The sequence below is a fragment of the Setaria viridis genome, chromosome 9, assembly GCF_005286985.2.
Source record: "Setaria viridis chromosome 9, Setaria_viridis_v4.0, whole genome shotgun sequence".
In the NCBI taxonomy this organism is placed as follows: domain Eukaryota; kingdom Viridiplantae; phylum Streptophyta; class Magnoliopsida; order Poales; family Poaceae; genus Setaria; species Setaria viridis.
In genome coordinates, this window is record NC_048271.2 from 19723966 (window position 1) to 19780673 (window position 56708).

A 56708-nucleotide genomic window follows, 5' to 3' on the forward strand; every position below is an offset into this window, starting at 1 on the left:
GTGAATCCTATTGTCGGTTTTGGTACTGTAATTTCAGATCAATATCTCTTTGTTCTTTTAGATGTTGCAAATGATCGAGATCGAATATCCTGCTCTTAATATTGTGTAGTCTGTTTTGCTGTTGCCGGTTTTGAGACTAGTCAATTGATGAGTCTAGTGTTCAGTGCTTGATTAGCTCATTTTCCAGTTGTCGTAAGTGGTACCTCATTTTTCAAATCCAGTTCAGTGACATGCCCAGTTTGGATAGTTTCAACTCAAGTCTTTTGTATGTTCAGCGATACGTTCAGTTTCAGAAGTTGTAGCACGACTTTCAATTGCAGACAGCTCAAAAATTTCAGAATTTGTAGACTTCCAGAAGTTGTAGACTTCCAGAAGTCTTGCATCTTGACCCTGCCGAAAGTTAAGAACTCTTCTGCATGTTTTAGTTGACCCCAAAAATTCAGAAAGTTAAGAACACTTTTGTATGTTACTTGATGCTAAAATTCAGAAAATTCAATAATTGACCTAAAAATTCAGAAGTCAGTACTAGGGTAGCTGGACCCCGGCTACGTAGTTCGTAGCCGCGACCCGTGATGAGGGGCGAGGTTTTCCCCCTCAGCGCCCAGGTAATTTGGAGGAAGAGGATGAGGGAATTAGAGATAGTTTATTGCTTAATTCTGAACCTGCTGAGTACAGCTCTTTATAGGCCCTTCGGCCAACCAACCTGGAGCTAAACACTCCTAAATCTAAGGTAGCGAGTTGCTCCTCAAGCCAAGGCACTAACAGCCCTATCCTGATCCGCTGCCTCAGATGGCGCGGCTGCAGCTGGCGCGCCGTCAGCGGCCCTGCGGGTGTCCCGGGCACGCCGCCTTCTTGTGTAGGTGCGGCCCCACATGACATGGTGCCTAAAAATTTAGAAAGTAACTTGATTCCTAAAAATTCAGTAAGTTCAGAAAGTTATTTGACTGCCTCATTTTTCAGATGTTGTCGGACATGCTACAATAAAATAGAAGTTCTTTTACTAGTACAGTGAAATAAGCCTTTTGCATGTTTTACATTTGACTTGTCTTTTGCACGTTCAAATAAAAGGAGGAGGTTCTATTCAGATACGTTAAAGATTGCTATTCATCTGGAGTTGGTGGCAAAGACAAATCCACCTGTGCTGAAACTGGGGTGTCTAAGCAGGTTGCACATAAATATGGTGTGCCTCTCAGAGTTGTGCAGAGTGTGTGGCACAACGGATAGGATTATGGTGGGATAGAAGGTCTAAAAAATAGGAGTAAGGTGGTTAAAAATTGCGGTCACAAATGAATATGAATAGACATGGAAGTCATCAAAAACATGCCTTTCAGAGAGCGCATGACCATCCAAGATCTTGCCAATGCGCTCCGTGCGAAGAAGAGCACAATTCATAACCAGTTTAAAGAAGGCTATTTTGTCAGCACACCAATGACATAAAGTTTACCTAAAACAAGAAGTTAAACATGTCACTTAAAGCTAACACATTTTTTTCTCTCGAACATGCAGGAGAGCTGCGTACCAATATATTAAGGAGAAAGATTTTTTTAGAAAAACCTAGGATACAACCAGGTTTTAATGGAAAAACCTTAGCAGAAAAAGCAGAACACTAAAAAAACTACTCACCCTTTTAACACAAAAGGAAAGACTAGACCCTACTAAACTGTGGAAGGCACCATGGCAAGGAGATGAGACACTCCCCCCCCCCCCCCCCCCCCCCCCCCAAAAAAAAAAACCCAAATTGACAGAACTCTGTTCAGGTTAGGAAAAATCCCAGAAAAAATACAACGGTTTTGGTGATTCCAAACCGACCAAGCCCAAGAATGATAATGGAGTTCAGACTCTTTTTAACCACCAACCATTGTAGGGATTGTTCTCCAGCTGTGGGGTTAAGGCCTGTAATCCAAATTTCTGCAGCAAGTTGAACCAGACTTGTTGAGTGAAGACACATGAGACAAGCAAGTGATCTATCGTTTCCTCAGCTTGATGACACAGTGGGCAGCACGCCGGATGTGGCAGATTTCGTTTTGCAAGGTGATCGGCCGTCCAACACCTATTATGCGCGACCACCTTGCATTTGCCGGGGCTTGAAGCTAAACATCTTACTAGAGTTCAGTTTCACAAATGCTGAAGACAAGTTCATACACAGAAACTGCTCTTATCTAGTGCAAGTGACAAAGTTGGTGGACCAAATGTGTTCAACTTCATATATATTTCTGGCCTAGACAAGCTTAGTACGTAACAACTGACAGAGCTCTTTAGCCTTGATTTTAGTTACTGACGCATGGAAATTTACTGTTACCTTTTTAGCACTGCTGCCCAAGTAAATGGCTGTTTCACAACAGCAATTTCATGTTCAGTTCCCATCAAGTAAGGGATTTGTTCCTCTTCCAGGCAACTCATCTTGAGCTCCTCTGTTTTCACAAATGCATCCTGATGGGCACGCAGTTTGTGTCACAGGCAAGGGGATACCATTTTAATAAGATTATTAGATATGGCAGAATGGCATAAATAAGGGAGAGATAAAACTCGAAATTATTATTAGTTTGCTTGAATAATGATCATTTTGAGATATGTTATAAGCAATATATATATATATATATATATATATATATTTTAAATGAGTTTGAGACCAACCTATCACAGTTGAAGACAATATAATTATTGGGGCATTTGTGTTTGTGCCCTTACTTTGGAGGCTAATGGTGAATTTGCCCTTATTTTTCAACTTTATGATTTTACTCCTTGTTTTTAAAATCGGAGGCAGAGTTTGCCCCTGTTCCATTAGACCACATGTCAACATACATGTGAAAAGACTAGAAAACTATAGGATTAAAATACTTGACATGGAGGACAAGTGCATGTGGTGTTCATGTGGAGGGGGAGAAAACAGCAAGAATCAATGGAAGCTAGAAACATGCCCTAGGTTTTTATGGGGGTGGGCCCAATGGCAATGAGAACACTCCGAGTGGGGGAATAATTGGGGTGGTTGCTCATGGTCTCAGGACAAATTCATAATGAGCAGAGAATAAACCAGGCATTGTTAATCATTCAGCAGGGTCTTTCAGGAACAAAGGAGCCTCGAGTTTCTGCAGCCCTCTCTGCTTCAACTTTTGCAACGTTTCAGGCCCAGCTCTGAAGCAGTCAACTTCACTGGAACCTGACGGTGCCCAACTTACTACTAGCACTGCATAGCATCATCATACTCGCAAGATAAACAATGGCATTACAAGTATTTTCCAGTTGTTTCTCTTGTAACTTATCAAGCTTAAACTTCGGTTTTGAAGATACTTGTTCTTGTTTAACATAGAAACTTACCGCCAAAATCTAGCAAAAGACGAAAGAGAGAGCTGCAATAAGAAGAGATACGAACATATAGATCAGTTGATCATTTTCTTCATTGTGCAATCATAACCCAACGCCCAAACTACAAAGGTAAAAAGTATTATAAGCAGTATAGACTAGAGAGTAATAGGGATTATCATTGGACGACCAATCAGTGCCCTAATCCATCCAATTATCAGTTAATCTGACCAACCCTAGCCGCCGTGCAGCTGATCAGAATACAAAACCTCCCAAGCTGACGTGGAAGAATAGCATGCGCACCAAATGCAACTGCTAGAAATGAGAGAAATCCAAGAAGGCAGCAACAACTTTTGAGGCGGCCAATAACAGAAACAGGCCCAGCATCCATCCATCCGCCAAGCAGCAAACTTTAAAGCTTGTCGATTGCCATGCCTTGCAGTGGAGGAACTGCAACTGCCCCCAACATTTATGTGCCGGGGCACTTGGCACGGATGGTAGGGCCCAGTGTCAACTTAATCTGGGGATCGATGCTAATGCATGGAACACTAGCAAACAATCTTGCATTGGGGCTGGTCCCTCTCTCTGATTATGAACTGTTAACAAGGTTATCAGGCTACTAGAAGCTGGAAGCAGTTGGGAGCATCAGGCCATAATTTGGGGTTTATGCCGGGCTAAAAGCGTCGGAAGCCACGCCGCGGTTAGCCCGGGGAAGGATTATTCAACTGATCTTGCTTGGTCATCAGCTAGACGACATGTAGGAGGACCCAAACCAGGTGGCTGGCTGATTGATTTAGAAGAGAATTGTATAGAGAGTGACCATGTTCAGTGTTGCTCACAGGTCATCATCCATGGGTTTTCAGTTGAGACACACTGTCAGAGCTAAGCACAGGACAGGACAGGATGTAAATGTATATGTTTGTGATGAGTTGGACAGTGACAGGAATTGGTCTAGCTAGCTGGTGTTGGCTTCAGGAAATGAAAAGGATTTCAGGCAGCCGAAAGGAGAAAAGTGGAGGGAAAAGAACGTTTATCTGGTGGGTCCTCGACGATAAACAAACTTCACTATAATAAGATTCTTGCTGAAGCTTTGCGAGGCATGGCGAGAGCAATAACAGTAAAAGGTACAGGCACCATGATGAGCGCGGCCGGCTTAGTGCTAAACCCACTTGGATTTCCACAAGCTAGCCGAGCTCTTCAAATTTCGAATTCGAACAGGTTGCCATGTTTCTTTCTTTTTTTTAATAAAAAACAAGTCACCCTTAGACTGATGCAGCTGCAACAAGTATCCGAGACCTCGTCTGAAACGCATGAAATTTCAGAGGAAACTGTACAATTCTCATGGCCTTCGATGAGACAAGATGAAATTGTTTTTACAAGCACACAGTATGGGACGCCGTATGGTTCAATCAGTGGGTGCAGTTGGAGGCCAAGACAAGTTAGGTTAGGTGAGGTGCGACTTGGTAGTGTGTGTGTGGCTCCATAGTCCATAGACCTCTGGTTAGAGAGTCAACTAACGCTCCATGCATGAGCCTAATTCCAAGCCATAATCGACGACACAATTCTATACACAAATCGCAAGTCACACACAGCCGCTCCTGTATATAAAGCATTCTCAGGTAGCTCTGCCAGAGAGAGAAGGAAGAGAGAGAGAGAATCCCCTGCCCTCCGGCTGCCCTCCATCTCCACCTCCATAGACCTCATCACTCAGGTTGGCATGGAGATCGAGTCGGCCAAGTGCGAGTGCTGCGGCCTGCGTGAGGACTGCACCCGGGAGTACATCGCCGGCGTGAAGGCGGGCTTCGGCGGGCGGTGGCTCTGCGGGCTGTGCTCGGAGGCGGTGCGGGACGAGGTCGCCGCCAAGAAGCGCGGCGACCTCGAGGGCGCCGTCAGGGACCACATGTCCTTCTGCGCCAAGTTCGGCAAGAAGGGCCCCGCCTTCCGCGTCGCCGACGGCATGCGCCAGATGCTGCGCCGGCGCTCCAGCGACATCTCCGCCACCTCCTCCGCCGCCTCATGAAAAAGCTAGTAGCGGAGGAAGAAGAAGGGTTGCATTGGCTGTGAAGAAGAAGAAGAAAGCAGCCACTGATCGAGCTCTAGCAGCGGCGGCGCGGCCGAGCAAAGCTTTTGCTGCGGCGCCGGTGATCCTTGACGATGGCAGGTTCTAGGATCGGTTGGTAGTTTAATCTTGTCACAATGTCACCGTACTAGCATGTTGCAAGTCGGTGCCGTTGGCTTGGTTGTCCTCTAGCTCCATTAGAGGTGTGCCAAGCGAAAGCCTTCTTAGGCCTAGAAGAAGGCGGCTTCTTGGACGTTCCGAGTTTTGGTACAAGGAGAGGTTGTACAACTTGAACCACAATCGCAATGTACCATTGATCCCTTCATATCATGAATTGGATTTATTTTTTCTGCATTGGTGTTCACGGATATGCTGCATTCTCTGCACATTGATCATCAATTCATCATCATGGAGCTGGAGCACTTCTCCCAACTTTGGGCTTAAAAGGTTTTTATTTAACCCCAGCAAAGGAACAAAATCATATCAGATTTTGGGATTTAAAGTGATAGCTTGTAGACATTATCCTTATCGTTGTGCTTCATTTTCTGAACCTTGATATGCATGTGCACAAGAATGAGGTGAACACACAGAAAAAGTGTTGCGGCAATTTGGATCACAAACTTCAATCAGTTACAGCTTTCTAGCTGTAGTCTTGTGAGAGCTTCTCAGCTGCTCTCTCACCCACAGATAAATCTATCTCCGAAGAGATTTAGACAGAACAACCGGATATCAAATCACACCCATCCTGAAGGTAAGTGAACATCAACCAATTACTGCTTTTTATAAAGAAAGAAACGAAAGTCATGTACTTCAGATTTGGATCAACTGTTGATTCTTAGCACGGAGTACCTTATGGCTAGCATCTTCACTGTTCACTGTGACAGACCACAGTTGTACTGAGCATAATTGTGTTTCCGCTTACTGCTTTTTATAAAGAAAGATGCTCTCTCCAAATCAGCTAAGGGCCTGTTCACTTCAGCTTATTCAGCCGGCTTATCAGCCACCAAACAGTATTTTCCTCTCACAACAAATCAGCCGTTTCAGCTTTTCAGCCGGCTTATAAGCTGAAGCGAACAGGCCCAAAAATGAGAGGGAAAAATGATAAAATGTGCCAAGGCAGAGATGCTGACTAGGACAAGATCAGGTGTGCATCAATAATCTGGAACCGTACTACCATTTAAGGAATAGCTCATGAGGATGCGTGCTTGATCATTTCCTTCCTACTATGGATCTCAACTGCATAATTGTTGTGCCGCTTGTAAGATTCTCCCTCATATGCCAAGCAGAAGCATGGGGGCAAGAGACTGAGTCATATCCACGTCTGAACATATTTTTAAGCTGAGCCCTAAAAGATGTTATAAGGTCTTGTATCGTCTCTACGATTTGTGACGACCGGTGGTCCAAAATTTTTCTTTGAATTTATATCACAATTTGGACTCTAGGGTTTATGATCCATACAAGCTCAGAGCTTTCAGAATTATTCTCTTCTTTTCCACTCATAAATACAAGAACTATCTTTAATTTAGGTGTAGCTCTTGCAATGATTTTTCTCTCCTGAATTTCTTTATTCATAGGTTATTTGCGCAGAGCACATAATTAGTGTAGATCCTTATGTTAATGTTTAATCAACAACTCTCCTTTTCTTTTTGAATGGAGTCCGTCAAGGCATCTCAGAATGCTTCCTTGGACGCAATGATTGAAGGCTCATCCTGTTACTGACATGGCCTCGAAAATTCCAGATCCATGGAACAGTAGTCAGTAGTGGGTACTACGGCAAGTCACTGATTGCATACTTGTTTGCGCTCCCATTTCTCTTGCCCGGCCGTATGTAAACTGTAAAATCCTTCGGCTCCTCTGGAAAAGCTTGCACTGTAAGGGCTAGTTTGGGAGTCCAAAATTTGGCCGGGATCCGGCCTTTTCCCCAGCCAGGCGCTCCCTGTAAAAATGCGGCACGGGCAAAAAAATTCTCACCATTTGGAAGCCCACACCGAAGGGCTGGGCGACCCGTTTCCTCGCATTTTCCCCAGGGCAGGCCCTCCCAACCTCGAGGGTTCGGCCGCTGCTTCCCCGTGCGGCTCCTCGAGTGACACAAGTCGAGGGTCGAGGCATCTCCGCAGCTAGCACCGCACTGCGCCACTCCATCTCCTCAACCAGGCTCCGCCGCCGCCGCCTCTCTGTCCAAGTGTCGCTGCCGCTTCGCGTCCCTATCCAGATACCACGGCTGCTTCGCCTCCCCATCTCCTGATTCGTGAATGTAACATTGTCGCTCTCCTTGGCCATCTCGATCTACAGCGACACCTCCACCAAGGCCGCATCCTCCGCATCGACCATGGTGTCTCCACCTTGTCTTCCTCCTCTATCACCGTGATATGAGTTCTCCCCCTATCCTCCTCTCCTATTGCCTAGGGTATGTATGATGTGAGTTGATAAGTTCTTGGTATGCTGTGTACATGGATTCTATCCATATTGGAATAAATTCCTGGAAGTATGGCATCACTTTGATGCACTGTCGATCTCAAAATTTGGAATCTAAAGTTCTGAACTAAAATGTATTTCCTGTTTGTTCGGTAAGATCAAATGGTAATTTAGATGTCTAAATTTAGGTAACGTTTATTGCTAGATGGTCATATTTGTTAACTAATTGGAACTTGCTCAATCTTGGTGCAGGTAAAGGAATTACTGGTATCTCATGTTTACCAAGCAGGCAAGTGTAAATCATGTTCTGTGTCTCCACAGATGCCACTTACTACTGCAGAGAAGATTATGGATTCTCATGGTGTGGATCACCTTCCTGTAGTCTCTTAACATAATAATCTTCAGGATAACGAACTTTTGATAGGTTTTGTAGATAGAGAATGCATCGCCATCGCTTGAAGGTAAAAGTAGGATTCTTCTAAGATCGAACATAGTATTGCTTGTATTCCATAGCCCTTCCTCCTTCAATTGCTGAAATTTTTGAACTTGGACAGAATTTCACTGCACTGCACTGAACTACAAGTCCTTTATTTCTTGCTTATACGTGAGTGTTCCCTATGCTATGCATGCCTGGACTTGTTCTCTGTCAACTGTCAGCTTTGGATTCTGAAATATAGTACAAACATGTTCTCTATGCTATGCTTCGCATGTCCTTGAAGAGCATTGGATTCTGAAACGTAGTATTGACCACCAGCTCGCAAACATTACTTTCCATCCCGTGGTACTTCGTTAAGATCAACATGATATGTTTCATGAATAAATGTTGTGAATAATTCTTGGTCTGCTATATTTGTAATATTTGGGTTGGATAGATCTTGGCCTAGTTCTTCGATATTGGTTAGGATGTAGTTATCCGGTTTGTCATAGGCTGCAATAGGGGATTTCTCTGAGCCACATGCTCTAAAACTGGTGAGGCACTAAGGCAGATGCCTTTTGAGATAACTACAAACAGTAAATAATACTTGTTAATTCAATTTTCTCTCCCTCACTGAGATGTTCTTTGTGAGTTCAAATGGACTGTTAAGCCGTTTCAAACCTAAGGTCCTGGAAAATGGTAGAAATTAAAGTTGAATGATCAGGGCAGCTACGAAAGAGTAGCAGTAGTACTTCTGATTTGCTTACCATAATTGACGATGATTGCCTTTCTTAATAGGTTGCACCACCTAATATTGGTAAGCTAGGAGATTACAGACCTGGAATGCATTTTTCAAAAATACTTGATAAACAAGTACTAATTAACTTGGTAGCTAGACTCCATTTTCTAATTTCAGTGTCTGTTGGTACTCCCATGTTGTATTTTCGGTGTGTTGAACAATTAGACTTGGTTTGGGCCTTGGGGTCTTTGTTTACGATGCTATTCATGTTGTGGGTTATCAAGATCACAAAGGTAGCTTACCTTAATCTGTTTGGTTTTATTTGGTTTATGTGTTCTGATGATTTATTGCCCTTCAAAAGTAAAAACATGTTATCCCTTTGTTTTATATTGCTCAGTAGAGACATATTCTATCTCTTTGGCCAGTGATTGTGTACATGTGGTTATTTGAGGATTCTGAAAATTTATTGCACTTCAAAACCTGCTACCCTTTGTTTGATATGCTTATGAATTTATTCTTGAGACTTGAGCTTCTAACTCATGTGACCTCATAGGTTATATCTGTCTAACTTATGCTCAAGTGTTGTTTAGCGGAACGACCACACAAGTTCCATTACAGTTATCCGATCGTGTTATATAGTTTGGTAGGGTTGTATCTGACTGTGTGCACTGTTGCGAGGGAGCAAAGTTTTTTTTTCATTTCCTGTTTAGCTTGGTCCGGTCCTTGTTGTGATTAGTACTGACATCTGCACCTGCAGCTTCTTTGAAAGCGTCAAATAGGAACGTCTTTGTTTTGAGTTTCCTAAATTATAGTAGACCACTGATGCATGGGAGAGACGATCAATCCTAAATCAACTTATAGAGAGCAACTCATCTCCCCCTTTTTTTTTGAGGGCAGCAGCTCATCTCCCTGAGTTTATTGCTAGTTACTACAATTACCTCTTTCATGCTTTTCTAAGTCTGCAGTGCATTTCCATTGTTTGAGCAATATTATGTCTTAATTTTTATCCCACTTGATAGATAAAATGAGGTTATTTCTAACAACAATTATATCTGTCAGATACAAGTTGAATCAACTGGCCAAGTATTCTAGGTTCTTGATGAGCTCATCAAGAAACATGGTACTTCTTGAAGAGCGGTAGTCTCTTGCATGAATTATATTCATCTGGTTGCATGATGGGAGGACTGTAATTTGAATATTTGTGTATATTTTAGCTATTTATCTTGTAAATGTTGCTCCAGATCATATAATTATTTCGGATTTAATCATGAGTTGCTTGTTAAACAGGGAACAGAGAGCGTACTACTTACTTGTTGATACAGATTTTAGCTATTTAAAAATAAGATTTCTTATCTTTCTTGCACTACTTGCCTTTTGTATTGGGTAATGGCTAATGGGGTACTTTTTCTTCCCTGGACTTTTACCCCCAAACAGCAGGAGGAAAAAGGGGAATATCTCCCCTGCGGGAGAGGGGGATTTGAAATTCCAGAAAAAACACTATGGGATCGTTTTTTCCCTGGGCTAATCCCCGTGCTTCCAAACTAGCCCTAAAGTACCACTTGATTTTACCACAACGGAGTCTTTTCACCTGACGTCTATAAATGAATTATTGAATTGTAACCTCCCAACAATCCCCACACACTCATAAACACACACTGTCGGTTGGTGAAGTCTGTCAAGTTTCTTCAATTTAACCACTCGCAGCCGATCTTGAGTTCGTGCGTCCGGGTGCTGATAGTTTTTACAGCAACGATTTGTTCCACCATTTCACCTGACGAAAATGAGTGCAGGCTTCCGTTACCGTTAGCAGTTAGCACACACGAGCAGAGCATTATCTTGCACGTGACGGAAGAAACAGTAGCTTTCTGCCGAGGCAGATGCCAAGGCATCAGAAAAACCTCAGGTGACAGTACCATGATAAAGCATCTGCACAAATAGTAACTACTCATCAAACACCCCATGAGCAGCGTACATTTTACCGTTAGACGCCAAGTAAAATAGATTTGCTGACAATAATGCTCCCTTTGAGTGAGCCTCACAAGTACCCAAGAAATCATGTCACTGGATGTAATTAGCTAGCCATGCACAACAGAAAACTGTCAAACACCAGCTCACAACAGACAACATCCGCTAATAAACTTACCATAGTTAACCTGATATAATTAGGCTCTGAGCAACTGTTTCTAGTTCTGACATCATGAACTAGTCCATGGCATAGAACCATTATCACATAAAACTAACACAGAACCTAATAGCATCTGCTGATAACAGCATAACACGAGACAGCAAACCAAACTTGGCATTTCAGATAACTAATAGTCTAGGTCCAGCATATACTGCTTCACTGCTAGTGCTGAAACTACAAGGCTCCAAAGGCATGTAACACTAGCCGGAACTATGGCATTATGTCTACAGAACAGGGTAGAACTTCGCACGCAACCAAACCTGCATCAAGACACAAGACAGACATCAGTATCAAGCAGTGGAATCAGCATTATCCATTTCTCCTAGAGAACTGCAAAACTAAGCATGTAGTTACCTCATCAGGGGTTATATGCGTTGCAGGGCTCCAGAGTCTGACTTTCTCTCAGGATCATTCAAGACTTGAAGAAAATCAGAACCCATAAAGTGGTCCATGAACTGAGTGGGAATGAATGAGAATGCGACTGACTGAAGGATCGATGCGAGATGCAATGCACGGGCACTATGTGAACCTAAGCTGTGTGGAGATGCAGCAGATATGGTATGCTGGATATGCAACAAGGAGAATGCATAGTGAAGTTAGTATTGGAACAGAAGGAAGAGATAACAGGGACTTCTTGCATCTTCCAACCAGCTTCTTCCTTAAAAAAAACTAGAAGAAGCCGGCAAGGAGATAATGGTGTTCTACTGCTCTTTGCAGAGCACCAGGAAGCCAGGATAATTAGTGTGGGAACCAGTTGGCTAGAGCATAGAAGGAAATAAGTATGCAAGGATATGCAAGATGCATGAAATGCAGGTACCCTACAAATATTTGACATCTGATTGGGGACTAGGATGCATGCTGGAGATGGGACTGCTGCTTTGGCAGAGTGCCACTGTAAGTTCAGAACATGTACTATGGATGCTAATGATGCAATGCTAAATTCTACACCTAACAAACCAAGGAAGCATATAGGTGAATACTATCAACTGCCATCCACCCCATCCTTAACCTAGAATCCACCTTCACAACAACCAACATGGCAGTTTCACTTTTAACTAACTTTCTGAGATCCTTCACCTAGGAACTACACAACCATGATCCTGACCATATCTTACAACCACCAGGTATTTATGACCATTACCCTATACACTACTATGCAGGAAGAAAAGCTGTCAGTTGAAGATAACCTATGTACACAGGAACCACCCTTCCATCCTCCTAGTATTCAACGATCTGCTATATCCAACTGGAGAATCCTCCTCAGATTCTCCGTTGCTATAGCACTAGCAGTTTCATTGTCATTGAAGAATTCATACCCTGCTCCCCCAACTGGGGATGAAGGAGCTGATTTAGCATGCGGCCTGACCTCCACATCATCTGAGCGCTCAACTGGTGGCAGCTCAAGAGAAATGCTGCGCTTCTGGCGGAGGGAGAATTTGGGGATGGGCAGTGAACTGGGGGGTGGTGAGTTGGAAAATGCTGGGCCCGCCCACAGCTCAGACCGGGAGGGAGGAGATGTGGAGGGGCTTATGGAAATGGGTCGACTGCGCTTGCCACCATGACGTGGCTGCTGCTGTTTGGGTGTCTTGGGCTCTGGGGATGAGTAGGTGCGGGCAGGTGGGGGTGCTGGAGAAGCGAGAACACCCATGCAGCCACCACCAGAGTGGAAAGACCGGCAGTTCATTCCATGGAAGTCACGAGAGGGAGGTGGTGATGAGAAGTGTGGTCCCGATGACTTTCTACGGGCACCAGGGTGGCGGTGATGGTGGTTGCGCTGCTCCGGGAAAACCACAAGAGCCTCCATGGACAGTTACGCTTGCAGTGATGATGTTTCGGTGGGGGATTGGCTTTCCAATACACCTGAGGCAGCTTGCAGCAGCAGGTCACCCCCAGTCCTAATGAAAAACAAACAGAGGTGCCGAGGATCAGAACTTGCACTTTTAATCATACTGTCAGTATATATAGTACCACAGCTAAAGAATACAAGAACACATCATCAGCGAAAAACAAAAAAAAAAACTGGTAATCACCGCCCTCTTCCTAGCATCTTCCAAACATTATGTGCATGTGAGGTCAGTGAAACTCTATTATGATTCAGAATTCTACAATATGGGAACTGAGAAGGCATACAAACACATAGGACAAGTATAAAAAAAATGGATACCCTTGCTACAAATATCAGCAAAAGCCTAGCAAGATACAGATGGTAAAGCGCCACCCTTTCTTACATTACACCACATCCTGGTGAGAAATCTCACTGTAGTTCAGAGCAAGTAAACGACAGCGAGCGAGGCATATATGAAAGTAAAGTCACGATTTTGACGACCCAGTAACAAACCGGAAAACTGCAAAACAAAGTGGAAGAGAAGACAAAATATGATCACGTGTGTATACCTTCCAGATCTACAGCCGAGGAGCAGATCGGTGCCACCACAGAGGACGTCGTCTCCTCCACGCTAATCCCCTCCGCTGCAATGCAGATCCGGCCACGAGCACACTGCACGCACGCACAAACCAGGTTAGGAAACGAAAACCCCAAACATCACCGAACCGACCATCATCCACACACACACACACCCCGAAGCACAACAGCCCACCTGCTCCTCGAAGCGGAACAACGGATCTGAGCCGGCGAATCTCGCCACTTCCGGCGCGGGAAGTCCCGGTGAAACCCACCGTCTCGGCCGGGAGGAGGCGGCGCGTCAATCCACGGGAGCCAAAGCCGGATCCGGGGGTAGCCGCCGGAGAGGAAACTCGCGGAAAGGTGAGGCCTTGGGGTTGGGCGAGGAGTGAGAGCCCGGAACGGGGGCGGCGGGATGGGAGCGCCGAGGGGGGAGGGTGGGAGTGGGGTGGGTGGGGGTGTAGGGTAGGACGGCACAAGGCGACGGACGGCGACGGACCCGAGACGGGGTTTCGCAGCGGCAGTTGATACAAATCCGTTGCGTCCGGGAGGGTGCTGGTTGGGGTACCCGACGGCCGTGCCACTTGGCTACCAACGGCTTCCACTTGTAAACTGCCGAGAATAAGAAAAAAAAGAAAGGCAGATGATGGGAAGAAAACAAATCTTAGAGCGGAATAAAATTTTGGAAACATTGCGATTGCGTTCTTGCACATTGAGCCAGGGAAGTTTGTTTTTAAACTTGAGTCCCTGTCACATAGTATTAAATATACGCTAATTATAAAACTAATTACACATATGGAGGCTAATTTGCGAGACGAATCTATTAAGCCTAATTAATTCATGATTTGATAATATGGTGCAACAGTAACCATTTGCTAATGATGGATTAATTAGGCTTAATGAATTCGTATCGCGAATTAGCCCAGAGCTTATGCAATTAGTTTTATAACTAGTTCATGTTTAGTCTTTCTAATTAGCATCTGAACATTCGATGTGACAAGAATTAAACTTTAGCGTAAGGATCCAAACACGCCCTAAAACTAAAAACTTAGCTTTGTTCTTCTTGGTGTCGTGCATATATCTATGGGCCTACTAAGAGGTTTGAACAGTCCTAAATATAGAGCTGGACATCGAGACATATCTGACATGGAGACTATAGCGCAGGATGGCGTAGTCTATGTGGAAAGATAGAAACTAGTCGAGGATTAGGAAAATTACTCGTAGCAATAAGAGTAGAAGTCGTCTAGTCGAATCCGACTAGTTTCTTGGAACCAACCGACCTGTAATCCTGCCCCCGGCAATATAAGGCAACCCAGGGACTCCCTCTAAAGCAATTCAATCCAACCAACACACAGTACGTAGGGTATTACACTATTCAGCGGCCCGAACCTATTTAAATCGTGTGTCTGCATTTACCTTCAAGTTTCTTATCTCGACAAGCCCCACTGACCAAAATACTACCTCGGGCACCTCCCTCGGTAGGTTGCTGGGTCTAAACACCGACAGTTGGCACACCAGGTAGGGGCTCTCTCCAAGAATCCACTGGCGAACTCGATGGTACAAGTCATCATCAAGCCAATCGTCGCGTTTGAAACAGGTGCAATGTTCGTCTTCGGCTCCTGGGTTTGCATCGCAGACGGCGCTGGAAATTTCCGCCGCCACATTGCACCGGCCCCGGAGAAGAAGAAGCAAACCATGAAGCTCCAGCGTCAAGCTCTAGAGGATCTCGTCGAGAATTTTGGTGGATTTTTAATGTCTAATCTAGTCAGAGGCTTGGGGAACGATGTCGGTGTTTAGACCCGGCAACCTACCGAGGGGGTACCCGAGGTAGTGTTTTATGCATGGGGCTCACCGAGATCAGGAACTCGAATGTGAACTCAAACACACGATTTAGATAGGTTCGAGCCGCTTATGTCGTGTAATACCCTACGTTCTGTGTGTTGATTGTGTTGTATTGATTGAACTTGTTTGGAAGGGGTCCCTGCCTCACCTTATATTGCCGGGGGTAGGGTTACAGATCAGTTGTTTACAAGAATACTAGTCGGATTCGACTAGAGAGTCCTACTCTAATTGCTACGAGTAGTTTTCTAATCCTCGACTAGTTTTTATCCTTCATGTAGACCATGACGTCCTGCACCGTAGTCTCCATATCTGACACGTCTCGGTGTACAGCACCGTATCCAGGACTGTTCAAACCTTCTAGTGGGCCCATAGATGTATGGCCGACAAGCCCCCGAGTACGTTTTAGTCAAATGTAGCAGTCCCGGATACTTCTGCAGATGGCTCCGACTAGTTTGTGGTGCTCTTTGTGTACTCCATTGGATTGAGTCTTCGAATGCACTCAAGTACTGCTATGCGGCTAGAATGTGCTCAAACCTCATTTAACTTGGTCTTGAATCTTATATGGAAGTGCGACGAAAGTCGCACTCCATATGGAGTAGCCCCCGAGCCTTAGGTTGAATTGAAGAATCAGGCTGAGGGTCAATCTTATAATTTCACATCTCCTTTTCCCTTAAAACCCAAAGAAAAAACTTTTTAGCCGATGGGCATGTGGCACACAGCCCCTGAGCCGTTACACGACTAGTTTAGGTATAAGGGTCAACCACTGGCCAACGTAATTGTTCGTCAACAGTAACCTTATCTCTTTCTGAAAAAAATTGGAAACTAAAAGCAATAACTTTGGGCGTTTGAAAACGAAATATTCTCCATTAATTTCGCATATCAGGTAACTGTGTCGTGGTTATAAATAACGGAGGAATTCATCCTTTCCATTTCACCCGAGCCATTGGCCCCTTCATCTTCCACACTGTAGCCCTAGCACCGCCGTTCACCTGAGCTTTGAACTTTGAGTGCCACCGTCCCCCACCGCTTAACCCCCAAGCGCATGCGCAAGAAGACCCTCGTGGCAACACGAATGGGGAAGAAAGCGACATCCAGCAAGGCGGTAGAGAGTAAGAAGAGGAAGGCCGCGAAGAAGGAGAAGGAGATCCAGTTGCCGATGCTAAAGTATGGGAAGACTGACCAGACGGCACTACCGAATCAAGCCTGCACCTGGAAGAAGTCCGTGATGAAGGAGGCGAACATCCAAGCATATGTAGGTGCCAAGTTTCTCCAGGAGCAAGAATACATCGATTGGAGGGCTGCCTTCGGCAACCCCTGGCCTTTGGAGAACTACACCCACGAGACAGTGATCTTCGCGCACTTCATCGAGTGAGGTCTGGCTCTCCCCACATCTGATTTCTTTCGTGGGCTGCTGAATTACAACAAGTTGGAGCTAGTCCACCTCAACCCAACTCGATTTTGCACATAGCAATTTTTGTGCATTGGTGCGAGGCTTTCCTTAGAATCTAGCCACACTTCCAGCTCTTCCGGAAGTTGTTCAGAGTGAAGCCTCACCCTAAAATGGATCATACCGAAGTAGTCGGGGGGGAGGGGGGTGGGTAGGCAGGCATCCAACTGCGGGAGAAGATCAAAGGCTCATACTTGGATTATGAGCTAATTGACTCCCACTCAGGCTGGAAGGACAAGTGGTTTTATATTGGAAATCATGAGCCACGACTACCCAAGGTGATCGGTCACCACCCAGTGTGGAATAATATGTAGTTGGACGAGCCGACCCATGGAAATAGCCTTCAGATTCCTGAGCTCCTGGAGAAGATCGCTATACTCAAGTCGTAGGGACTGACAGGAGTAGGCATGGCCTTCAGTTTCATAAGGAGGCAGATCCAGCCACTGCAGTTGCACTGCACCTGGGGGTATGACTACTCAAGCCCCCATAACCCATCCCAAATGTCATCAGATGACTTGTCCGTGGATGATGTGATGTTGCGACTGAGGCGCTTCTTCAAACATGCGAGAGCGATCCCGACGATTGTGCGAGAATACTGTGCTACCAACTTGCCAAGCAGTGTAAGTACCCGTGGCCTCAATCCCTGAGTACCAATTTTGATACTTGTCATTTTTCTGACTTGTCTTCTCTTGCAAGAAGTTCACTTGTTTTGCTCTGCTCGTCCTCCACTCGGTTCAGATGGCTTTGACGCTGCTCCGCGTGTACAGACACTTGCAGTTGTACAGAAGGTGATCGAAGAGGAGGAGGAGGAAGAGTAGGAGGGTTTTTCCTCTTTTAGCAGCTCTGATTCAGAGGCTGCTGAGAAATTTGTCATCAAGCACCGCCCATCAGACAAGGCGGGGTCTTCTTTTGGGACATCCAAGTGTGAAGCCGAAGATGCCTTAGGAGCCGGACTAGCGCCACCCCTGAAAAGGAGGCGCACTGCCGCCGTCAAGCGGGTGGTGAAGAAGCTCCTCACCACCGATGAAATCCCCCCTTCGGTAATCACATACGAAGAAGGAGAAGATCCTGAGGATAGAGTACTCATAAGTTGTTCCCCTTACCGCCTTGTATGCCTAGTTATGACATTGGCGAATTGCAGGTAGTCGAGAAGGAGATAGAGGCGGAGAAAATGACTACCGAAGTCGTACAGCAGGAGCTGCTAGGGATCAAGGAGGTAATCGAACTAGATGATGATGAAGAACCTCTTGTCGCCAGGGCCAACCCCGTCAGCTCGCAGGATGCTCAAGGAGTGGAGATGGTAGCCAAGGCTGGCGAGGATCCAGCTGTGATCCAGCAAGCCGCGTCGAAGAAGTCATCGCCCATTGTCAAGTACGTGTGCTTGGCGGGGAAGCCCTCCATAAAGATAAAGACATCCACCAAGTAAGTAATATGTATTTATTCGAGTACTAATTGTACCTCGATATTGTCATGCAATGCATTTTGACACTTGTCTTTTTCAGGAAATCCACCAGCGTGGGTATTGAAGGCCCGAGCCCGAAGTCCACAGCTAATGGCAGTAGCTGCGCAGCGAAAGAACCTATTCTGGTGCCTTCAATTCCACCGTCAGAGGAACAGCTTGTGCCTGAAGTCGCTCCATGTGATGTATCCCTTGTCACTGCACTCATGCACGATGTGATTGCATCACATAATGTTGCTGTGGTGCCAGCCCCCGAGCTGCCGGTGGCCGAGCCTATTGCGGCGACTACTTCCGCAGTAGTGGCTACGTTGGTAGCCCACGAGCCGGAGGTGGAGACCGAGGTGGAGGTGGTGACTACTTCTGGAGTCGAGGTTACGCTCGTAGCCCCCAAACCAGAAGTCCAAGTGGAAGCTGCCAGAGCTCTGCAGGTGTTGGTTGCGATCCCGCCGTTTGAGGCAGGACCATCTACTAGCCGTGGCATGGCCCCCCTCTCCTCTTCTGAAGCTGGTCCCTCAACTAGCCGAGCATTGGTTCCTCTTGGTGCGCCAAACGTCGAAGAGCACGAGGAACCATGGATAGCTGAAGGGGTGGACCTGGAGAAAATCCAACTTCTTGCTGACCCTCTGACCACCATAGACATGGAGGCCATGGTCATGAAGATGCATCGCCGTATAGGCGAGTTCACAGAGGTAAGTTTCTTCCTACATTTGTCTTCAACTTGAAATTGGTACTTGTTCCTCATATGAGTACTTGCTCTGTTTTTGCAGAAACTGATTGAGCATTCCCGTCGCAAGTCAGAGATGATCCAAGGTTATGGAGACACCATCATGCGGGCTTAAGCGTTTGAACAGGAGCTAGCCAAGGAGCGACAATACTCCTCTCAGCTACTTATGAAGTACAATGGGCAAGCCATGGAGTAATGGAATGTCGTCCAAAGAACCGCGGAGGAGAAGGACCACCTCTGGAAATGCAACAAGATGTTGAAGCATCGGGTGGAAGGTAACTTGTCATCTCCCAGTGGTCTTCGAGTATTGATTTGCACTTGACTATACTGACTTGTTCCTTGTGTTTGTTCTTGCAGAGCTTCAGAAGGAAAAAGAAGATTTCCAGGGTCACATGACTGATTTGTAGAACTCGTACTACTGAGTAACAGACCAACACGATAAGTTGACCGCTCAGTACAAGACTCTGGAGCATCACTTGGAGAAGGAGCACAAGATGCGCGTTGATAGAGAAGTCAATCTGGTGGACGCAATGACGTCCCTCTAGGAGTGTGCGGCTGAGTTGGAGGCAACCAAACTTGCTCTGAAGGAGCTATTAGAAGCCGCTCGGCCCATCACTGATATGGTGGAGCCCCCGACGGAAGGCATGAAGCCTCGCCCATTGGCGGAAGTACTCAAGAAAGTGCCTGCGAAGATCACCGGGTATATCTAGAAGATGGTAGAGTCTGTCTCGAAGTAGCTGTTGACCATGGTGAAATCCTTCTACCCGCAAGCCGACTTGGCTCCTGTTGTGGAAGGGATTGCAATGCTCTGATGAGCAGTTCCAACAGTACCAGCAAGAGATGGCTCCCATTGCTAAGGAGGTAGCTGGTTAGATGGACCTTGAGTAGCTTGTTTGAAAAAATATGAAGTTGTTGTAATATAAACAAGTCATGAAATGAAATGTAAATTATTTAAAGTCTTGTCGCAATTCCTATTGCTTGTCGACTTGTTTGAAGTCTTTAGTTTAGTGCACCTCCCGAACTACCCTGATAGTTGCTCGTGTGGTAGTCGTGAGTATCTTCGCACAAGGCTACTCGTGTGAGCCTCTTCAGATACACGATGTTGAGTACACTTAGGATGCAACCACTTTCTATGGAGTGCAAGTACCCAGGTATATGGGTAGTCAAACTCTTTAGGCGAGTAGACTCTTCAGGACTTCATTAACTGGAGCCTACCTTTGCAACCTCTCTGGGTTGTTTGGGTGTTGTTCTCCGAAGAACTGGAACTACAGACTTGTTATTACAAGCTGCGACTAGACAAGTTTATCTAAATAAGAACTCGGGTAGTATATGTAACTCCCAAGTTTGCTGATGGCTTCTTTTGTGAAGACCATCGATGGACAGACTTGTCCAACGAGCTGACTAGCTCAGGAATTTTGTGTGTAGTCTTTCTTTTTTGCATGTTGCTGCTATCCAACGAGTTGAATAACTCAAAAGATATATGTGCAGACTTGTTTTTACAAGCCGCATATGGACACTGTGTCCAACGAGTTGAATAACTCGAGAATATCTTTTGTGCAGACTTGTGAATACAAGCCGCGAGTTGGGCTATGGTACCCGGAGAGCTGAATAGCTCGACGAACTTTGCTTTTTGCAAGTCACGATTAGCTAGACTAGTTGTTTTATGACAAAAAATAACTCTGCTTTATTAAATTGTAATTATACAATTGAGGTCGATGGCCAATTTACGTGAATATGTAAACTATGGGTAAAATGGACACAAATGCTCGATGTTAAATGAGTTGTCAACTTCTTCACCTGAGAGTGTTTGTAGCCTATACAACCTAGGTCCAGTGACCTTGGAGACGATGAAAGGACCCTTCCATGGCGAATTTAGCTTGTGCAGCCTCTTGGTGTCTTGAATACGCTTGAGGACCATGTCATTTGTGTTGAACGAACATTCTTTGACGTTGTGATCATGATAGTGGCGGATTCCTTCAAGGTATCTTGCTGAGATGAGTGCTACACAATGAGCTTCTTCGAGGCTATTTAAGCCTAGACGCCTTGTGTTGTTCTGCTGCACCCTCCTCGTATTGCTCAACTACTGAAGATTTTTACATGACGTCGGCGTGGAGTACAACTTTTGATTCATAGACGAAGAAGTAGGGTGAGTACTCTGTAGGCTTGCACGGTTGGGTGCGAAGCCCCCAAAGGACATTGGGTAATTCTTTGAGTCACTTGCCGCCTTTGGTGTTTCCAATGTCGTGTAGTCTTTTTTTCAGTACCTTCAGTAGCATCCTGTTGGTGCACTCAACCTAGCCATTGGCCCATGGATGAGCGACGGAGATGTACTGAACATCGATTCCGCTATTCTCATAGTACTCCCATAACTGATGATTGTTGAAATTTGAGCCCAGGTCTGTGATGATGCGATTAGGGAAGCCGTAGTGATGAACAATCTCGTCAAGGAAGTCGAGTACTCTGTCTTCCTTGGTGCAAGTTATCAGCTTCACCTCGATCCACTTTGTGAACTTGTTGATCGCCACGAGTACTCTGTTGAAGCCCCCAGGCGCTGTTGGCAAAGGGCTAATCATGTCTAGCCCTCAACATGGAAAGGGCCAAGAGGGTGGTATGACGATCAGCATGTAGGCAGGGATTGTTGTTGTTTAGCAAAAAATTGAGATCCTTGACATTGGCGAACTAGTTCCTCGGTGTCAGCGAGAGTTGTAGGCTAATAGAATCCTACTCTAAAAGCCTTGCCCATGATCATTCTTAAAGATGCGTGGTTGCCGCAGATGCCTTTGTGGATTACCTCCAGTATATCCATGCCATCTTACCGTGAGATGCACTTCATGTGTACTCCTGACGATGCACCTCGTTTGTAGGGTTTGTCTCCGACTACTATGTAGTTCTTTCCATGCCGTGAGACTTGATTTGCGTCTGTCTTGTCTGGAGGTAACTTGTGCTCCTTGATGTAGTCGATGAAGGGGGTTCTCCAATCTACATTGATCATCATAACCTCCCAGTCTGGTGCATCATGACCTCAATCGATGGTTTTTGACGGTGCTGGTTCCACTATGGATGCTTGTGTAGTTCATGTAGGAAAACCCCAGTTGGAACTTGAGCACGAGTAGTTCCAAGCTTGGACAAGACGTCTGCGGCTTCGTTGTTGTCACGAGTCATGTGATGGAACTGCAGACTAGAGAACTTGTTCTCTATTTTTTGTATTTCTAGGCTGTACGCGTCCATGTTGTCCTTGTGGCGATCCCATTCGTCATTGACTTGATATATGACCACAAGTGAGTCGCCGTAGACCAACAATTGCTTGATTCCTTGCGAGACTGCCAGGCGGAGCCCGTGCAGAAGCGCTTCGTATTCAGCTTCATTGTTCAACACCTCCTAGAAGATTTGCAACACATATTTGAGTTGTTCGCCTTTGGGAGAAATTAAGAGTACTTCTGCACCGGCACCCTCGAGCTTGAGTGATCCATCAAAGTACATGACCTAATGTTTTGGGCGTTCTGCCAATGTTGGTACTTGATTTTCCCACCATTCTGCCATGAAATCAACCAATGCTTGTGACTTGATGGCAGTACTTGATTTGAAATCCAAGGACAGTGCTCCTAGTTCTACTACCCACTTGGAGATTCTTCCTATTGAATCTTGGTTGTGGAGAATTTCTCCCAAGGGGAAGTCTATTACGACGGAGATGTTGTGTTACTGGAAGTAGTCTCGTAGCTTGCGCGAGGTGAGTAGTATTGCATATCGCAATTTTTGAACTGGCAGGTACCTGGTTTTGGAATTTGACAACACCTCGCTGGCGAAGTAGACAGGCCTTTGTACTTTGTATACATGACCTGGTTCTGGTCTTTCGACTACGATCACTGTGCTGACGACATTAGTAGTCGCGGCGATATAGAGCAGCAAGTCTTCATTAGGATTTGGCGCTGTGAGGACCGGTGGCTTTGATAGGAAGTCCTTAAACTATTGAAGGGCTTGATCTGCCTCCTTGGTCCACTGGAATTTATCTTGCCACTGGAGTAGTTGGACGAAGGGTAGTCCCCATTCTCCAAGTCTTGAGATGAATTTGTTGTGGACCGCCATGCATCCAGTCAGCTTCTGGACGTCCTTGATGCACGATGGCTCGTGCAAATTGGTGATGGTGATGATCTTCTCGGTGTTAGCTTCAATCCCTTGGTGAATGATGATAAATCCAAGTAGTTTTCCCGAGGGTACACGAAACATGCACTTTGTTGGGTTCAGCTTCCACTGAGACTCTCGCAAGCTTGCAAAAGTTTCTTCTAGATCTGCAATCAAGTCATCGGGATTTATGGTCTTTACGACCACGTCATCCATGTACGCTTCTATATTGCAGTGTAGTTGTTTTTTGAAGCACTACTGTATTGCTTGTTGATAGGTGGCGCCTGCGTTCTTCAACTCGAAGGACATTGTGGTGTAGCAGAATGCTCCATACGGGGTGCTGAACGTGGTCTTGATCTGGTCTTCTTCCTTGTGGGCTATTTGGTGATACCTCGAGTAGCAATCAAGAAAACAGAGTAGAGCGCATCCTGCCGTCGAGTCGATGACTTGATCAATCCTAGGGAGCCCGAAGGGATCCTTTGGATAGTGCTTGTTGAGATCCATGGAGTCGACACATATCCTCCATTTGTTGTTGTTCTTTTTCCGCACTAAGACGGGATTGGCCAGCCACTCTGGAAGGTAGACTTCTTTAAGGAAGCCTGCCGCGAGTAGTTTGGCCAAATCTTTTTTGATCACTTCTCTTCTTTCTTGAGCTAATTGACGTAGTCGTTGTTGTTTTGGCGTAACTTTGGGATCCACATTAAGTGAGTGCTCGATCAACTCCCTAGGCACCCCCGGCATATCAAATGGCTTCCATGCAAAAATATCTCAGTTGGCCCGGAGGAAGCTGATGAGTGCGTTTTGTTATTTGGGGTCCAGCCCTAAGCCAATCATGGCTGTCTTGTAGCTATCGCCAGTCTCAAGGTCAATGGCTTTGATATCGTCTTGACCTTGGTTGCCCTCGAGTTTTTCTCTGGAATCTCGAGTTCTATTGGAGACAATTTCTTGGAAGCAGCGAAGACTTGCATCATCGAATTTGGAACTTGAGTAGTCGCCGTCAGCTCCACAGCTTCTGTGTCGCAGTCGTATGATCTTTTTAAGTCTCCATGCAAGGAGAGTACTCATTTGGATCCCGGCATTTTGAGTACTAGGTACACGTAATGCAGGATGGCTATGAACTTGTCCAGTGCAGGTCTTCCGAGGATAGCGTGATATGATGCCTTGAAATCAGCCACCTCGAATCGGATGTACTTGGTCGGGTAGTGATCCTTGGTGCTGAAGGTGACTTGCAAAACCACCTGACCAAGGGGTACAACTACGTTGCTTGGGACAATCCCGTAGAACGGAGAGTTCATCGGGGTAAGAATATCCGTGACATCGAGACCCATCTTCCTCAAAGTCTTGGTGAAGAGTACGTTGAAACCACTGCTGCCATCGATGAGTATTTTTGTGAGTTGAGAGCCTGCGACTACTGGGTCCAGAATGAGAGGGTAGCGCCCTGGGTTGGAGAAACGGGTCCACTGATCCTTCCTGAAGAAGGTGATTGGCACCTCGGACCACTTGAGAAATGTAAGCGTTGCTGGCTCAATGGATATAATCTCTCGGAGGGCTAGTTTCTAGGACCGCTTGGTAGCAGTACCCGGTGTGCCACTGAAGATGACGTTGACAGTGTTGGACGGGTTCTGGAATTTCCCGTTGTCGTCATCGTCTTCATCTTCTTTGGCCTTTCCCTTGTCCTTTTGCCCCAGAAGGTTCTGGCAAATCTTTCATGACTCTGCGGAGGCTATAGCAATCCATCACAGAGTGCTTAGAGTGTGGGTGCCATGGGTACTGCTTTTTCAGGAGCTCCTTGAACCGAGTCCTTTCTTGATTTCCGCCACCTTTCTTGGAAGATTGGGACATCGTAGCGACAGTATTGTCTGGCTTCCTCTTGCGATTTTGACCACCCGAGTAGTTGCCTCGGTTGTCATTGTTGGGTTGATCATTTATGTTCTTGTCGTTGCATTGGCCATTACTCTGATTATTGTTATTCTAGCCTCTGTTACGACTAGACTTAACCCTCTTGATCTCCTTGTCTTCTTCATCCGCTCAGGCTTTTATTATGATCTTAAGAGATTTGATATCTTCCAGGCATCGCCTACCAAAATCTTGGATCATCCGGCGGTCATAGAGACCTTTTGGAAGCAATCTATGGCATCCCGCTCCGTGATGTCCACGATAGTGGCCTTTTTGTCAAAAAATAGCGTAGATAGCTGCGCAGGGTCTCGCCTTGTTGCTATTTGACTTGAGACAAGTTGATCCTGTTGCTAGGACGCTGCATTGCCCCTGTGAAGTTGTTTGTGAACGCCACCTTGAGGTGACTCCACATGTCGATGGAGTTCCTTTCTAGAGACTCGAGTCATGTGAGTGGCCCTGCCTCCATGCAGAAGGGGAAGTAGATGACCTTGCTATCATTGTTTCCTCTCGCCACATGAACTGACAATGAGTAGCACTGTAGCCATTGGATTTGGTCCTGCTTGCCGTCGTATTTGGTGATACGTGGCTGTTTGAATTTATCGAGTAGGACCATCTTTCGTACTCATCTTGAGAAAGCAGGGAACCTGTCAGAATCTTCTCCCAAGTACTCGACTTCTTGGTCACGCTTGTGGCGGTGTCCTTCAATGATTGTACGGGCGTCACAGTTGTTGTTGAGCTTCTGACGGAGGTCGCGTGCTGGGGTTCAGGCTCTAGATGGGGCCCACGGTGGCCACGGCCTCCCGAGGGTCCCGCCCGACTACTCTTTGTCCTATGCTGACTTGGTCTGGGGTTCTCGATTCTGGGGACCTCATTTCTGGTGCCCTCATTGCGACTTGGTCTGGCAGCCTCATGGCGACTTGGTTGCTTACCGCTACTGCCACGATGGGATGAGGTGCGTCGAACTGAGTGTATCGGGCTTTGTTGATCGAGTTGCTCGTATGCATGCTCTACCAGCTGGGCCAATTGCCTAGTGTACTTGGTTTGTGGCATTGCCCGAGTAATAAGGTCAATGGATGCAATAGTAGCAAGAGGAGTGTGATGTTGATGTGATTGAACTGCTTCAAACGCGTGGTCCAAGTTCATGATGGGTAGAGCAGATGCAAGGTGGCTGCGACGATCTACTCTTGAACTCTTGAAGCATTTTGTGCTCGCCGTTGGGTTCTTTGAGCTTTGGTTTCTTCTCCTTCTACGTTGGCAGTGAGCTCATCATGCGACACGTCATCTAGGTGACGTTCGTGTCACGAAATCCTTTCTAGTGGTTCTTCACCGTCACCTTCTTGAGCAGCAACGATGGCGAGAAGTTCCCGCTCCGGAGAAAAACTATCCAAGCTTGACATGATGATCTCTGTGGAGCCATCTTCCTCGTAGATGGGAGATAGAGGCGTTCCCTTCTGGTATAGGAGAGTGTCGAGGTAGGTGACAAGGCGTGACTCGTCGTCCTTGGCAAGAGCAGGTGGTTTCATGTTGGGTCAGTAGACGAATCTGCCTTGTGGAGTAGATGTGATAACCAGGCCCTGTTGCAGATGATAGAGTCGGAGTGCCCGATCTTTCGGTGACAAGGTATAAAATGAGCCATTTTGGAGAAACGATCAACAACCACAAAAATACTGTCCCTCCCCTTCTTAGTTCTAGGCAATCCCAAAACAAAGTCCATAGAAATATCAAGCCAAGGGGAAGTAGGAACAGGCAAAGGCATGTACAAACCATGGTTGTTCAATCGTGACTTAGCTTTCTGGCAAGTAGTGCAGCGTGCAACAAGGCGCTCAACATCAGCACGCATCCGGGGCCAAAAGAAGTGGGCAGCCAGCACTTCATGCGTCTTGTAGACGCCAAAGTGCCCCATGAGACCGCCTCCATGCGCTTCCTGTAACAACAAATGACGAACCGAGCTAGCTGGAACACACAGCTTGTTAGCGCGAAACAGGAACCCGTCCTGTATGTGAAATTTGCCCCATGGTTTGCCACGAATACAGTGGGCGAAAGCATCTTTAAAATCAGCATCATCCACATATTGATCCTTCACAGTTTGCAAGCCAAAGATTTTAAAATCTAACTTGGACAGCATGGTATAGCGACGAGACAAAGCATCAGCAATGACATTTTCCTTCCCGCTCTTGTGTTTAATAATGTAAGGGAAAGACTCAATGAATTCTACCCATTTAGCATGACGACGGTTCAGGTTTGTTTGGGTACGAATATGTTTTAAAGCCTCATGATCAGAATGAATTATAAACTCGCGATGCCAAAGGTAGTGCTGCCAAGTATGCAAAGTGCGCACTAAAGCATAAAGCTCCTTATCATAAGTAGAATAATTCAAGTTAGCACCACTTAATTTCTCGCTAAAGTAAGCAACCGGTTTTCCTTCTTGTAACAAAACAGCACCTAGCCCAATACCGCTAGCATCGCATTCAAGCTCAAACACTTTAGTAAAATCAGGCAACTGCAAGAGAGGAGCATTGGTTAACTTATCTTTCAAGGTGCTGAACGCAACCTCTTGCGAATCACTCCAAGCAAATGGAACATCCTTCTTTGTAAGCTCATGTAGAGGCGCTGCAATGGAGCTAAAATCACGAACAAACCGGCGGTAGAAACCTGCAAGGCCAAGAAAGCTTCGAATTTGTGTGACCGTCGTCGGTGTAGGCCACTCCCGAATGGCATCAATCTTGCTGCTATCCACCTCAATGCCCTGTGGAGTAACAACATAGCCAAGAAACGAGACACGTTGTGTGCAAAACATGCATTTTTCGAGGTTAGCAAATAAATGGGCCGCACGCAACGTATCAAAAACAGCACGCAAATGTTCTAAATGCTCTTCCATAGACTTGCTGTAAATGAGGATATCATCAAAATAGACAACTACAAACAATCCTATGAAGGGCCTCAGAACTTCATTCATCAAACGCATAAATGTGCTGGGAGCATTTGTCAAACCAAACGGCATAACCAACCATTCATATAACCCAAATTTCGTTTTAAAAGCCATTTTCCATTCATCACCTAATTTCATGCGAATCTGATGGTAGCCACTACGCAAATCAATCTTAGTGAAAATAATAGCACCACTAAGCTCATCTAGCATATCATCAAGGCGTGGTATAGGGTATCTGTAGCGAATGGTAATGTTATTAATAGCACGACAGTCTACACACATACGCCATGAGCCATCTTTATTTGGAACAAGTAACACGGGAACGGAGCAAGGGCTAAGAGACTCACGAATATAACCCTTGTCAAGCAACGCCTGTACCTGGCGCTGGATTTCCTTCGTCTCATCCGGATTTGTACGGTACGGTGCGCGGTTCGGAAGTTGTGCACCGGGAATGAGGTCGATCTGGTGCTCAATGCCACGAAGTGGTGGGAGTCCCGGTGGCAAATCTTTTGGAAAGACATCAGCGTACTCCTGCAAAATGTTAGCAACCGCAGGGGGAATATCCAAAGATGGTGCATCATCAAGTGAAACGAGCACACTAGAGCATATAAGGGCATAGCATGGCAAAGGAGCATCGCGTAACTCATCAAAACAGCACGTGTGGCAAGCAAAACAGGAGCATTCAACTTGATTTCAGAATTAACAGATGGCGATGCGTCAAGTTGTTTAGCAGTTTTAGCAGCTCTAGCAAGATCATCTTTAAGAATTTGTTCAGGTGTCATTGGATGTATAATTATTTTCTGACCCTTAAACATGAAAGAATAGTGATTTGAACAACCATGATGCAAGCTATCAGTATCATATTGCCAAGGTCGCCCAAGTAACAGAGAGCATGCTTCCATGGGAATAACATCACAATCGACAAAATCAGAATAAGCACCCATGGAGAAAGGAACATGGACTGATCGAGTAATTCTAATTTTCCCACCATCATTAAGCCATTGAATGTGATATGGACGTGGATGCTTACGAGTGGGTAAAGACAACTTTTCAACCAGCGTGGTACTCGCCAAATTGTTGCAGCTGCCGCTGTCGATGATGATGCGAATCGACCGCTCGTGCACAACGCCCTTGGTATGGAAAAGAGTGTGTCGCTGATTCTTCTCGGACGGGGCGACCTGTGTACTAAGAACACGCTGCACAACAAGACTTTCATACCTATCGGCGTCGTCCGGGTTGACATGTACCTCCATAGCTGCATGGTCAGTGGCAAGCATCGCATGTCGAGTATCTTCAGAATCACTAGCGGAAGAGTACTCACCATCGTCACAAAGAAGCAAAGTGCGCTTGTTCGGACAGTCCCGAATCACGTGGCCAAATCCTTTGCAACGATGACACTGAATATCCCGTGTACGGCCTGTGGGAGGTGCGGCGCCTATGGAAGGGGCAGCGCTTGCAGGTTTGGCCGTTCGCTCGCGCGGTGTAGTGGTGGGCGTGGGTGGCACAGGGAGAGCGGGTGCGGAGTTGGATGTCGAGCTTCTTCCTGCAAAAGAGTTAGAATATGTCTTCGAGCGGCGTCCCTGCACTTCACGTTCAGCTTTGCAAGCATATTCAAATAATGTTGTCATATCTGTGTAGTCCTTATAATCAAGTATATCCTGAATTTCGCGGTTCAAACCACCACGAAAACGTGCCATAGCAGCGTCATTTTCCTCCAATAACCCACAACGAATCATGCCTATTTGTAATTCCTGGAAATATTCCTCAACAGATTTGGAACCTTGCTGAAAACGTTGCATTTTATTAAGCAAATCTCAGGTATAATAAGAAGGCACAAATCTATGGCGCATAGCAGTTTTTAATTGCTCCCAAGTGGTTGGAATGGTATTGGGATGTTTGTGTTTATATTCACGCCACCAAATTAAAGCAAAATCAGTAAATTCACTAATAGCAGCTTTAACTTGAGAATTAGCAAGAATATCATGGCATGAAAATTTCTGTTCAACTTCTAATTCCCAATCAAGATATGCAGCAGGATCATATTTGCCATTAAAAGGTGGAATTTTAAATTTAATCTTGGAAAAGGAATCATTACCACCGGGACGGCGTGGCACCTGGCGGGCACGGCCTCGGCGGTCGCCATTGTCCTGGTCCGAGTCATCACCATAACCCTGCTGCAACTCTGCGACTGTTGTGTGCAATGCATCGAGTCTTGCCACAACTGAGTCGAGGGTGGCCTTAGCGGCCGTCTGTGCAAGGTCGAGTTGATCACACCGCTCGGTCGACGAGGAGATCGTCGAGTCCAGCCGTTCATGAATCGTCTGAATGTCGGTGAGAAGCCCTTCAACTTGTGCCCGTATGCCCTGCAGCTGGTTAGCCCTCGCGTCCACATCATCTGCCATGGTTAGCGCAAATACAAGAACAAAAGCGATGACAAAACAGGGGTGTAACGGCTCACAAGGCGCTCACACTAGTGCTGTTATCAAATTCTTATCCGTTCTTACCACGCACACAGGGGCGAACTGCAACCAACCGGTGGAACTCACGAAAGATTGGAGGAGCGATTGCCTAGAGAAACAAAATAGGCTCGTCGTAGAACTATGTGGAGTTCTGGGAAGGCTGCACTCAAATGAAGGATTAGCACAATCAAACAATAATGCAAAGTTGAAATATAGTGCCAAACACGTAACAAGAGTTGCTGGTAAGAAGGGAAATCGAAAGAACAGAGGCAAAGGTGGAGAGGGCGCACCTCTTTTGTTTTTGTTTCTGTTTTTTTTTCACAGAGGGTGCCCCAAAACTGATAATATGAACATAGAGGATCTCAAATAGCAAATTGTGGCACACACTTTTTCCGAAAGTACAGGGGTATTCCGGTAAAATGTACCAAGAAAGAGAGATACGGATATGAAAAGCTGGCACGGGATGCGTGGGGGGTGCGGTATGCGTGGGGGGGTGCGGAGTTGCCCCGGAGTGTCGTGACCCAGGGGGGTTCACGGCGCGCGCAAAGGGAGTTTCCACCGAAACAAAACCGGATCACCTTCCTTCTCCCTGTTGGATTCTTTTTTTTTTTGCTTCTTTCCTTTTTTTTTGCACTTTCCTTTTTTTTTGATTGCTTTCTATCTTTCTTTTTTTGACAGGGGAGGGGCGATCGGAGGGGTGGGATAGCGCGGCGCGGTTGTCACGAGGGAGGGGCGGTGGGCGCGGCGTGGTAGGGTTGGCAAGCAGCGGAACGGCGGCGGCGGCGAAAACTAGGGTTAGAGGAAAAATGAGAAACAAGAGATTAAACACAAGTAGCCAGCAACAATTGAACGAGTAGGCACACAAATTCAACAAAGACACTTATTGAAAGAAAGTGCAAGGCTAAATGGTTGCTGGGATAAGGATCTAACCTGAAAAAAATTTCTTTTGGTTTTTGTGGACTGTAGGAAGGGAAAAACACTCGGTAAAACTCACCGATCAACCTGGAAAGCTGATACCACTTGATAGAGTCGGAGTGCCCGATCTTTCGGTGAGTGGAGATAAATTCGAATTGGTGGAAGTAGACCCTCACGATCCGACTACGACGAGCGAACCCAAAGTGCCAATGCAATCGCTGAACCAACTTCCTGTGGTTACCAACCTTGCTGGCGCAAGATCAGCCTGATCACGAAGATCGATTCCTGTCCGCAATCGAAGAACGAACAAGAAAGACAGGCGAGCAATCTAAATATCACTCGAAGGTGGAGTTCTGAATCACACAAGGACAGCGCGTATTTGCGCGTGTTCGAGAGTAGCTAAAGCTAGATGTAAAACAAAACTCAAGTCGTAAACAAAAAGGACTCCGACTAAATAAAGGGGGCGCAGCCCCTGGAGTCCGGAGGGGTCACGCGCGCCCAACCCTAGGCGCCCCACCTGGGCTGCCCTGTTGGGCCATCTTCTTATTCCGATGGGCCTTCGTTCCTTAACACCATGATGAAGTTTAATTCTCTCGCACGGGCCCGAGTGATTGGCCCTACTGGATGATTTACAGGCGCCTGAGGTGGAGGAGCAACTGGAGGCGCCTGAGGTGCTGCTGGTGTAGATGTACTCGTGGTGTCCTCATCAGCAGACCCGATAATAGAGTCTCCTCGTCCGGATCCGAGTAGTAGTCGGGGTCCTCGATCGGATCCCAGTTAATTGTGATCTGGATAGGGTGTCTTGGTAGAAAGTACTCGAGTTTTGAAGTCCGCACATGAATCGACTTGTATTGTAGACTGATTCGCACGATGGCTTAAGTGCCAGCTCGTGGGAACCAATCCAACTAGTGGGGGAAGTCGAGTTGTACTTGGACTCGTCCCCTTAGCCTCAGAATGGGTCGAAAATTTCATTGAATTTTTTGATGAAATCCTCCAAAGCTTGGCGATAAAGGTTGACGTCTTAATGCTTCTCCTCTAGGGCCGGCGTAATGTGGTGGTGAAAATTTTTGGCACCGTTTGCGATGCAAACCCAAGAGCCGAAGATGAACATCGTGCCCGCTTCGAACGCAACAGTGGGCTTGATGATGGCTTGAGCCATCGAGTTTGCCAGCTGATTCTCAGCGAGATCCCCTACCTGGCGCGCTAGCAATCGGTGTTTAAACTCGGCAACCTATCGAGGGGGTACCCGAGGTAGTGTTTTATGCATGGGGCTCATCGAGATCAAGAACTCGAAGGTGAACTCAAACACACGATTTAGATAGGTTCGAGCCGCTTATGTCGCGTAATACCCTACGTCCTGTGTGTTGGTTGTGTTGTATTGATTGAACTTGTTTGGAGGAGGTCCCTGCCTCGCCTTAAATTGCCAGGGGTAGGGTTACAAGTTGGTTGTTTACAAGAATACTAGTTGGATTCGACTAGAGAGTCCTACTCTAATTGCTACGAGTAGTTTCCTAATCCTCGACTAGTTCTTGTCCTCCACGTAGACCACGCCATCTTGCACCGTAGTCTCCATGTTTGACACATCTCGGTATACAGCCCTATATCTAGGATTGTCCAAACCTTCTGGTGGGTTCATAGATGTATGACCGACAAACGAGTCTGAGTACAACTCGATTTTTTCCACCAGACGGATTAACCCGCACGAGATGCCACATAAGCCATCATGCGAATCAGAATACTACCCGAGTCAATTCCAGTTCGGACTCCGCAACACAACCACTACTTATCAGACTGCCTTATCCTGATTACAATCTGATATGGATATGATCGAGGACCTTGACTACTACTCAGACCTGGACGAGAAGACTTATTTATCAGGTCTGCAGCAGGGCCTGGTAAACACATCAACTCCCCAAGGCAGATTTGTCTACTAGCCCAACATGAAGCCACCCACTCTTGCCAAAAACGATGATTCGCGCTTCATTGCCTACCTCAACAATCTCCCGTACCAAGAGGGAACTCCTCTGTTACCCATCTACAAGGAAGGCGACACCACAGAGGTCATCACCTCAAGCTCAGGAAGCTGTTCCCCAGAATGAGAACTCTTCGCTCTCATTACTGGAGAAGAGGACGAAGACGAAGAGTAACGGGATAAAAACTCGCGACATGAGTGTCACCTAGATAACATCTCGCAGGATGAGCTCACTGCCAACATTATCAGAGAAGAGATTGAAGCTTAAAGAACTCGACGATGAGCAATGAACGCCGCAAGAGCAGAGCACCGCCGCCGCCTTGCAGCGGACCTACCAATCATGAACGTGGATAATGTCTTTGAAGCAGTTCAAGAACGAACCGCATCACGGTCAGGTGCGACATAATCGTCATTGGCAAGCCACACACGAAGGACACAACAGCCACTCCCTCCATTGTGGTGCCGCCGTCGGACTGGCCGCAACACTTCCGCTTACTCTTACTAAGTGAGCAGGGCGTCGATGCGAGGTTTCTTGTCGGGGGGCAGACGTTTGTTGTGCACCGGTGCGTGCTCTCAGCAAGGTCACCTGTCTTCAATGCATAGCTCTTTGGCGCGATGAGAGAAGGCACCGCTACTCAGGACTACATACAGATCGATGATATGATTCCGCAGGTGTTCAAGACCTTGCTGCATTTCATATACACTGACACGCTCCCAGAGACAGAAGGGGAAGATGAGGCTGCCAGCCCCGCGATGGCGGAACACTTGCTAGCTATAACCCACTGACAGATATGACATGGAGAGGTTGAAGATGATCTGTGAAAGACAGGCTGTGTCGGCACATTGACGTGAGCACGGTGGCGACCACGCTGGCGTTGGCTGAGCAGCACCACTGCCAAGGGCTCAAGGACGCATGCTATGAGTTTCTCAAGTCTCCGAAAACACTGGATGCAGTCATGGCAACCGATGGCTTCCAGCATCTGGTGAAAAGCTGCCCTTCTGCTTTGTTTGAGTTCATGTCCAAGCTTGCCGCCCGTTAACATCTGGAAGAGCAAATGGAAGACATGATCATGGAATTCCTATAGACCAGGAATTACAATTGCATCTATCCAGAAAGATGAATTATTAGTTTTGCTGTCAAGTACTAGTTCTAGAAGTTCTATGTGTAGTCATATATCCATGTACCTGTGCCTTGTTATGTATGGTTGTCGAATCATTTGCCGGTAGCTTTTACAACCATGACGCAAAGTAACAATATGCTAACGTGATCAGCATGGAATTAGTGCAGTATTTCACTTCAGAGCCTCTAAATTGACCTGAAAGTTCATTATTGTCATTTATTATTTTGCGAGGCTCTATGGCTGTCATTGTATTGTTAGCAGCATAGATATATTTTTGTTCAATGCAATGTTTCCTGCGGATTCAGGTAGGGTACAAATATCTAGCAGGGTTATGTTCAGTGTTTCACTTCACTTGGTGTTAAGAGGTAAAATTGGTCCATATGTCCATTTAAACGTTACATTCATATACTTGTGAATGGAATTTGCTCCGGCAATCCTAGCACTTGTTTATTTGCAGATATACTGTACATCACACTACGTCAGAAAAACTTTGTACTGGCAACTAGAACAAGTTTGTGCTGGCGTGTATTGCACCCGCTAGCAATCTTGAGCCAGCACAAATGCTGTATGTGCTGGCGGGTGCTCGCCTGCCAGTACAGAACGCTCTCTGCTGGCTGGCGACGTTAGCAACTTGCCAGCACATATGCTTTCTGTGCTTATGCCGCTCACCAGGAATATGTATTTTCCCGCTCAATATATTATTTTCCATGAATTATTTATTATTTCTATTTCCAGCCAGTTTTTAGCTGTCAAATTGAAACATGTATCTCCAACCACATAACAACAAACTTGAATAATAAATAATTCATATTATTAAAAACTGCATATATAGTTCATATTATTAAAAATCCAACATTTGGAATATAGCTGTTATTTGCCACACTAATATTAAAACTACTACACCCATCTATGAAGATTTGTGCACTCGTCCCCCATCAACACACCATCTTTATCAAAGAATGCTCCATCCTCATGACAAATCTCGCGTAGAATAAACCTCGCCATGTCTGTACAAATGTTGTCGATTTGTTTATCTTCGATCTTGCTATAGTTACTGTCGATGGTAGGCATATGCAGGTATACAGTAAATGAAGATTAGGATGTATTACCATTAGAAAGTTAGCACATGACTTCAGGGTTTGTCCGGTACCTCCCATTGTTTCTTATGAACTCGCACACATAATATCCGCATAGCACAGAGCTAGGAGGTTGCTTGTGGCACTGCAAACAAATAGAAATATGAGGAGTTGTTATTAATGACAAGTCTACATTATATGAAAAAATCAAGTTTTTATGTTCTTACGAATCTATGATATATTATTTTCATAGCTTTCGTCCTTTTTGGATTGTGGACCCCGTCTTTTAGTATGTAAAGCTTGTACGCACTTTGAGGATATAAAGACAAGAGTTAATAATACAACTTAGATGCATAGAATGTCAACATGCATTTAAGTACTACGAAGGAATGTCTTACTTTTGTATAATCCCTATGAAATCCTTGTACCTATCTCTAGATAGTTGGCTGACTCGAGGACCACTGCTTCTACTAGCTTGGGTAAAATAATGATGCAAATCCAGTAGTCTCTGTATTATATTAAAATAATTTATATTATAGATGGCATTAAATAGCACCTAGTATATATATAGTAATTAAAACTAGCTTATTCAAAATCATAAGGAGCCATGATATAATCCTTGCTAGTCTTTTTCTTCATTACTTTGTAATGTATATGGACACTTTGTGCATTTCTTCTCTGTAGGCTTTTTTTATAGCGTCTTTCTCCGCTTGTGCCTCTGTTGCTTCTATTTGTGCTTTGACCATTTCCGTCATTTTGAGCTTGTGCTGGTTCAAGGTATGCTACCTTGAACCTGCCGTGTGTCAATTCTTCCTTCCTTCATTGCATCCTGCAGAATAGGTTGCTCATATACTTGACATAAAATACGTATGTATTTAAAACTCGTGTATGCGGTACATGTGGACTTACAAGCACCATACGGAAATGAGATTCACGTCGAGGTGTTATCGATGGTAAAGTCTATGCAAATCCTCGAAATCGATCACAATCTGGTACAGGAGAATGCCAAGGAAAACCTTAGTTGGGACATGCGCGGTGATAGCTCGATGTTTGTCATAACATGACCATTTTCGTTTGCATCATCACCACCCACTTCATCAGAGTCAGTATCAATGTCTGTGTTATTGAAAGTACCTCCTGCCTTTTCATGGTGGGACCAAACTGTGTATCCATCCATAAAATCTCACTTTATCAATGCCTCTTAATGATATTAATATCCTCCCATACAATATTGTTGTTATAGTCAAAACACGGACAACGTATCTGCTTTGTCTTGCAAATGAGAGCATGCTTCTCCGTAGCCTCCACAAACTTTGATACCTCTGACATTAATGTATGCCAATGTCTCCGTATGCCATACATCCATGCTCTATGATCCATCTTTAACAACATATAACAATAATTCTATGTTATATTAACTAATTTAATGAGGTATGGGTCGCAATTCTATAAACTCAATTAAATTATAGATGTAGTAACTAATAAGTAGGAAGAAATATAATAACAAACAATTTTATATTACCCTAAATGAAACTCAATTAAACCATGGATGTAACAATTAATAAGTAGAAGGAAAAAAATTAAACTCAATTATATATTAAATTCAATCAAACTCATTAATTAAAACTATGGATGTAATAATTAATAAGTAGTAAAAATATAATCAAACTCAATTCTATATTACATGAAAATGACAAACATAGCATTGTAATGTTATAATATGACCATAGAATTTTATTTACAAAAATAATACATCTCTAATTATTTTCTCTCTTCCCTCCTCTCTCTTCAAGGTTTAGATCTAGATCTAGATGACAACCTAATGAAGAAATGATGGATAGAAGTTGAAAAAGAAGGTTAGGATGACACAAACTTACCTTTTATAGCCATCTCCTTCAAAGAAAACAAGAGCAAAACCTTCTTCCGATTTGGTATTTTTGGAGCTTTTCCCGAGCTCCTCTCAGACAAGCTCCAAATGGAAGGTTTGTTGGGGAAGGAGCTGTTCACGGCTTTATCTGGGCGGCATTTGAGCTGGCGGGCCACCTAACACAACTGCCATCACAGATGCATCCCATCCCAGATGGTTCGACGTGCCAGCACAAATCGTTTCTGGCGTAGTGTTAGTACAAAGTTATTTGAGGTCCATGCTTTGTAAAAGATCTCTTTGCACTTGTTTGAGCATGTCAATAATGTAGAGTGGCCTGAGCTATATGGATCATGAAATTCATGAGTCACTAAGTTATTCAGATTTGACTATGCTTTTCACCACATATTTTCTTCTTTATGGTTTTGTTGGCCTCTTTAAACACCCTGCGGCACTGTTGTATTTTGGCAATCGTGTGATGTGTCATGCTACAGTATGGTGTTATAAAATAAGTATATGTTATAGTTTAACTGTTAGTTAAAAAGAAATGCATTAGACCAAATCAGGGTAATATTTAATTATTGCAAGCACGAAACCAATGTAGTATGAACATCCATTAGTTCTTCTGTAGTAAATATAAACATGTATTGTATTTTTCATCGTTATTATAGTATCTTCCATATGAATTTATTTGTTGTGTGCTTGTGTTATTCATATCATCAGTACTTGTTTTGAACTCAAATGGTTTGGAAAATTCTCTCTTATGTAACAATACATGGAGTGGCATACTGGTATGATGGTCAGTTGGATTCAATTATGTGGAGTTGGAGTCATATACTTATGAATTTGCTTTGGCAATCCTGGTACTTGTCTATGTGCAGATATAATTGCACATCGCTACAAAGTTATTCAACGTCCATGTTTTACAAAAAAATTCTGTTTGTACTTGGCATGAGCTACCTTGATGGTGAAATTCACAGGTCACTATGATCCATGCATGGGTCAAGTTTTCAGATTGACTCAACTTTTCACCACATATTTTCTTCTTCAGTATGATTTTGTTGGCCTCTTTAAACACCCTATGGTATTGACCTTATATTTTGGCAATCGTGTGATGTGTCCTGCTAGTGTTTTGAATAAGTATATGTTATACTCCAACTGCTAGATTAGAAAGAAATACATGATTGAATCAGGGTAATTCTTAACTATTGGAAGCACGAACCGAGGTAGTATGAACATCCATCATTTCTTTATAAACATTCCTTGTATTTTTTATCATTATAATATCCTCCATATGAATTTGTTTGCTGTGCTATTATCATCAGTACCCGGGTTTGAACTGAAATGGTCTGGAAAATTTTCTATTACGACACAATTACATGGAGGGGCATATACCAGAGATGATGATCAGTTAGATTCAATTATGTGCAGTTGGTTAATATTTTGTTGTTTTTATACACCTTTCCTATGTGGAACATCTCAGGGTGTCTATTTATTTGTGCACTATTAGTGCTTTTCCTCACAGCTTTGGGTACATGAAATTAGATATAAAAGGATTCGTTTAAGTTTGATCAAGATGGATCACAGTTACAGGGTCGATCTCTTTTGATGAGCATTCAACTGTATAATTGTCTTATTGCAATGGCATGGTGTGCAAGGGATACTTTTAGTCAGATGCTTAGGAGTATATGTAGAAGCTTGGTGTGCTGAAAAAGCTTCAGGCATGTATCTGTTGTCTGGGCTACAACTAATGCTATGTTGTTGAAACTGAATGGTTTGTGGCTCTGTTTGTCGGTATGATGATGAAGACCCAACTGTTCCCAACTGGTGAGTAATTGCGCTTTTGTTTGAAGCCTGCATTTCTTGTTTGTGCTTTGCAGTAGAGGTTCTGATCATGATAAAATTTGTAGGCCCCTGCTGTTGTTTTCATGACTTAGCAATTTCCTTAGATTCTGATTAGAGGTATGAGTTTGAAACACGTGTTATCCTTGAATATGCTATTTTGAGATGCTGGCAGGTATTTAAATTGAAACATATTCTGGATTCTGTAATTATATGTGTGCCATTCTATTTCAGGTGTGGATGGATCCATGGTGTAATGGAATGATGGGCAACATTTCGTTGGTTCAATCAAACTGGAGTTTTATAAGAAACTTTGTTGATCAGGGTTTCATTGCGCTCTCTTCTTGAGACAGGATGAAGAAGATGTCCAAGTGATCACAGGAGTCTTCAAAATCGTCAGCTTGGTAATACCTATCTGAAGCTGAGATTTGGGGTGATCCAAGAATATCTCTCTAGCAGCCTTTGCACTTCATTTATTCCTCTGCTGTCAGTTTGACCAAGCTGACAAAGGCAGATAAGTCACTGGGCTTGGGAGGCGAAAATGATGACGTTGATACGCTGAAATCGTTCTGGTCCAAGGTGGTGTCAGTCTTGAGTCTCGACTCCGGATTTGTTAGCTCATAGCTTCGGAGCTGCCTTGTTGGGCAGTAAAGGCGATCGATAGACGAATGCATGCTGGAGTTCTTATCGAAGGGGTCTCATCATCTGGTGCAAGGCTTGTCAGGCCACTGAGTTCAGCGACCTGGGTATATATTCATGATCTTGCCAGCACTGGGAATGCTGTGGCTCTAACTCTGGATAACCAATCTAAGAAGCCACCGAGAAAACCTATGGGTCATCCATGTTCTTTCAGCTCGATCGTCTCCTTGTGGGTGACAACTACAACACCAAGTTCTGATCGTACCAGTGGCTCCATAGGAATTTCTGCTTGACAGACGTCGTTCCTCATCTTTGTGCACTGGTTGCAGGGCTTGTTGCAATCTTCAGGATGGTGTACTAAGCTCTGCAGAACAACCGCTGGTGCAGGACATCTGGGCTGGGGGTGCTTGTGACTTCAGGGGTTGCCTGAGAGTATCTGGAGACATGGTACCACTACATGCATTGATGTTTTGCTGCACCCAAATAGCTGAGGATTGGGCATCCGCACCATAGAGTTTCGTGATCCAAACGGAGCAGTCCTTGTCGTGTGTCTTTCTGCAATTTGTCAGTAATCAGTAGTTGTAGTTTAGTTGATCGGTCAATAAGTTAATGAAGCACATTTGTTTACTTAGGCTCTCGTAACACAAAAAAGATACAGTTCATTGATATGAAATCTCTGTAGTGTAGAACCAAAAGCAAAGTAGAGACAATATGTAAACTTGTCATTATAAAAAAATGTAAACTTGTACCTCTGCCCTTTGCTCTTTATGGATCTTACTTATTCCTTTTAATTTTTTGTTCCTTCGTGAATATCCACAGCAATTGCAAGAATGCGATTTAAATTTGTAGGCATTTGTAGTACATAGTGCTGCTAAGCACGAGTTCAGCCATTCTATGTCAAGTGTGGATAGAAAAGGTAAAGAGGGTGAAGGTCATGACTAGGATTCACAGCAGAATTAACGATAGGCCCCATCCTGTATTCATGTTGATTCAATCAAACTGGACTTTTATAAGAAACCTTCTTCATCCGGTTTCTCTGTTTGCAGACGAGGCGGTCCTCTTCATGTGACCTCCAAGCGATCAAGGAAGTGTCCTGCATTGTTCAGGCCACTTAATTACTCACTGCAAGATTGTGCAGACAATGAGAAATGAGAACAGTGCTCCCATTATGAGTAGGGTTCTTTAGTTTTTCTCAATTGTAAGTGGCGTGCTTCCTGTTTTTAGCGTCTCAGAAGATGCCGGATATGGTTTATGGAAACTGATGAATTTCAGCATCTGGCGAAAAGCTACCCTTCTGTTTTGTTTGAGTTCATGTCCAAGCTTGCTGCCCATTTATATATGGAAGAGTAAATGAAAGATACGACCATGCATCATGGGGTTTCCAGTAGACCATGGATGACAATTGCAAGTATCCAGAAATACTTTTTGATGCTTTTTTGAAAAGCTGTTACTAGCTTTTGGTTCTGAAAAGTCAACAATAACTTTTTAGAAGATATTTTTAGCTTTCTGGGTCTAGAAAGCTACGGAAACTTTTTCTGAACATTTGACTTTCTAGAAGCTGCAGGAAAAATTCATTGTTTGTTTAAACTTCTGGCTTTTCACGCTGAGAAGCTGTTCAAAAGATCAAACAAACATGCCCTAATTTTAGGATTTACTTTCAAATAGTAGTTCTTTTTTTAGAATCAAAAATATTTTGTACATATAAACAAAGTACATGTATGGGAACAAGACGGTCCTATTCAAAGGTTTCTAGTGCCTGCTGCACTGGACAAGATCTTTTTAGGGTCATTTGGGGGTGGGGGGATCCCTACCTAAATTTCATTAAAGGCCAAAGCTGTTACAAAGATCTTCAGCAACACAAAATAAGAATAAAATAAGAGTATAACTAGACACCAATCAGAGACAAGCCATGACACAAGCTGAAGAACCACCACTGATTTCTTATTAGAGCCGCCATCGAACAACATACTCACCAGATACGCCATGGCAATTGCACATCCACACCACCTCTTGTAGCTATGCTGCTTCATTGTCACCCTCCATCCGAGGACCACCCAACAGAGGACTAAAGGTGGCGTGAGGCACGCAGACCAGAGACCACCGAACATGACAATCTTCCTTGAAGCTAATGGTAACACCTTTCAAAGGACATATGAACTCCATGTACCATCATCCAACGCCATAGAGGGGAGGAAGCCTAGAAGGGGAATGTCGGAAGAGGTAGAAACTACACCTAATATAAACTTTGATGGCACCACTAACAAGAAGAACACCGACAAAGCTGAGGTGCCAAATGGGGGACACTCACCAAACCACGACGATAAGCAACAACCAGCATCAGCCAAGTCCAAGAAGTATACTAACAATGGAGATGTAGACGATAAGAGGAACAGAACAGTTGAGGACCTCAACGGTGCATGCGAAGGTGATATACCCCCACGCTTCAGCATGAAGCTTTCGCTGCACAACAGCCGCTGCTACATTCGTAGACTGCACCAGCGACCATGGAGAATGGCGTGGGAGTCACAAAACAATGCCTCCATGGCGGGAAACGGCACCCACAAGCATCGTCGTTGTCATTGTCATCATTGGTAATAAATCAGGTTTCCATTAGGTGACACCAAGCTTTCACCGGCGACTCACACCACCAGACACACACACATGTGGACAGCAGCCTCACCGACCACCGCCACCATATGCTAGCCTAGTCCAATCTAGGCAATGCAACAGACCACCATGCGATGCTGACCAGCATCTGGCGCAACCATGACCTCATATCATCGTCCAACGCGGCACTCGTTGCACAGCCACGTCTCCGTATGGGCATGACCTGCACCATATCGAGGCCAAGCCCATGGACGCATCGAGTTCGGGTGCCACGCTCCGGCTTGCAGGTCGCACACCCGAACGGGGGCATAGGAGACCCTGTACTGCTTTTGCTGCCGACACAGCAGCCACGTCTCCATCCCATCACTAACACACTAGGGCACACCAGATCCGGTAGAGTAGGGATCGGATCTAGTCCGAGAGGCCCTGTATCTGCTACATCGCCCGCCACCATGGCCATGGCTGCCATTGGAGCTCCAAGCCCAAAAATAGAGAGGAAGGGAAATTGGAGGGAGAGGAGAGGGAGGAGATGTGCTGCGAACGGGAGCCGGCTTCGGTGCTGTCACAGGCCGCCACGGCCGCATGATAGGAGCGGCGGCTGGAGAGGGTTGCTAGCAGGGGCCCGGCCTGCTAGCGGGGGTGTTTTGGGGGTGGAGGTGGAGTCACCCCTCCCCTCGCACAAAGAAGCAACGCGGTGGGGTCATGCGATCTTTTTTTGCACTAGACAAGTTAACTATATCATTACAGGAGAAAAGGCATGGCTTGGTGAAGTTAGAAATATAGATCATTGCTGGCCCCAACCCCAATCACCGCCCGTTTGGGGGTTCGACGAATAAAGGTCAGCGGTGATGGGTATTAAAAAAATTAAAAAAATGAGCGGCCCATTGCCAGATACCAGAGCACCTCAGCATGCCGGATCCGGCCGCCGTTGCATCCCGCATGCATGCTGCATCCGCCACCCCCCTCGCCGGATCCTACACGCGTCGACCGCCCTCGCGCCGCCACCATGTTGCCCCACCACCGCTCCACCGCTGCACCATCGCACCGCCAGATCTAGGGGGAGGGGGGATAAAGAGACTTTGCTTGATCTGAGGGGGAGAGAGAAGCTCACCAGGGAGAGAGAGAGGTGGAGGACCCTGCTACCCTGGCGATGTTGCCCCACCATGTGTCGCTGCTTGCAGTCCCGCTGGCCACCGCATCACCGTCGTGGCCCTACACTGCTCGCCACCGCGGCCTCGCCTGCAGCCCCATCCCAAGCACCACCACGGCCTCGCTTGCAGCCCCATCCCAAGCGCCGCACCTTGCCACCTCCTCATTGCCACCGGCGAGTGAGGGGCGAGCAGGGGGGAGAGGGGCGGTTGATTTCCGGTCGGGGGAAGAAGGAGAGGGAGGGGAGGGAGAGGGGATTCGGCTAGGGAAGGGAGGAAAGTGAGGAAGGGGGTGGGATCTACCAGTGGGTGAGAGGGAGAGAAGGAGAAGGGGGAGAGAGAGCTGCGCCCACCAGCGGATAAGGGAGCGCGGGGGGGGGGGGGGGGGATGGCGGCAGGGAGTTCCGGACGTGAGGCGTGGGATTGAATCGGAGTCCATAATAATTTCGGGTATGTGAACCAACTATCACCACCGGTTCATCAAAAACCGGTGGTGATAGGCTGGTAGTGATATAGGATTCTGTAGTAGTGCACATTAGAAAAGTCTCTTTGTACATGCTTGAGTATATCAATAATGCAGACTGCCATCAACCAAGTTAAATAGGATGTGAAAGTCATGAGCCATATTAATGATCCATGGGTCAGATTTTCACATTTTGATTCAACCTTTCACCACATATTTCTTATTCAGCTTGTTTTTTTAATAGAACAGCAAAGGAGGCCCTACTGGTTTTTTCTTTCAACATGGAGTGGCTTATACAAGTGCTTTGTTAGCTTGTGTGTGTAGGGTGGGTGGGGCGAAGCACCGAGAGTCAAGGACAAGGCGAGATCATCCCGTGAGTGATTCGCCGAGGAGTTAACACCCACTACTCCACTAGCCGCTGCCCTAGACCCCTAGTGAGTGTGAGTGTAGAGCGGAGGAGCATAGAGAGATTGTCGTTTGTCTTCAGGTTGAGGCCTCCGAAGAATAATAACCCTACATCCTATGTTTTTTGTGTGTATTGATGAGTGGTTTACAAGTGGTTGGGGATTGAGAAACGATCGGAGCTCTCTTCCTCCCAAGTCCATCATGCGTTGAGCTTGACGAGAGCCCAAGAACAACCAAGGAGGTGGAGGTGATCTAGGTAACCAAAAATTCAAAGAGTCCAACCCTCCTCCCATGGTTGGAGCATATTCTTTAAGTAAAAGGAGGCGACCTGCATGTGTGTCATGTCAGAGGAGGGGTAACAGCTTGTGTTGAAGCTATTCCTCCGTACTTGTCTGGTACATGTGGCCTTCACAAGGGTGTACAAATGTCGTGGCCAAGGGGAAGTTCCATTCCCACCCCTGGTTGCTTGTCACCAGCTAATTGTCGACCGGTCTTGTGGGTCCAGACTCCTTGCCTTATCTTCTCAGCACACTACCTGTTCCGATAGGTTGTTTTCCTATCTACCACACACCCTCCCTGCTGACTAGTGGGGATTGCTTAACATGCAAGATAAGACATGATCTCATAGTCGCCATTGTGTTGGAAAATTGTTTTTTTTTGGGAGGGGGGCGTTAAGGTTCTATCTTGTTGGCTACATGAGGAAGCCACACTACCTGCCTTGATGGGATGTGATGGTAGGCTGGACGGTATCGTGGCGAGGCACAACAATATCATTTAATGCCACTCATCCTCACCACCATAGGGTGTTCGCGCTCCGACCACAAGCCCTGAGATTGCTGATGATGATGGTCATACTAAATCTATCAATAAGATACCCATAGCACCATAAAAGTACATATACAAAACTAGCTCATGTTGTTATTGAACTCCGTACTTAAGGGGTGAAGCTAGGATTTTAGAGGAGGGGCCGTCCTTCGTTAATACACTCTGGTTAGTTTGGTTTTAAGGGTGTTCATTAGGCATTCTCAGTGCATGATTTCATCGCACTATTACCAATAGTACTATGTCAGCTTTTCAATGAAATGAAACCGTCACTTTCAGTGCATAGTTTCATTACACAGTTGCATAGATAGCCTAAATCATTTAATTTTTGTGTTGTCCTATGATTAGATGTGTCATGCCATGAAACCATAACATGTTCAGTGCAAGTTTCATTGAATTTCATGGGACTAGATAACTGTGCCGAGTGGGTTTCATGGGGATGAAACTCCCCTCTCCTCTCTCCTCATAAATAACTTGCCAAGTTAGCAGTTTTGCTGATGTGGCATGGGATTAAATACCTATGAAACTCCCACGACACTTTCACTGAGACTGGCCTTAGAGACAATTTGATCATTATGAGGGTCTGGTGATCTGGCCCCCTTCAGCATCTCCCTTGTCTGCACTACTGATAAGAAGATTATGTAAAAGCATGGTCACCTGTATAGAAAGTTGAAATAGCATAAATTAGATTGCAATGAAACAAAAAAATCAAAATAAAATAATTGAGCCTTGTCCATGTATTCGAAACAGAAGATGAATGCAAAGTCATAATTTACTGTTCAAAATCAGGAGAAGATAAATGAAAAAACATTATTACGTTTGGAGGGACCTTGCACAAATCTTGAACATTAAAAGACATGCGGCCATGCGGGTGGGCCGAGCCATCCGATTGCGCAGGAAACACCGGCCCACCAACACCCTTCGCGGCGCCTGGAAAGCCGAAAGGTGAAAAGCTCCCAAAATCCTCTTCGTTGCCGCCCCTTTTCCCTTCCCTCCCCCGCCCGCTGCTGCCCCTTTCCCTAGCCTTTCCTTCCCCGCCGCCAACCCGACCCGACCATACCGCGTCCGTGCCCCGCCGCGCCGCGGCATCCTAGCTTCAGCACACTGCTATCTCGTCCATGGTTGCTAATATGCCGCCCTCTTCTTCCACCGCCGCCGCCGCCGCCGCTGGCAGCTGCTCCGCTTCCTCCATCACTGCCGACGCTGCGAGCGGCTACCACGTGCTCAGGATCGAGAGCTACTCGCGCATCAAGTCCACCACCCCCAACGGCAAGTATGTCCTGTCCCACACCTTCCGCGCCGCAGGGCGTACACCTGGGCTATCCAGTACTACCCCCGAATACCGCCGACTACATCTACTTGATGGTGCAGCTGGTGTTCAGCTTTATCGACCAGGTGGAGAAGAAGAAGCCATCCTACGTTCGCACCGTTAAGCCGAACAAGTTCGTCAGTCACGGCAGCTGGGGCCATGGTAAATTCGTCAAGAGCTCGGATCTGGAGCAGTCGGGGCCCCTCGAGGACGACTGCTCCACGGTCAGGTGCGACATAATCGTCATCCGCGAACCCCGCACGGCGGCCACTACGGTCCCCGGCGCTTCGTTCGTCATGGTGCCGCCGCCAGACTCGTCGCAGCATTTCGGCGCCCTCCTCCTAGGCGGAAAGGGTGCCGATGTCAGGTTTCTTGTAGCCGACGAGGCATTTGCCGCGCACCGGTGCGTGCTCGCCGCACGGTCGCCGGTCTTTGATGCTTTGCTTTTTGGCCCCATGAAAGAAGGCACCGCCACAGGCAACTGCATACGGATTGATGGTATGGTACCTCAGGTGTTCCAGAGCTTGCTGCATTTCATTTACACTGACTCACTGCCAGAGATGGAAGAGCAAGATAAGGAGGCCAGCGCCACGATGGCGCAACATTTGCTGGAAGCCGCAGACAGGTATGGCATGGAACGGCTCAAGCTGATTTGTGAGGACATTCTGTGCCGGTACATCGATGTGAGCACCGTGGCGACTTCGCTGGTGTTGGCCGAGCAGCACCGCTGCCAAGGGCTTAAGGAGGCGTGCTTCGAGTTTCTCAAGTCTCCAAAAACACTAGATGAGGCCATGGCAACCGATGGATTTCAGCATTTGGCGAAAAGCTCTCCTGCTTTGTTTGAGTTGATGTCCAAGATTACTGGACGCTGAATTCTGGAAGAGCAAACAGAAGATGAACATGAGGTTTTCAGTGGATCAGGAATGTCAATTACAAGTATCAAGAAAGACTAATTAGTGGTGCTATAAAATATCTGTCCTAGTAGTTGTATGTGTAGTCATGTCCACAAAAAGGCTGCGACATACCTGTCCCTTATTTTGTTTGGTTGATGCGTCATTTGTGGATAGCTTTTAACTATGATGCCAGGAAGCAGGAACATGCATGCTAATGTGACCAGCAGTCAGTTCACTTATAAGCCTTTAAATTAGCCTGAAAGATCGTTATGATAATTTATAATGCCTTCCATCACCGTAATTTAGCAATTTTCTATTGACTTTCAGTGATTTTTAGCAGGTTGGATGTATTTTTTTCAGTATAATGTCTCATTCAGGGTCAGGTAGGGTACAATTAAAGATGAGAGTACTACTTCAGTCGCTGGTATGACTGCTACATTGAAGATTTACAGTTTCTTGATGCCATCATTTGAAAGTGACACAATATACATGCCAATGGAATTGCTTCAACAATCTTGGCACCTGTTTATGTGCTTATTCGCCATTTTGGTAATAGAACAATTATTGCAAAGCAGTACAAAGTTATCGTGGCCTATATGTTTATGCTTATTATGTAGAGACATAAGGCAATTTGAAAATGTCAATAATTTATGACTTGGAATCAGTTGTCAGGTTTTGACTCAATTTGTCACCACATATTTTCTTCTCCAGATAGCGCTCTTCGTCTTGGTTTTGTTTGACCTCTTTCTAAGCACCATGAGTCCATTACCAGATGCAAGATGTCCTGTAATCAGCTAGCTTACTTTAATTTGGTATCTTGGGTATGTACATGGTGTACTTTAAATCCAATATATTAAGTAAGACATAAATTAAACTAAATCAGGGTAACACAATGATGCATCCTTTGTTCCTTCAAGAGTTTCAGTTGTCACCATTGAACTAGAACATGAACGAACAAGAACATGCGCTTCAAATTTCAACACTGTTCAAAAGGACAAATTAGGAATTGTATATTTTATTATATGCATCAAAAAACTTATTTCACACACTATTTGTATCCCACTGTTGCGTGGAACATGTGCTTCTCTCATGTTTTCACGTATAATGTGCCAAGTGATATTTAAAGATCCTTTTGAAATTCAAATTCTTGTGGCACACATTAAGGGGGAGCTGCACATGCTCTTGCTTTATGTTTTATGTTGATTGATACATTTTACTCTCACTTGTAAGACTTAACCATATTGTCATCAATCACCAAAAAGGGTGAGATTGAAGAGTATATTCGCCCTCTAAGTGGGTTTTGGTGGATTAATGACGCGAGCTTAAGCGTCTAATGAAATTTTAAGTGCATAAGCAGGTTTAAAAGGAATGATGGATATGGAGCACTTGTGATTGACCCCTCAAAAAGGAAATGAATAGATAAAGGGCATATCATGAAGGCTAAATTTATTTTTGGTTTGAATTTGAGTATAGAAATGCCGCACTATTAAGAGTGATGTGTAATCTCTGGTCTTTAAGTTGAAAAACGTGCTCAAGATGACCTAACCAATCTATGAGAGACACCTTTGCACCTGCACATCACATGGGGATACTTAGAATTGTGCTAACTTAAGTGCTCCAGATTTTTCCGAAGATTCTTTCAGAATATTCTGGAGTTTACAGAGTTTTCGGAAAGTATTCCGGAAAATTGCAGAAGTCCAGAGATTTCCGAAAATTGTTCCAGTAGAATCCAAGCATTCCGGAGTTTTCGGAAGAAGTTCCGAAAACTCCGGAACTTAATCCCCAACAGCTAGTTTTGGGGTAAATAGGTATAAATACCCCCTCACCCCCTTTCAGAGTCTCTCTCTCGACCTAACATCCAGAGCTGTTCAGAAACATTCAAAGCCCCTCTTTAGTCCCCTTTTGGCCTTTAGGTGAATATTTGGTGGGGGATTTAAGGAGGGATTCATGGGAGAGCAAGAGAGAGTGCTAGTGAGCTGATTTTCATCTCTTGAGTACCTTGTTTTTTGTCAAGCCGGTGATTTCGTGTTTGTTACTCTTGGAGCTTCAAGCTCCAAGCCGGCTAGGTGTTGCCCAAGGAGCATCCAAGGATTGAGGCTGCCTACGGGAAGTTTGTATTACCCCGACGATTGAGTAAGTGACTCTAACTTGATCTTTTGTGGTCGCTAGAGTGAGAAAAGTGGATTAGGCGTGAAAAGCCCACCCTTCGTGGGTCCTCAACGGAGACATAGGTTTCAAGGTGTGAAGCTGCACTCCGGTAAACAAATCCTTGTGTCTCTTGTACTTTTTGTTCTTAATTTTATTCATATTCAAGCATAGAACATGTTTCTAGGGTTTGTGCTCAATCTACTTTTCTAGCAATTTTCCAGCTGTTCTATCTTGTATCAAAGGCTTAGAATATCTTGTTGCTTAACCTATATTCGGCGATTTACATTTGAGCAAGGCTTGTATAAGGTCGTAGTTAAAAATATTATTTCTCTGGAGAATCCATAGATTTCTCCGGAAATTCCGTAAGTTGCGGAATTTTCGGAACAATCTCCGAAAACTCCAGAAGTCGCTGGTAAAGTTGTTTGAAGTTGTAGAAAATTTTTAGGTTCGACTATTCTTCCCCCCACCCTCTAGTCGACATCCTAGATCCTTTCAATTCGTATCAGAACTTTAGTCTCCGGATTAAACCTTAACCACTTGGAGTATCGAAATGTTGAAGTAGGTACAACCTTTCCACGCGGAGATGCTACTCTTACACAAGACCAAGGAATTGATATTCAACGCAACTATCGAGCTTTGAATCTTATCAAGAGGTCATTGTGTGCTGAAGAATTTGATAAGATTGATGGGTTGCAATCCGCCAAGCAAGTATGGGACACTCTCTTCATCAACCATCAAGGAACAAGAAGGGTTAGAGAAGGAAGGATAAGAGCCTTGGAAAGTGAACTCAACCGCTTCATCATTACGGAAAATGAGACACTACAAGAGATGTACAATAGGTTGAACAAGATCATTAACAAGATAAGATCTCTTGGAAGTGATAAGTGGGGAAAAAGAGAGATGGTTGACAAGATTCTCTCACCCTACATGGCTAGAGATGTTCAACTCCCTATCTTGATTAGGGAGAAGAGATGGTTCAAGAAATTCACTCCGGCGGATGTGATTGGAAGAATTAAAGAATATCGTATCATCGTCAAGGAATCCAAGCTATCCCAAGGAATGTCCAAGATTCATGAGCAAATAGAGAAGAACAATGGTGTGGATCTCAAGGCAAGCAACAAGAATAAAGAGAAGGGAGCAAGCTCATCATCAAAGGCAACTATCAAGGAGGATAGTGATGATAATGATAGTAAGAGTATGGATGAGGAAGAGATGGCCTTGTTCATGAGAATAATCAAGAAGGCGATGAAAAGGGGTGGTTTCTTTGATAAGAACAAAGATAAGAGAAAAATCAAGAGGAAGTCAAAGAGGCCTTGCTTTGGATGCGGCAAGGAAGGTCATTTCATTGCAAATTGCTCAGAAGTCAAGATCAATAAAAATAACTTATCCAAGTTTGACAAGAGCAAGTACAAGAAAAATGTTGGTGAAGCTCACTTGGGTCAAGAATGGGATTCAAATGAAAAAAGCTCGGACTCTGATAAAGAAGTGGGTTTGGCAACAATGGCTATTGAAGTGCCAACCTCCAAGTTATCTTTGTTTGAAGATCTCACCGATGATGAAGATGACTTTACTCACACTTGCTTCATGGCTAGAGGCCCTAAGGTAGATCCCAAAACACCTTCTCTTGATGATGATGATGATAATAATGATGATGAAAATATGCTTAAAGGTTTAGGCAAACATGCTTCTAAAAGAATAATAAAACTAATGATGGAAATAGAAGATAGGGATGAGACTCTTGAGGTACAAGAAGAGTTATTTAGACTTGAGCGAGAGAAAACCATTGCTCTTGAGAATTCCCTTGAAAATGAAAAGAAGGGTTTCAAGATGCAAGACGACTTGCTTAAGACTAAAATTGACACAATTCTTAGCCTTGAGAAATCTTTTGCTAAAGAGAAGATGAAAGTGGAAGCATTAACTAAGGAACTATCCTTAGCTAAGAGCTAAGGACACTAGTGTTAATTTTAAGAATGAAAAAGTTGTGCTTCAAGAGAACCTCAAAAGTTTGGAAGCCAATCACACAGCACTTGAAGCTCAACTCAACACTCTTAAGAAGAGTACATCATCCAACTCTAATGATGCATCCATATCTTCTAGTGCCTCTACAAGCAATGGTTGTGCAAGATGTTATAATGTTGATATAAATGCTTGTGCTACTAATATTGCCGAAATGCATGCTATGAAGAAAGAGATTGTTAGGTTATCAAACTCACTTCTCAATGAAGAAAATAACACCTCCAAAAGGGGTGAGTTTGAGAATCACACAAAGGGCTTTGGGTCAAGCTATATGAAGAAGTTTGGTTTCAAGTATGGAAAGGGATTAGGTAAGTATGAGCAAGGCTCACTTGATCCCATTCCATTCATGAAGAACAGCTACACTACGGGCATGGGTTGAAGAAGGTGGTACATAGTATGGAACCACTAGGTGCAGGAGTTGATGGTAAGCAACTTGAGTACAACAAGCCCATCAAGTTATACAACTCTCAAGAAAGACAATCTAAGCCCTATGTCTCTCAAAACAAGCCTAAGATCACTCGACCAAAGTAAGCCAAGAAGCCCAACCCATATACTTCACAAAATGGTTTCTTTGCCGATTATATGTTGACTTGGGATCACAAGGGTAAAGTGATTACTAAGCATGTGGGTAACCGCACCAAGAACACTTTGATTAAAAGGAGTGTGTGGGTGTCCAAGATTCTTGTGACTAATGGTCTAGGACTCAAATTTCTTTGGGTACCTAAAACACAAGGCTAATTTGTTTTGTAGGCTTACTCTGCCGATGGAACGAAATAGGTGATTGATAGTGGATGCACCAATCATATGACCAGCAAGAAAAAGATATTCTCCTCATGTGAAATGAAGAAAAATCCAAAGGAGAAGATTGTATTTGGTGATAATAGTGAAGGAACCGTTATTGGTCTAAGTAATGTTGCCATCTCAACCGCATTCAATTTTCAATGTTTATTTGGTTGAATCTTTGGACTATAATTTGTTATCCGTGTCACAACTTTGTTAGATGGGTTACAATTGTTTGTTCTCTAATGAGGGTGTGACCGTCTTTAGAAGAAGTGATGACTCCATTGCTTTTCAGGGTGAACTCAAGGGAAAGCTTTATCTAGTGGATTTTATCTCGGATCAAACTCAACTTGATACATGCTTAATGGCAAAGTCTACCTTGAGTTGAATTTGGCATCGCCAGCTAGCTCATGTTGGGATGAATAATCTTAACAAGCTTCTAAAGGGGGAACAAATTCTAGGACTAACAAATGTGCATTTTGAGAAAAATAGAATTTGTAGTGCATGTCAAGCTAGCAAGCAAGTTGGCGCTCCTCATCCCTCCAAGAGCATTCTCACTACCATAAGACCATTGGAATTATTGCATATGGATATTTTTGGTCCCGTGGCATATGTTAGCATTGGGGGAAACAAATATGACTTTGTCATTGTTGATGATTACTTTCAGTATACATGGATGTTCTTTTTGCATGACAAGAGTGAAGTTTAAGGAATATTCAAGAAATTTGCAACTAGAGCACAAAATGAGTTTGAAAATGAGTTTGAAGTGAAGATCAAGAGAGTAAGAAGCAATAATGGAACCGAATTCAAGAACACCAACATTGAAGAGTATCTTGACAAGGAAGGCATTGGTCATGAATTCTCTGTCCCATACATGCCACAATGAAATGGTATTGTGGAGAGAAAGAATAGAACTCTTATTGAAGCCGGAAGGACAATGCTTGATGAATACAAGAACTCGAATCAATTTTGGGCGGAAGCGGTCAACACAGCATGTCATGCTATTAACCGTCTATATCTTCATAAGATGTTGCACAAAACTGCCTATGAGCTTTTAACCAGTAAATATCCTAACGCGTCTTACTTTAGAGTTTTTTGAAGTAAGTGCTTCATTCTCAACAAGAAACCCAAAAGCTCTAAGTTTGTACCTAAAGTTGATGAAGGTTTTCTTCTTGGCTATGCCTCAAATGCTCATGGCTATTGTATATTCAACAAAACCACCGGTTGTGTTGAAGTTGCGTGTGACATGACATTTGATGAATCTAACGACGCTCAAGTAGAGCAAGTTGCCTCACATGATGTAGATGATGAAGAACCTCCATCACAAGCTATTGAGAAGATGGCCACAGAAGAAATCAAACTTCAAGAGAAGGAAGATGATTGTGTCACAATTCATGGGCCTACAAATCAAGAAACCGCTGCGAGTTCTAGAAATTCCGGAGAATCTTGTGGAAATTCCGGAAACACCGAACAAACCTCCAGAAATTCCGAAAATAGTGATGAAAGTGCACAACATCAAGCTGAGAATGAGGATTTGATACAACATCAAGCTCCTAACCCACATCTGAGAGTTCATCAGAGTGTTCAACGCGATCATCCCGTTGATAACATTTTGGGAAGCATCCAAAGATGGGTAACTACTCATTCTAGATTGGCAAATTTTTGTGAACATTACTTATTTGTTTCCTCTGTGAAACCTCTTAAGGTAGATGAGGCGCTGGATGATCCGGATTGGGTGGTGGCCATGCAAGAAGAGTTGAACAACTTCACTCAGAATGAAGTCTGGTCCTTAGTGGAACCCCCCAAGCAAAATGTCACTAGATCAAAATGGGTGTTTCTCAATAAGCAAGATGAGAATGGCATGGTGACAAGAAACAAGGAAAGGTTGGTTGCTTAAGGGGTCACTCAAATCGAGGGATTGGATTTTGGTGAAACATACACACCAGTAGCAAGACTTGAAGCTATCCGAATATTACTAGCATTTGCCGCTCTTCATGACTTTAAGTTATATCAAATGGATGTCAAGAGTGAATTTTTAAACGGACCAATCTCTGAAGTGGTTTATGTTGAGCAACCACCGAGCTTTGAAGATTCAAAGTTACCCAACCACGTCTACAAGCTCCATAAGACGCTCTATGGGCTCAAGCAAGCTCCAAGAGCATGGTATGAATGCCTTAAGAATTTTTCTCATAAGGAAAGGATTTGAAATAGGCAAAGTCAATCCTACACTTTTCACTCACAAAAGAGATAATGATCTATTTGTATGCCAAATATATGTCGATGACAAAATATTTAGTTCTACTAACAAAGTGTGGTGTGATGAGTTTAGTAGGATTATGACTAAGAGATTTGAGATGTCCATGATGGGAGAGTTAAAGTTCTTTCTTGGTTTCCAAATTAAGCAACTCAAAGATGGCACGTTCATTAGTCAAACCAAATACACTCAAGATATGCTAAAGAAGTTTGACATGGAAAATACCAAGCCCATCAAGACTCCAATGCCAACAAATGGACCTCTTGATCTAAATGAGGATGGTAAGAGTGTGGATCAAAAGGTATATTAGTCTATGATTGGCTCTTTGCTTTACTTTTGTGCATCTAGACCTGACATTATGCTTAGTGTGTGCATGTGTGCAAGGTTTCAAGCTAATCCTAAGGAATGTCATTTAATGGATGTTAAGAGAATCTTGAGATATCTAGTACACACTCCTAACCTTGGCTTATGGTATCCTAAAGGCTCTACTTTCAATCTACTTGGCTATTCCGACTCGGATTGTGCCAGTTGCAAAGTAGATAGAAAGAGTACATCCGGTACGTGTCAATTCCTTGGTAGGTCCTTGGTGTCTTGGAGTTCCAAGAAAAAAATTCTGTTGCCCTATCCACCGTCGAGGCCGAGTATGTTGCAGCCGATGCTTGTTGTGCTCAACTACTATGGATGAGGCTCACATTGAGAGACTTTGGTTGTGAGTGTAGTAAGATACCTCTCTTGTGTTACAATGAGAGTGCTATTAAGCTAGCAAACAACCCCGTGAACCACTCTAGGACAAAGCACATAGACAAAAGACACCATTTCCTAAGAGACCATGAAGCCAAAGGAGGTATTGCTGTTAGTCATGTGAGCACCGAAAAGCAACTAGCTGATATCTTCACAAAGCCCCTTGATGAGCAAAGGTTTTGTGCTTTGAGGAGTGAACTAAATATCTTGGATTCTCGTAACATAGCTTGAAATCATGTGCATGTTTGGGTGACTTAGGATAGATGGCTTTCAAACTAAATATCTTGGATTCTCGTAACATAGCTTGAAATCATGTGCATGTTTGAGTGACTTAGGATAGATTGCTTTTAAACTAAATATCTTGTATTCTCGTAACATAGCTTGAAATCATGTGCATGTTTGAGTGACTTAGGATAGATTGCTTTCAAACTAAATATCTTGGATTCTCGTAACATAGCTTGAAATCATGTTCATGTTTAAGTGACTTAGGATAGATTGTTTTCAAACGAAAAATCTTTTTTCAAAATTGAAGTGTGTTTTTACTTTGAAAATATTTGGAGTCAATTTAGCTCTATCACTTGGATCATTGTTCTCATTGATTGTGTGTTGGCTGATCTCAAGTGATAGAACTACTCATGCTCATATTACTGCCATATTTCTCCAAATCTATCCCAAATCAAATTCCACTCAAATCTAATGGCTGTTAGCTAGGGGGAGCGGAATCTCCAAAATTTTTTTTCAGAAATTCCGAAAATTGCGGAATCTCCGGAAATATTTCCAGAAAATTCCGGAAGTTGTAGAATCTCCAGAACTTTGTCTGAAAATTCCGTAACTTAGCGGGTATTTACTTTTTGCCCTGAGAAGTTACCAGTTCATCCTATCTCATTATGACCGCCGGCTTCTCTTTCTCCCTCTTCTCTCTCCTTCGTCCCCCCAGGCGATTTGGAGATTCAACCACCAAAAATCCGTGAAATCATCAAGGAAGACTCAACTCACAAAGGGAAATCACATAGTGGTGTTGGAATCAAAGTTTTAAGGCTCTCCTCTTTTCTCTCCAAAGGTATCCAATGTTCATCTCGCCCGATCTATCAATGTAGGTTGTTCCTTAGGGTTTCCTTTGGATAGAACTCTTCACTAGTATGAGTAGGTCTAGGATCTTCAATTTCAAATCAATCCCATAACGGATTCATTGTGTATGAGATGTTAGGGTTTTGGACTGCTAGTTCCAGAATACTCCGAAAAAGAGTTCCAGAAACTCCACAACTTGCGGAAACTTTGGATATTTTTCTGGAATACTCCGCAAC

The 56708-nt window shown here is 44.6% G+C and overlaps 3 protein-coding genes and 1 pseudogene across 3 annotated transcripts; 3 read left to right on the forward strand and 1 right to left on the reverse strand.

Moving 5' to 3' along the window:
• Positions 1 to 4730: 4730 nt before the first annotated feature.
• On the forward strand, positions 4731 to 5713 carry LOC117839503 (uncharacterized). The gene has a single exon (XM_034719841.2). It carries the CDS (start codon positions 5018 to 5020, stop codon positions 5318 to 5320), a length of 303 nt encoding a protein of 100 aa, XP_034575732.1. The 5' UTR covers positions 4731 to 5017; the 3' UTR covers positions 5321 to 5713.
• Positions 5714 to 11059: 5346 nt separating this feature from the next.
• Positions 11060 to 13968, reverse strand: LOC117838934 (uncharacterized). The gene is made up of 4 exons (XM_034719138.2): positions 13711 to 13968; positions 13508 to 13610; positions 11468 to 13008; positions 11060 to 11373 (listed from the first exon to the last, which is right to left on the reverse strand). Exon 3 carries the CDS (start codon positions 12915 to 12917, stop codon positions 12339 to 12341), a length of 579 nt encoding a protein of 192 aa, XP_034575029.1. The 5' UTR covers positions 12918 to 13008; positions 13508 to 13610; positions 13711 to 13968; the 3' UTR covers positions 11060 to 11373; positions 11468 to 12338.
• Positions 13969 to 46119: 32151 nt separating this feature from the next.
• LOC117835456 (BTB/POZ and MATH domain-containing protein 2) lies at positions 46120 to 47444 on the forward strand. The gene is given in 2 exon segments (XM_072290458.1): positions 46120 to 46666; positions 46668 to 47444. Coding segments are annotated over 2 exon segments (1062 nt in total). The 5' UTR covers positions 46120 to 46381.
• A 7433-nt stretch (positions 47445 to 54877) lies between these two features.
• Positions 54878 to 55635, forward strand: LOC140221131 (secreted RxLR effector protein 161-like; annotated as a pseudogene).
• Positions 55636 to 56708: the final 1073 nt, after the last annotated feature.

Bases quoted from the DNA above. Each gene is read 5' to 3' on its own strand.
- LOC117839503 (XM_034719841.2), top strand. From the start codon at position 5,018: ATGGAGATCGAGTCGGCCAAGTGCGAGTGCTGCGGCCTGCGTGAGGAC.
- LOC117838934 (XM_034719138.2), bottom strand. From the start codon at position 12,917: ATGGAGGCTCTTGTGGTTTTCCCGGAGCAGCGCAACCACCATCACCGC.